The sequence below is a fragment of the Oryctolagus cuniculus genome, chromosome 19 (genome assembly GCF_051225735.1).
Source record: "Oryctolagus cuniculus isolate XC-2025 breed Fujian yellow rabbit chromosome 19, ASM5122573v1, whole genome shotgun sequence".
Taxonomy (NCBI): domain Eukaryota; kingdom Metazoa; phylum Chordata; class Mammalia; order Lagomorpha; family Leporidae; genus Oryctolagus; species Oryctolagus cuniculus.
In genome coordinates, this window is record NC_142885.1 from 29,244,385 (window position 1) to 29,316,177 (window position 71,793).

At 43.9% G+C, this 71,793-nt stretch overlaps 1 long non-coding RNA gene across 1 annotated transcript; it reads left to right on the plus strand.

Moving 5' to 3' along the window:
- Positions 1 to 19,676: 19,676 nt before the first annotated feature.
- Positions 19,677 to 52,261, plus strand: LOC149120444 (uncharacterized). Its single transcript, XR_016226045.1, has 5 exons — positions 19,677 to 19,808; positions 24,709 to 24,907; positions 37,994 to 38,126; positions 48,526 to 48,800; positions 51,757 to 52,261. It is a non-coding gene; the product is annotated as an uncharacterized LOC149120444 (long non-coding RNA).
- The last annotated feature ends 19,532 nt before the right edge of the window (positions 52,262 to 71,793 follow it).

Sequence of the window (71,793 nt, forward strand, 5' to 3'; positions counted from 1 at the left end):
CTCAACAGCCATTCCTCAGGCCTCTAAAAGGGTGCTGGATCAGAAGTGGAGCAGCCAGGGCAGGCACTGTTCCCCACAATGGATTCCAGCGCTGCTGGTGGCCCTACCCACTACACCACAGCACTGGCACCTGGCCTCACTGTTTTTGACCATACTTGTAAGAACAGTCTTCTGAGAAGTGCATGGCTGCCCCATCTCAGTTGATTTTTTATAAATGATGAGAGATATGGATCTAATTCCATTCTTCTACACGAATACATCGAGCTTTGCCAGCACCGTTTGTTGAAGAGATTATCCTTACACCGATGAAAGGTCTGAACCCTTTTGTCAAAAATCAGGTGGCCATAAGTATTTAGATTAACTTAGGGATTCTCTGTTTCGCTCCATTGGTATGTATCAGTTTTTTTATTGCCAGGCACATGGTGTTTTAATTAGTACACTTTTTTAGTACGCTGTGAAGTCAGGTATTGTGATGTCTCCAGCTTGATTTTTATTTCATCAGGATCACCTTAGCGGTTCTGGATCTTCTGTGGTTCTGTATGAATTGGAGGGTTGTTTTTTTCTAATTCTGTAAAGAATGTCATTGGTATTCTGTAGATTTCTTTCCATGAAATAGATATTTTAATGATACACATTCTTCCAATCCACAAGTAAGGAATATCTTTCCGTTTTTTTGTGTGTGTCCTTGATTATTCTTTGGTCAGTGTTTGATAATTTTTATTGTAGAGCTCTTTCACTTATTTGATTAAATGTATTCCTAAATATACTGATTTTTGTTCCCTCTTAACATTGCATTTGCTGTGTCCCATACATTTTGTTATGTTGTACTGTTATCTTCAATCATTTCCAGAAATTTCTTGATTTCCATTTTGATTTCTCCTACGACCCACCATTCATTCAGGAGCATGTTGCTTGGTCTCCATGTGTTTGCATATGTTCTGGAGTTGCTTGAGTTGTTGATTTCCCATTTCCTTGCATTTTGGTCATAGAAGATTGGTGAAATGATTTCAGTCATTGAGTTTACTAGCCTTGCTTCTGGCCTATCATATGTTGTGTCCTAGTGAATGTTCCAGGGACTGATGAGAAGAATGTGTATTCTGCTAGTGTGAGATGAAAAGTTCTGAGTTAGGACTTCCAGCAAGGCAGCCTGTTCCCCAGGACACAGTGATGAGTGACTGCGTCATTTATAATTGTGACATAATGAAAGGGCTAGGAAACGACCAAGAGAAGACAGTTCAGGTGTTCTTGTAAGATACCGTTTTTTAGTTAAGAGGTCCAAATTCCATGCATTTCATAAATGCAATTTAGGTACACAGTGATAGTCCCAACCCTCCCTCCCTGTCTGTGGCACAACACATTGCACACTTGGTTGTCTGACTCCAGGCAGCAGCCCCGGAACTGACCAGGCCAGGATGCTAGGTGGGTATCTGTCGTTCAGTAGCCGTGACCATGGGCAGTTTGGCAGAGCTGTGCACCATGTGGGAGTGGCTGGGTGTTAGCCCGGGAGGTGTAGAGAGCTCCACACTGCCCTGAGCTTCTGGTGGGCTGGATTGGGAGCAACGATGCCCTTGGAGTGCTCCTGATGATGGTGAGCACAGGAAAGGCATGTCAGGCTGGGGCTCAGGCTGCAGCCCCTGGTTCTTCAAGGTAGTGTGGCCTCTTCCACTGACACTGTGTATCCTTGGAGGAAGGGGCAGGTGTTAGTTGGATGGTGCTTGCATAGTAGGCCTCGGGGAGAAGTAGGCGATGTCTGTGGGAGTGGTGTCGAGGTTGAGGCTGGCTGGCAGTGGCATTGGCGGTAGTGTTACGGTAGGCTTGGAGAGTGCATGAGGGATTTGCTGCGTTTAAGCTTACGGACAGAGAGATGCCCAGGGCCTGCCTCAAAGGATTTGGGAACCGGGGCTTCCCAGTGGCATTCTCCCCCGAAATCTGCAGGTTCGGAGGCAGTGGGGGTGGGCGGTGGCTCAGCCATGAGGAAACCGAGAAGCAGATGCCTGCCTCCCCTCCTGCCTCCCAGAGGACACGGATGTGAAATTAACCCAGAGTAGACTAGTGTTCTCTAGTAATTTGATGATACTGAGTTTTAGATTTCGTTCCTTGAAGTGTTTTTAGTTGCTTTTTTTTTTTCACAGGCAGAGTGGACAATGAGAGAGAGAGATAGAAAGGTCTTCCTTTTCCGTTGGTTCATCCTCCAATGGCCACTGTAGTCGGCGCATTGTGGCCAGCGCACCGCACTGATCTGAAACCAGGAGCCAGGAGCCAGGTGGTTCTCCTGGTCTCCCATGCGAGTGCAGGGCCCAAGGATCTGGGCCATCCTCCACTGCACTCCTGGGCCACAGCAAAGAGCTGGCCTGGAAGAGGGGCAACCGGGACAGAATCCGGTGCCCCGAACGGGATTAGAAACCGGTGTGGTGCGCCGCAGGTAGAGGATTAGCCTATTGAGCCACAGCGCCAGCCATTTAGTTGCTTTTTGTATAGGTGTAAGGTATGGGTCTTCTTTCAGAGTTCTGCATATCTGTGCAGTTTTCTCAGGACCATTTTTTGAAGAAACTGTCCCTTGCACCTGGGATTGATCTTCGGTTCCTTCTTGACAGATAGATTAGTTGTAGATATGTGTGTGTTATTTCAGATGTTTCTTTTCTGTTCCTTTGTTCTGTATGTCAGTTTTTTTACTATACCAAGCTGTTTTGATTGTAACTGTCCTGTTCTGTGTCTTGCAATCTGTTATTGCGATGCTTCGAGTTTTGTCAATGTTGTGTAAGGTTGCTTTCTCTATTCAGATGTTCTGTGTTTTCATATGAATTTTAGCATTGTTTTCTCTCCATCTGGGCAAAATGCTATTAGACCTTTGCTTAGGATCCCATTGTGTCTGTAAATTGCTTATGGTAGAATGGATATTTGCATTATGTTAATTTTGCCAGTGAATCAGTATGAAAGATTTTTCCATTTTTGTGTGTCTTCTTCCATTTCTTTAATGTTTTGTAACTTTTTTGGCTGGTGCCGCGGCTCACTAGGCTAATCCTCCGCCTAGCAGCACCGGCACACCGGGTTCTAGTCCCGGTCGGGGTGCCGGATTCTGTCCTGGTTACCCCTCTTCCAGGCCAGCTCTCTGCTGTGGCCAGGGAGTGCAGTGGAGGATGGCCCAAGTGCTTGGGCCCTGAACCCCATGGGAGACCAGGAAAAAGCACCTGGCTCCTGGCTCCTGCCATCGGATCAACGCGGTGCGCCGGCCGCAGCACGCCAGCTGCAGCGGCCATTGGAGGGTGAACCAACAGCGAAGGAAGACCTTTCTCTCTGTCTCTCTCTCTCTCTCTCTCTCTCTCACTGTCCACTCTGCCTGTCAAAAAAAAAAAAACTTTTTTGCAGACATTTTCATGGATATGAAACTGGACACTGAGTTGACGCTGAATTTCAGCTGCTGGGTAATCTTCCATTTCTGGAACCTCCTTGGCTTCCTGGTAAAACCCAGCTGTGCCTTCACCCTGGACAGGAGCAGCTGGTTAGTACATGTGGCTGTGTCCTGTTGATGGCAGCCCTTGGGCCCAAAGGGGAGCGGAGGGAAGGGAAGGGAACCCTGTTCCTGCAGTTGGGCTGGCCAGGCTGAGAACAAGGTGGACTTCCAACCTTTGGGATGGAGGGTCAAGTCGGGGAGCCCTATATACATGTGGAGACAGAAATGTGGGGGCCTAGCATTCCTAGAATTGAGTGGGGGTCACAGAGACAGAGGTGAATAAGATGTTGGTGAATGGGTTCCCTGGTTCTTTGTAGTTTATTAAGGGCCATAGAACATGCTAAGAAGGGAAGACTGGTTGTCCAGCCAGTGGGAGGGAGACCTGGAAGGAGAACTGCATGTGTTGACTCAGAGTACAAAACATAAGATGTATGGTTTTGGGAGACATGGTAGTAGTTGTTTGGGTTTTAGAGTTTCAAGCTAAGGACGATGGGATTGTAAGTACTTCATGCAGTGGCAGTAGAGGGTTAGATTCAATGGAAGAACCTAGGGCATGCAAGGTTTTGGGAGCTGAAAACAGGTTATTTCTGTATGTCACTATCCTATGATAGGGAATATGGAAGGATTGTATGGAGAAAGGCAGGCGACTTTTAGGAGAATTGTAATAGGGAGGAGCCGGTAGGTCTACATGTAAGTACTAGTGGAGGCCGGCGCCGAGGCTCACTATGCTAATCCTCCACCTTGCGGCTCCAGCACACCGGGTTCTAGTCCTGTTTGGGGTGCCAGATTCTGTCCTGGTTGCCCCTCTTCCAGGCCAGCTCTCTGCTGGGGCCTGGGAGTGCAGTGGAGGATGGCCCAAGTGCTTGGGCCCTGCACCTGTATGGGAGACCAGGAGTAGCACCTGGCTCCTGCCTCGGATGAGCGCGGTGCGCCGGCCACAGCACGCCAGCCACGGTGGCCATTGGAGGGTTAACCAACGGCAAAAGGAAGACATTTCTCTCTGTCTCTCTCTCTCACTGTCCACTCTGCCTGTCAAAAAAAGAAAAGAAAAGGAAAAAAAGAACTAGTGGAGCATCAGAGTGTTAGACCCGGGACAGGGCCTGGGGAGCAACCTTAGGAAAAGTGAGGGAAAGGGTATCAGGAGGCAGGCCGAGGGAACTTGCAGGAGGGACCTGGGAATGTGTGCTGATTTAATCAGGAAATTCGACCAAAGTCTACAGAGTACCAAGAGTTGGAGAGGATCTTATCTGAAATAAAATAAGGGTTAATAGGGGGCTTGGGTACATGGAGAACCTGATTTCGCCTGGGAATGAAGTTTGTGGCTTGTAGTCAGCTTATAGAAGTCAGAATTATAGCAGAGGACTTTTTCTTTGTAAATGTGTTTTTTTTCTTTCTTTTTTTTTTTTTTTTTGCTTTCAAAGGAGTGTCTGTGATGTACCCACATTTGTTCTAGTTATTTAAGGTATTGCAGAGAGCGTCATGAGGGTTTTTGAAAAAGTTTGTGGAAAGAGGGATTTGTAAGGTTGTTTCACTGTGTGAGAGTGCGCACGCGTGTGTGTGTGTGTGTGTATGTAGAGTATTATGCTTACGCATTCATCTGATGAAAATTTCTTGTTTTCACTGCCGTGAAGCATACTGCAATAAATATTGTGGTGTACGTATCTCTCTGATACAATATGTTCATGTGTTTTGGGTTATAGCCAATTGATGGTTTGCTCCATCATATGGCAAGTCTATTTCTGGTTTCTTAAAAATCTCCATACCGTTTTCCACAGCAGCTGCACCAATTTACATTTCCACCACCAGTGTGTAAGTGTTCTTCTTGTCCCACATCTTCCTCATCATTGTGACTCTCTGATCTTTGGGTTTTAGCCAGTATGTACGTGTGAGCTGATATCCCATTGTGGTTTGGATTTGCATTTCCCTCATAGGTTATGATGTTGAGCATTTCTTCCTGTATTTCTTGGCCATCTGTATATCTATGGGGAACTTTCTGTTGAGTTCCTTTGGCCATTTCATATCTGGATTGGTTGTGGTTTTTCTTGCTGCTATTTTTTTCTAAGTTGCAGATGTATTCTTGATATTAATCCTTTGTCAGATAGGTAGCTGACAGTTATCTTCTGCTCATTCTGTTGTATGTCTCTTCTATCTGTGATGACTTCCTTTGCTGTGCAAAGCTTTTAATTTCATTTAATCCCATTTGTTTAGTTTTTATTTTGCTGCTGGTCTTTGAGGGTCTTTTCCAAGGCTCATCGCCTATTCCAGTGTCTTGGAGCTTTTCTTTGTATTACCTTCAAAAAGCTTCATAGTCTCAGGTTATAGATTTAGGTCTGTGATCTGTTTTGAGTTGATTTTCCTATTTTATGGGAGTTATGAATCAAATTTCAGTGTTCTACACAAATACATCCATTTTTGCCAACAGCATTTGTTGAAGAGTTTTTCCTTTCTCCAGTGGATAGGTCTGAATCCTAAAAATCTGGTGTTGTACATATTTGGATTAATATTGGAGCTCACCTTGTTTTCTTCCATTGGTCTGTGTGTCACTTTTTCTGCAAGTGCTTTGATATTTTGTTTAGTGTAGATTTGTAGAATACTTTGAATCAGGTGTTGTGAGGCATCTAGGCTAATTTTGTTTTGTCTTTTTTCTCAGGAACACCTTATCTATTCTGGATCTTGTGTGATTTTGTATGAATTTTTGGTTTGTTTTATGTAATTCTGTAAAGAATGTCATCGGTGTTTGGATACAAATTTAATTGAATCTTTAGGTAGCTTTAGGTGGGATAGAGATTTTAATTATACTGATTCTTCAAATCCACCAAAAGGGATATCTTTCCATTTTTTTGTGTCCTTGGTGATTTCTTTCATCAGTGTATGGCGATTTTCATGATAGAGCTCTTTGGCCTCTTTGGTTACATTTAGTCTTAAATATTTGATTTCTGTTGTTATTATCTTTGGGATTTTTTTGATTGCTGTGTCAGTGAGTTCATCATTAATGAATAAACACTCCTGCTTACACAGTATGCTTATTTGTAACCTGTGACTTCACTTAATTGTTTCACCAGTTCTAGCAGCGTTTTTGGTGGATTGTTTTCGTTTTTTCTCGTACCATAGCATGTCACCTGCAAGCATTTAGAATATCAATTTCTCTTTTATAATCTAGGTGCTATTTCTTTCTTTCTTCTGCTTTCTTTCTCTTGTGAAAATTTACAGTACCAGGTGCTTCTCCTGGTCTCCCATGGGGTGCAGGGCACAAGCACTTTGGCCATCCTTCACTGCAATCCTGAGCCATAGCAGAGAGCTGGCCTGGAAGAGGGGCAACTGGGACAGAATCCAGCACCCCGACCGGGACTAGAACCCAGTGTGTGGGTGCCGCTAGGTGGAGGATTAGCCTGTTGAACCATGACGCCGGCTGACATTCCCTTTCCTGCCCTACTTTCAACACTGTCTTACCCAGTGTACCTCTTCCTTTCTTTCTCCCTTTATTTCTCCCTTCCTTACTTACTTCCTTTCATCCATTTTTTGGATGGTTTTTATATTTGCATTTTAGTAAAAGCTAAGTGCTTTACCAAATAAGAAGTTCAGTAACCAAAAAGTAGGGGTGAGGCAATATTTGGCATTCCATACAGGTGCTGGTTCAAATCTCATTTACTCCACTTCTTTTTTTTCAAGATCTATTTATTTATTTCAAAGACAGTGTTACAGAGAGGCAGAGGTAGAGAGAGTGAGTAAGAGGTCTTCCATCCACTGGGTCACTCCCTGGAAGGCCACAGCTACCGGAGGTGCACTGATCCAAAGTCAGGGGCCAGGAGCTTGCTCAGGGTCTTCCTACACAGTTGTAGGGGCCCAAGGACTTGGGCCATCTTCTACTGTTTTCCCAGGCTATAGCAGAGAGATGGATCAGAAGTTGAAAAGCTTGGACTTGAACTGGCACCCATATGGGATGCCGGCACTGCAGGAGGTGGCCTTACTCATTATGCCACAGCACCGGTCTCTACTCCATTTCTGATCCAGCTCCATGCTAAAGCACCAAAGCATCAGAGGACAGCCCAAGTGCTTGTGACTTAGGAGCCATGTGGGACACCTGGAAAAAACTCCTGGCTTCTGTCATCATCTTGGTGCAGTCCTGGTTGTCTTGGCCATTTGAGAAGTGAACCAGCAGATGGAAGATCTCTCCCTCTTTCTCTCTCTCTGTATGTAACAGTGTCTTTGTAATAAACAAAGTAAATCTCATAAAATTAAGGGAAGAACAGAAACCCTAGTTTATAGGAAATATAAGCAACAAGTATAATCAGGTGAATGGAAAAATGACCATTTTTCCCGTACACCCTAAATTTAAAGTAATCACAGATCATTACAACTATACAAATGCTACATTCTTTTTTCTTTTCAAAATTTTTTTAAGATTTACTTTTACTTACTTAAAAGACAGAATTACTGAAAGAGGTGTAGAGGTAGAGAGAGTGGTCTTCCCTCTGCTGGTTCATTCCCCAAATGGCCACAATGGCTATAAATGAGCCGATCCAAAGTTATGAACCAGGAGCTTCTTCCGGGTCTCCCACGTGGGTGCAGGGCCCCAGGACTTGGGCCATCTTCTACTGCTTTCCCAGGCCATAACAGAGAGCTAGATCAGAAGAGGAGCATTGGGGTCTAGAACCTGTGCCCATGTGGGATGCTCACCTTTCAAGCCTGGGATTTAACACACTGCCACACAGCCCCTACCCCTTCAATTGTTTTTAAAATGAATGAAAAGAGAACATATTTCATGAATTGTGTAGGTACAGTTCTAAGAATAAACCCAGAATTTCCTCTCTTCCCCTTTCCCCTCCTTCCTTTGCTCTTTTCATCTATTTTTCATGATATGATTATAATCCATGTAATATTCAGGGCAACAATAATATTCATAGGAAAAAGGTACAAAGAATAAAGTTCTACTGGAGCAGTATGATCTTTTATTTTAGGACATTAAATTAAAAAAAAAAAAACATTAGTTTTCTTGAGAGGCATTGTTACAGAGAGAGGAAGACATAGAGTTAGAGGTCTTCCATCCATATGTGCTCATTCTACAAATGGCCACAATGTCTGGAGGTGGGCTAGTCCAAAGGCAGCAACCAAGAGTTTTTTGCATCTTTCCCACTAGGGTGCAGGGGCCCAAGCCTTTGGGCCACCTTCCACTGTTTTCTCAGGTCATCAGCAAGGAAGTGTATTGGAAGTGGAGCAGCTGGACTTGAACTGGTGCCCATATGGAATGCCGGCACTACAATGGATGCTTAACCTGCTATGCCATAATTCCAGCCCCAGTATTCTGTTCTTAACCATTGTTTTGTCCAGTTTTCAAACAAAGTTTTATAGGAGTATATTTGCGGCAGTAGTGATACACATTCACATTTATATTTCTTTTTTTGTGTTTTGATTTTTTTTCAAAAAGTTAACTTTCACATGTAAGGTAATACATGTGGATATTTTTCTTTTTCTGGCTGATCTCTAAGATGAAGTCTTCCAGTAACTCCATTTTGATGCACTTGATAAAATTTCATTATTTTTAAGTCCTGAAATACATTTCATTGTAGATCTATACCATGTTTTCCTTGTGCATTCATCTGATGATAGAAATCTTTGTTTAATCTTTATAAATAAATCCATGTTTATTCCTTGTGATTACTGTGAACCATATTGCAATCAACATGGTGGTGGAGATATCTCTTTGATAGAATAATGTTCATTTCTTTTGGGTGTATACCCAGTGGTGGGATTGCTGAAGCATATGGCTGGTTTGTTTCTGTTCTTTTAAAGATCTCTTTATTAGAGAGGCAGAGTTACAGACAGAGGGAGAGACAGATAGAAAGGTCCTTCATCAGCTGGTTCACACTTGAAATGGCTGTAGTGGCCCAAGCTGCGCCAGGCCAAACTTGGGAGCCAGGAGTCCCTACCCATGTACCCACGGTTCTGCATGGGCATGCAGATGTCCAAGCTCTTGGACCATCCTCCACTCCTTTATGCAGGCCATCAGCACTGGCAGATGAACCTTGCCCAAATCTTTTATGTTATCTAAGATCTTAGCTAAGGACAGTATGATGTTTCAGTTGCCAAGGTATTCTAAACTCCACTTCCCTCTTTTCATACACATGATTAGACCCATGATGCATTTAATTAGACCCATGATGCAGTGTGTGTAAACTGCTTGGGCAATCTTTGGGCCCAGCAGCGAGAGCACCAGGATGAGACCTGGGGTTTCCATCCAGGCTCCACTCCGGTTTCCAGCTTCATCCTGGGGCTCCAGCAACTTCAGACACCTAGGAGGAGCATGTGCTCTCGCTCACTTGCTCACTCGCTCGCTCTCTTTCTCTCCCTCCTTCTTAAATAAATAAAAAATTCTTAGAAAACAAAATCTTCAAATTATAGTCTAGGCAGATTGAACATCAATGCTGGCCTCGGCTCCACACTGGCCCAGTGCCAAGGGAAGGGCCTAGAACAATTGGAGCAGTGGGCAGTGGAGCAAACTGCCCATGGACAGGCACCTGCCCAAGAGTCACCGTGCCCGGCCACTACAGTACCTCCAGCTGCCAGGCCACACCCCCCCACCCTCTTGGAACCATTTCTCCCTCCCCACCCCAAGGGGTCCCACCCAGGTCTCTGCCCCTCAGTGACTTTGGGTGAGGGGCTCATATACACGGACCCAGTGCCAAGAGGGACAGCAGGTTCTGCCACCCACACCCACCCGTTGAAACCTCCAGAGTCAGCAACTGGGACTGTGTTGTGGTGTGGGAAGCTGCCTTCCAGGATCTGGGCTGCTGGGGGTCCCTGGTGAATCTGTCAGCGAGGCCAGGCCCTCCTGGGGAGCTTCCACAACCACAGTGGGGGAAGGGGCACAGTTAGAGGGAGACAGAAGCCACAGAAGCTGACGCTGTGCCCCAACCCCTGTAGCCTCTGTATCCCTGCCCCACCTGCCCTGGCCTGGCTGGCCCCTGCAAAACCTGGTTTCTCCCCAGGAATGTTTGTTCCCATTCTCTGCTGGGGGAGCTTTTTCATGGCGGGGCCTCATCCTCGATGAAGCTGTGGGACTCAGAGCCAGGCTCTGTGTGGCCCGACGATCCTGCTGACCCCGGCCTCCTGCAGACCATGGGCTGCCATACCCCTGGCCGCATCTCCAGATTTTCAAGTGGGAAGAAACCACCCCGCGTCCCAGGACTTGCACTTCTGTGGGCCATCCTCAGCAAGGTCAGTGAAGTGTCTACAGCCGCCTGGACCATTTCTATGAAGAACGCTGGTCGAAGCCTTGGCTGAGGGGGTCCAGGGGTGTGGAGTTGGGGGTGAGAACCCTGCAGGGAGAGAGGTGGTCACTGGTGTCCAGGAGCCAGCTAAGGTAGCCATGGGCCTCCCTAACCTGTCCTCGCCCACAGTGTTTCACGGTTGGTTTGGCATTTGTGGCCTCAGATCACGGGCTCCTTCGCTGATAGGTATGTACCCTGCAGCCATGTGGGCCCCACCCTTAGGAACCTGCTGGGCGCTAGAGGCTGGGAGCTGCCAGAGGACAGGCGATGGCCTCAGGAGCTGGTGGACACTGGGGGCAGCTGCTGAGCGTGGGTGCCCTGAAGTACGCTTAAAGGAAGAGGAGCCCAGGTCCCTCCTATTCCCTATGGAGTTTTGAATGCGGCTTCTGGAACACTGTCCCCTCTGGAGCTCCTGAGTTTGTTTTACATGCAGCCAGTTGTAGCCTGGCTCTGAGCTCTGCAGTCACACATATGCAACGCACACACAGTCCAGAAGTGAACTCTAAATGGGCTGTGCACGGATGCATACTTCAGCCCACAGGCCCTTCTTGCACATGCTTCAACTGGCATGGGCTGGGGGGTGTGTGGGACAGACCCCATCAGTGAGCCTGAGCAGCAGGCGGGTCGCTGGCCCTAGTGGAGGGCTGCTGAGGAGGGGGCAGTGGGCTCGGGGGTCCATGGGCTCCACTCGGAAATGCACCCGGAGAAGGGACCCAGCAAAGCGGAAAGGACACCAGCACCTGTGCTGGACACAGGTGACTGCAGATGTCCAAAAGGGCCCAGGTCAAGGGGCTGCCTCCCCCCGCCAATCTCCTTGTGATGCTCACCTTGGAGAGGATGCAGGGCCACGCTGGTACCGGCACTGGAGAACCCTGGACCCTAAGTCTCCACCCACACCCCATGGCTGCTTTCATCCTGGTGAGTGTCGGAGACCCTGAAGGGGCAGGCCATGGTCCCAGGCAGAGGCCTGTCCTCAGTGCGCTGGCCCTGGCCTCTTGTTCCCTCTCTCTGGATGTGTTTGTGTCTTGCACTGGAGGAGAAGCAGCCATGCAGGTCCTGAGCAAGAGTCAGAGCTGGCCTGGTCAGGGAGTCTTCCTCCTGGCCCAGACCCACCTGGGACCAGGAACGTTCTCAGTGCCAAGGGGTTCCACACATTCCTACAAAAACCAATGTGAAACCCAGTCCTCGCAGCTGCCCCTTAGGGCCCCAGGACTCCAATTCCTGAAGGCAGGGAGGGGCAGAGCACATTGCTGCCCCTGGACTCTGCTCAGAGCCCCAGCGTCAGAGTTATGCCCACCCTGGTGGCTCCAGGGTGTGGTTACTGCTTCTGTTTTCCCTGTGGACCACAGCAGGCAGGCCACCCCCTTCCTGGAGTAAGATCACCTGTGTGGACCGTGACGGTGATGTTAGTGTGTGTGTGTATGTGTGTGTTCTGTGTGCATGTAGGTTCACATGTGTATGTGTACTGTGCAAGTGTATCGTGTGCACATGCATAGTTAATGGCTTCATCCTGGCCCAGCCCTTGTTGCTGTAGCCATTTGGGGAATGAACCAGCAGGTGGAAGATCTCTCTCTCTCTCTCTGCAAATCTGCATCTTAAATAAAAAAAAAAAGAATCTTAAAACCCTAAAACCCCACCATTTTCAGCACTGGGGACGCCTTCAGAGCTCTAGGAGCTCAGGCACTTGATGTTTGGTGGAATCAGGGACAGCGAGGTGGCACAGCTGGGCCTACAGCCAACACTGGCATGGCCTTCGGGTGCCAGCTTGAGTCCCAGCTGTTCCCAGCTCCTGTCTTGGGTGCTTGTGAGCCGGGAGAGAGGCTGTGGAGTGGTACAGGTGCTTGGGATTCCTGGCTGCCCCAGGCCTGTCCACGTCTGGACCTCCCCCTCGCACCTCGTCAGCACCAGTAATGCTGTGTCCTTGGTCCCTGGCATCTCTAGGGACTCTCAGGTGATTCTGGGTCCTTAACATGGGGTCTGAAGCTGCTCTTACTGTTGGCTTCCACATGGCTGCTGTCTGTCGCTTTTGTGGCCACCATGGCTCAGCCATGGCCACACTCCCTGAAGAGTGGTTTAGGGGTGGGGCTTTTGTGTCCTCTGACCCCTGCCTTCCCAGGTGTGTTCACAGGGGGCAGCCAGGACTGGAACCAGTGCCTACGATGATGGCACTCCACCCACCACACCCAACATTGATCCCTCACCTCACCTTCCCAACCTGTGTTCAGCTCAGTGGACAGGAGAGGGCGAACAGTGTGGGCCTCTCTGGTCAGGTGGCCACTGACAGGAGGAGGTGTCGAGCCAGGCCTGCTTTGTGTCTAGCTCTAGTTTTCAGGGTGGCAGCTCCCACTGGTGGGCACCTGACCAGCCGCCTCCTAGTGGTCTCCAGGGATTGCCTGTTGGGGGATGTGGGAAGGGAGTTCTGGCCCCCATGGCGGCATCTGCCACCCACCCTGTCACTTGCAGCTCTGTGGGAGATGGGTGAGGGCACCCCTCTTCTGAGCAGGACCCAGAAGGGAGCTGTAGAGATAGAGGTGCAGGCTGAGTGGTGGAGTTAGGCATGGCTGACAGGTTTATAAATGAAGACCTGGGGTCCTTATGGACCTATATTGAGACCAGGACCTCCCCCAGGCCCTGCCTTCCAGTGGGAGTCTGCAGCCCAGCCTGCACACACCATGCTACCCTCCCCTGTCCCCCACCTTTCTTCCCCTCCCCTCTCCACCTGCCCCTTCCACAGGTGCTTCAGGCACACCGGCCCCAAAGGCCATTCTCTCAGGTTCCTCCAGCCCCCAGGGAGTCGTCTTCCTGCAGTTTTCCATAGCACCTGCACTAATTTACATATTTAACATCAGTGTGTAGGTGTTCCCCTTTTCCCACTTCCACCTTATCATTGTGACTCTGTCCTTTGGAGCTTAACCATTTTGAAAGGGTTAGCTCATATCATTGTGGTTTGGATGGCATTTCCATGATGGCTTGTGATATTTAGCATTTTTTTCATAGAATTGTTGGCCATTTGTATTTCTTTTTTAAATTTTTTTTAACAGAGTGGACAGTGAGAGAGAGAGACAGAGAGAAAGGTCTTCCTTTGCCGTTGGTTCACCCTCAATGGCTGCTGCGGCCGGTGGCACACCAAGCTGATCCGATGCCAGGAGCCAAGTGTTTCTCCTGGTCTCCCATGCGGGTGCAGGGCCCAAGGACCTGGGCCATCCTCCACTGCACTCCCGGGCCAAAGCAGAGAGCTGGCCTGGAAGAGGAGCAACCGCCACAGAATCTGGCACCCTGACCAGGACTAGAACCTGGTGTCTGGTGCCGCAGGTGGAGGATTAGCCTAGTGAGCTGCGGCACCAGTGGCCATTTGTATTTCTATGGAGAACTCTGTTCAGCTCCTTTGGCCATTTCATATCTGGATTCATTGTTTCATTTTATTTTTTTTTAAGTTGCGGATGTATTCTGGACATTAATCCTTTTTCAGATAGGTAGGTAGCTCACAGATATTTTTGCTCATTCTGTTGGAGGACTCTTTATTGATGATTTCCTTTGCTGTCCATAAGCTATTGACTTTGATATAATCCCATTTGATTAGTTTTGATTTTGTTGCTTTGCCCTGAAGGTCTTTTCTAAGAGTCAATCTGTACTTAAGTGTCTTGTAGTACTTACTCTACATTTGTTTCCAAAAGCTTCATAGTCCCTGGTCTTACATTTAAGTCCTTGATCCATTTTGAGTTGATTTTCTTCTTTTCTGTGAGTAATGGATCTAATTTCAATCTCGTATATAAATGCAGTTTTGCCAACACCAGTTTTTGAGGAGATTTTCCTTATAGCAGTGAATATCTGAGACCTTTTATCAAAAATCAGATGTCTGTACATATTGGTATTGATTTTGGGACTTGCACTGTTTTTTTTCCATTGGTCAATGTGTCACATTTTATGCCACTGCTGTGATGTTTTAATTAGTGTTGATTTGTAGTATGCTTTGAATCAGGTGTTGTGAGGCATCCAGGTACTTTTGTTTTGTTTTGTTTTGTTTTTTGGTAAGGAACCCCCAAGCTGTTCTGGATCTTCTGTGATTTGTATGAATTTTAGGCATTTTTTTTTGTTTTTCCACAAAGAATGTCACTGATATTTTGATAACAATTTAATTGAATTTTTATATTGCATTAGGTAAGGTTGACATTTTTTTTGACAGGCAGAGTGGACAGTGAGAGAGAGAGAGACAGAGAGAGAAAGGTCTTCCTTTTACCATTGGTTCAACCCCCAATGGCTGCTGCGGCTGACACGCTGTGACCAGTGCACCATGCTGATTTGAAGCCAGGAGCCAGGTGCTTCTTCTGGTCTCCATGCGGGTGCAGGGCCCAAGGACTTGGGCCATCCTCCACTGCACTCCCGGGCCACAGCAGAGAGCTGGACAGGAAGAGGAGCTACCGCCACAGAATCTGGCGCTCCAACCGGGACTAGAACCCGATGTGCCGGATCCGCAGGCAGAGGATTAGCCTATTGAGCTGTGGCGCCGGCCAAGGTAGACATTTTAGTGATACTCATTCTTCGAATCCATCAAAAGAAATATTTCATTATTTCTGTTCTTGGTGATTTCTTTTATCGAGATATGGTAATTTTGATTATAGAGCTTTAAAACATCTTTAATGTATTAAACACTGCTGTTTCTACAGTATGTTTATTTGTAACCTGTAACTTCACTTAATTGTTTCACCAGTCCTAGCAGTGTTTTGGGTTCATTGTATTAGTATTTCTGTTACAATGTCATGTCACCAGCAAGCCCTTAGAATTTGATGTTCAATTTTCACACCTATTTACTGATTCTTTCTTTCTTCTCCCTCATTGTTTTTGTGAAAATTTACAGTACTACATTCAGAAAGAGTGGTAAAAAGGGACATCCTTGTGTTGTTACATGTTTGACAAAAATGCTTTCAAATTTTCCCCATCCAGCATGACATTGGCTGTTGACATGTCATACATAGCCGTTATGATTTCGATATGTATTCCTTCTGTATCTATTTTGTGTAGTTTTTTAATCCTTTTTTATTCTATTGATATTTCTGTATCTAATTAGATGATAATGTGGTTTTTCAAAAGATTTATTTCATTTGTTTGCAAGAATGATATAGATTGATAGAGATAGAGCAAGAGCAAAAGAAAGGGAGGGAGGAAAAGAGGGAGAGGGGTCTTCTATTTGCTAGTTTATTCCCTAAATGACCTCAATGGCCAGACTGAGCCAGTATGAAGTCAGGATCCAGAACCTTCTTCCAAGTCTCCCATGTGGCTGAAAGGGCCCAACTAATTGGGACATCCTCTGCCACTTTCCCAGGCACATTAGAAGGGAGCTAGATTGGAAGAGGAGCAGCCTGGATGCGAAATGGCACACATATGAATGGAAGCATTGTGTGTTGTGGCCTTAACCCACTGCAATACAGTGCTGGCCCTGACAATGTGTTTTTTTTTTCTTTTTTTTTTTTTTTACATGCAGAGTGGACAGTGAGAGAGAGAGAGAGAAAGGTCTTCCTTTTGCCGTTGGTTTACCCTCCAATGACCACCACGGCCGGCATGCTGTGGCCAGTGCACCCGCTGATCCGATGGCAGGAGCCAAGTGCTTCTCCTGGTCTCCCAGGGGGTGCAGGGCCCAAGTACTTGGGCCATCCTCCACTGCACTCCCGGGCCAAAGCAGAGAGCTGGCCTGGAAGAGGGGCAACCGAGACAGAATCCGGCGCCCCGACCGGGGCTAGAACCCGATGTGCCGGTGCCACAAGGCGAAGGATTAGCCTAGTGAGCCACGGCGCTGGCTGACAATGTGGTTTTGTTCTTCAATTAGTTTGATATAATTTATCATGTGTATTAATTTGAAAATGTGGAACATCATGGCATTTCTGGGATGAATTCCAATCAAAGGTTATACATGAGCTTTTGCGTGTGATTTTGGTTTTGTTTGGCTAGAATTTTGTTGAGAATGTTTGCATCTTTTTCATTTACGATCTAGGCCAGCAGTTTTATTTACATTCAGTGTTTAGCTATCTTTTGTGGTCAGAGTAATTCTGGCCTCACAAAAAGTGTTTGTTAGAGTTGAATCCTATTCCATCCAGCTCAATATTTTAAAATAGCTGGAAAAGTATTGGAGTTGCTTTTTTAAATCTTCAACCTCCTTGGTTACCTTTACTCAAAGGTATTTAAATTTTAGTAGCTATTGTGAATGGAATGGATCTTTGAAGTTGTCTCTCAGCCATGACATTGTGTGTATACAAATTCTATTGATTTTTGTGTGTTGATTTTATATCGTGCCACTTTTCCAAACTCTGAGTTCTAATAATCTCATAGTGGAGTTTCTTGGTTCCCCCATTTGAAAAATCATGTCCTTTTGAAGGAGGGATAGTTTGACTTCCTCCTTCCCAATTTGTATCCATTTGATTTCTTTTTCTTGCCTAATGGCTCTAAAACTTCCAGATCTATATTGAATAGCAATAATGAGAGTACATCCTTGTCTGATTCCAGATCATAGTTGGGAATGCTTCCAACTTGTCCCCATTCATAAGATGCTATCAGTCGGTTTGACATAAATTGCCTTGATTGTGTGGAGGAATATTCTACTGTCAGTTTGCCTAAGGCTTTCTTTCTGAAAGGTTTTTGCATATTTTCCAGCTGTTTTCATCTATTGAAATAATTATATGTTTTTTAATATTTATTTAAATGAAAGGCAGACTTATTGAGTGACCAATTCATTGGCAAACAGTACATTGTAGTAATTCCCGATGTTTTTTTTTTATTTATTGGGTTTCTGTTATTACAGTTTGTTTTTTGTTTATGATTTTACTCATTAGGGTCTTATTCCTGTTTTTTTGTTTGTTTGTTTGTTTTGGAGATTTTCAGCAAGTTTGTAAAAAAAATTTTTAATGAGCTTTTCATTTCAGTGATCTTTTGTAATGTTTTTGCTTCAACTTTGTTTATTTCTTCTCAAATTTCCATGATTTCTGTCATCCTGCTAATTTGGAGTTTGATATGTTGGTTTTCCAGGTTTTGTGATGCATTGAAAAGCTCATTTATTTGATGCCTTTCCAATATCTTGTGGTAGGCACAAGTTGTTATCAAGTGTCCTCTTAACATTGTATTTGCTGTGTCCCATACGTTTTGCTGTGTTGTGCTGTTGTTATCTTCAATCATGTCCAGAAATTTCTTGATTTCCATTTTGATTTCTCCTACGACCCACCATTCATTCAGGAGCATGTCGTTTGGTCTCCATGTGTTTGCATATGTTTTGGAGTTTCTTGAGTTGTTGATTTCCCATTTCCTTGAATTTTGGTCATAGAAGATGCGTGAAATGATTTCAGTTACTGAGTTTACTAAGCTTGTTTTATGGCCTATCATATGTTGTGTCCTAGAGAAAGTTCCAGGGGCTGATGAGAAGAATGTGTATTCTGCAAGTTGTGGGATGAAAAGTTCTGAGTTAGGACTTCCAGCAAGGCAGTCTGTTCCCAGGGACACAGTGATGAGCGACTGAGTCACCTACAATTGTGACATAGGGGAGGGGCGAGGGAATGACCAAGAGAAGACAGTGCAGGTGTTCTCATAAGATATGTTTTGTATTTAAGAGATCCAAATTCCATGCATTTCATAAATGCAATTTAGGTACACAGTGATTGTCCCCACCTGACCTCTCTGTCCGGAGCGCAACACATCGTGCACTTGGTTGTCTGACTCCTGGCAGCAGCCCCGGGACAGACAAGGGCAAGGATGCTGGGTGTGTATCTGCCGTTCAGTACCCTGACCACAGGCAGTTTGGCAGAGCGCTGCACCATGCAGGAGTGGCTGGGTGTAAGCCTGGAGGTCTAGAGAGCTCCACACTGCCCTGAGCTTCTGATGGGCTGGATTGGGAGCAATGATGCCCTTGGAGGGCATTTGGTCATGGTGAGCACAGGGTGGGCATGTCAGGCTGGGGCTCAGGTCGCTGCCCCTGGTTAATCAAGGCAGTGCGGCCTCTTCCGCTGACGCTGTGTATTCTGGGAGGAAGGGGCGGGTGTTAGTTGGACGGCACTTGAGCAGTAGGCCTCGGGAAGAAGTAGGAGATGTCTGTGGGAGTGGCGTCGTGGTAGGCTGGCGGTGTTATTGGTGGCAGCGGCACGGGAGGCTTGGAGAGTGCGGGAGGGATTTGCTGCTTTTGAGATTATGGACAGTGAAATGTCCGGGGCCTTCTTCAAAGGATGCGGGATTCAGGGCTTCCCAGCGGTGTTTTCCCCCCAAATCCACAGGTTTGGAGGCAGTGGGGGTGGGTGGGAGCTCAACTGTGAGGAAGCCGAGACGCTGGTGTCAACCTCCCCTCCCCCCACGGAGGACACAGATGTGAACCTGTACCCATAATGGACTAGTGTTCTCTCGTAATTTGATGATACTCAGTTTTAGATTTTGTTCCTTGAAGTGTTTTTCATTGCTTTTTGTATAAGGTGTAAGGTATCGGGCTTCTTTCAGAGTTCTGCATGTGGAGGTCCAGTTTTCTCAGGACCAGTTTTTGAAGAAACTGTCCTTTGCACCTGGGATTGATCTTTAGCACTTTTAAAAGACAGAGTAGTTGTAGATGTGTGCGTTATTTCAGGTGTTTCTTTTCTGTTCCATTGTTCTATATGTCATTTTTTTTGCCTGTACCAAGCTGTTTTGATCGTAACTGCCCTGTTCTGTGTCTTACAATCTGTTATTGCGACGCTTTGAGTTTTGTCAATGTTGTATAAGGTTGCTTTCAGTATTCAGATGTTCTATGTTTTCATATGAATTTTAGCATTGTTTTCTTTCCATCTGGGCAAAATGTTATTTGTCCTTTGGTTGGGATCCCATTGTATCTCTAAATTGCTTATGGTAGAATGGAAATTTTCATTTTGTCGATTTTACCGATGAATGAACATGGCAGATTTTTCTATTTTTGTGTGTCTTCTTCCATTTCTTTAATGTTTATTAATTTTCATTGTAGACATTTTCATGGATATGAAACTGGACACCGAGTTGACGCTGAAGTTCAGCTGCTGGGTAATCTTCCATTTCTGGAGCCTGCTCATCTTCCTTGTAAAACCCGGCTAGGCCTTCACCCTGGACAGGAGCAACTGGTTAGTAGACATGGCTGCGTCCTGTAGATGGCAGCCTTTGGGCCAAGGGGGAGAGAAGGGAAGGGAAGGGACCTCTGTTCCCTGGAGTTGGGCTGGCGAGGCTGAGAGTAAGGTGGACTTCCAAGCTTTGGGAAGGAGGGTCAAGTGGGGGAGCCCTATAGACATTTGGAGACAGAAATGTGGGGGCCTAGCATTCCTAGAATAGAGTGTTGGCCACAGAGACAGAGGTGAATAAGATGTTGGTGAATGCGTTCCCTCGGGTGCTGCAGAGAATTAGGGGCGAAAGAACATGTTTATATGGGAAGACTGTGTCTCCAGGCAGTGGGGAGGGAGACCTGGGAGGAAAACTGCATGTGTTGACTCAGAGTACAAAAGGTAAGAAGTCTGCTTTGGGGAGACGTGGTAGTAGTTGTGATGTTTTAGAGTTTCAGGCTAAGGACGATGGGATTGCAAGTACTTTATGCAGTGGGAGTGGAGGGTTAGATGCCATGGGAAGAACCTGGTTCATGCAAGGTTCGGGGAGCTGAAAACAGGTTATTTCTGTATGTCACCATCCAGTGATAGAAAGGGAAAAGAGAAGGATTGCATGGAGGAAGGCAGGTGACTTTGAGGAGAGTTGTAATAGGGAGGAGCTGGTAGAACTACTTGTAAGAACTAGTGGAGCATCAGAGTGTTAGATCCAGGACAGGGCCTGGGGAGAAACCTTAGTTAAAGTGAGGGAAAGGATATCAGGAGGTAGTCAGAGGGACCTTTCAGAAGGTACTGGGGAATGGGTGCTGAGTTAATCAGGAAATTTGACCAAAGTGTCCCGACTACCAAGAGATGGAGAAGATCTTAGTTGAAATCAGATAAGTGTTGATAGGGGGCTTAGGTACATGGAGAAACTGACATAGCCTGGGAATGAAGTTTGTGACTTGTATTCAGTTTGTAGAAGTCAGAATTATAGCAGAGGACTTTCTCTTGGTAAACGTGTTTTTCTGGGTTTCAAAGGAGTGTCTGTGATGTGCCCACATTTGTTCTAGTTACTTAAGGTAATGCAGAGAGCATCATGTGGGTCCTTGAAAAAGTTTGTGGAAAGAGGGATTTGTAAGGTTGTTTCACTCTGTGTGTGTGTGTGTATGTGTATAGTATTATTCTTACCCATTCAACGATGATGTTAGAAGACTTCGTCAGTTTCTTGTTTTCGCTGCTGTGAAGCATACTGCAATAAATATTGTGGTGTACATATCTCTCTGATACAATATGTTCATGTGTTTTGGGTTATAGCCAGTAGAGAGATTGCTCCATATCGTATGGCAAGTCTGTCTGGTTTTTTAAGAAATCTCCATACCGTTTTCCACAGCATCTGCACTAATTTACATTTTTACCACCAGTGGGTAAGTTTTTCCCTTTTCCCACATCTTCCTCCTCATTGTGACTCTCCGTCCTTTGGGTTTTAGCCAGTATGTACGTGTGAGCTGATATCTCATTGTGGTTTGGATTTGCATCTCCCTGATAGCTGGTGATGTTGCGCATTTTTCCTATATTTCTTGGCCATCTGTATATCGATGGGGAACTGTCTGTTGAGCTCCTTTGGCTACTTCATAACTGGATTGGTTGGGTTTTTTATTGGTGTTTTTTTTTAAGTTGCAGATGTATTCCTGATATTAACCCTTATCATATAGGTTGCTGACAAGTATCCTTTGGTCATTCTTGTGAATGTCTCTTCACTCTATGATGATTTCCTTTGTTGTGCAAAGCTTTTCATTTCATTTGATCCCATTTGTTTGGTTTTGCTTTAGCTGCCTGGGCTTTGAGGGTCTTGTCTAAGAGTCATCCCCTATTCCAGTGTCTTGGAGCTTTCTTTGTATTTCCTTCAAAAAGCTTCACAGTCCTGGGTCATAGATTTAGGTCTCTGATCCATTTTGAGTTGATTTTCATATTTTGTTGGAGTTATGAATCAAATTTCAATGTTCTACACAAATACATCCATTTTTGGCAACACCACTTGTTGAAGAACTCCAATGGATGGTCTGAGACCTTTTGTAAAAATATGGTATTGAACATATTTTGATTAATAGTGGAGCTCACCTTGTTCTTTTCCATTGCTCTGTGTGTCACTTTTTATGCAAGTGCTATGATATTTTGTTTAGTGTCATTTGTAGAATGCTTTGAATCAGGTGTTGTGAGGTATCCAGGCTAACTTTGTTTCACTTTTTGCTCAGAAACACCTTATCTATTCTTCATCTTCTGTGATTTTGTTTGAATTATAGGTTTGTGGTATATAATTCTGTAAAAAACGTCATTGGTGTTTTGATGAAAATTTAATTGAATCTTTAGGTAGCATTAGGCAAGGTAGAGATTTTAATTATACTGATTCTTCAAATCCACCAAAAGAGACATCTTTCCACTTTTGTGTCCTTGGTGATTTCGTTCATCAGTGTATGGTGATTTTCATTTAGAGCTCTTTGACTTCTTTGAATAAATTTTTTCATAAACTTTTTATTTATGTGGTTATTGTCCTTGGGATATTTGTTGATTGCTCTATCAGTGAGTTCATCATTAATGTATAAACACTGCTGCTTACATACTATGTTTATTCATAACCTGAAACTTCACTTAATTGTTTCACCAGTTCTAGCAGTGTTTTTGGTGGATTGTTTTAGTTTTTTTCTGGTACCATATCATGCCATCTGTAAGCTTTTAGAATTTCACTTTCTCTTTTATAACATTGGTGCTGTTTATTTCTTTCTTCTCCTTTCTTTCTCTTGTGAAAATTTACTGTACTGCATTCAGTAAGAATTTTAAAAGGGGATATCCTTGTGTTGTTACATGTTTGACAAAAATGCTTTCACTTTTTGCCCATCCAGCATGGCATTGGCTGTTGAGTTGTGATACATAGCCTTTAAGATTTTGATGCCTATTCCTTTTATACCTACTTTGTGGAAGTTTTTTTTTTTTTTTATCATGAATGGGATTGGATCTTTCAGGTTATTTCTCTATCTTTTTTTTTTTCTTTTTTTTTTTTTTTGACAGGCAGAGTGGACAGTGAGAGAGAGAGACAGAGAGAAAGGTCTTCCTTTTGCCGTTGGTTCACCCTCCAATGGCCGCCGCGGCCGGCGCGCTGCGGCCGGCGCACTGATCCGATGGCGGGAGCCAGGAGCCAGGTGCTTTTCCTGGTCTCCCATGGGGTGCAGGGCCCAAGCACTTGGGCCATCCTCCACTGCCTTCCTGGGCCACAGCAGAGAGCTGGCCTGGAAGAGGGGCAACCGGGACAGAATCCGGCGCCCCGACCGGGACTAGAACCCGGTGTGCCGGCGCCGCAAGGCGGAGGATTAGCCTAGTGAGCCGCTGCGCCGGCCTATTTCTCTATCTAATGAGATGATAATGTGGCTTTTTAATAAAAACATTTATTTCTTTGTTTCTAATTTTTTTTAATTTTTTTTTATTTTTTGACAGGCAGAGTGGACAGTGAGAGAGAGAGACAGAGAGAAAGGTCTTCCTTTGCCGTTGGTTCACCCTCCAATGGCCGCCGCGGCCGGCGCGCTGTGGCCGGCGCACCGCACTGATCCGATGGCAGGAGCCAGGAGCCAGGTGCTTTTCCTGGTCTCCCATGGGGTGCAGGGCCCAAGCACCTGGGCCATCCTCCACTGCACTCCCTGGCCACAGCAGAGAGCTGGCCTGGAAGAGGGGCAACCGGGACAGAATCTGGCGCCCCGACCGGGACTAGAAGCCGGTGTGCTGGTGCCCCTAGGAGGAGGATTAGCCTAGTGAGCCGCGGCGCCGGCCTATTTCATTTATTTCTAAGAATTAGAAGGCCGGCAATGTGTTTCACTTGGCTAATCCTCTGCCTGTAATGCCGGCATCCCATATGGGCACCAGGTTCTATTCCCAGCTGCTCCTCTTCCAGTCCAGCTCTCTGCTGTGGCCCAGGAGGGCAGTGAAGGATGGCCCAAGTGCTTGGGCACCTGCAGCCGCGTGGGAGAACAAGAGGTGGCAGCTGGCTCCTGGCTTTGGATTGGTGTAGCGCTGGCCATAGTGGCCATTTGGGAGGTGAACCAACAGAAGGAAAACCTTTGTCTCTGTCTCTCCCTCTCACTAACTCTGCCTGTCAAAAAAAATCAATAAAATAAAAAAAAAAGAATTAGAAACAGAACAAGTGCAGGTGAACGAGATTGAGAGAGTATGAGAGCGAGAGAGTATGAGAGGGAGAGAGGTCTTCCATTTGCCAGTGCACTCCTGGAATGACCGTGATGGCCAAACTGAGCCAATATGAAGTCAGGATCCAGGACCTTCTTCTGGGTCTCTGATGTGGCTGCAGGGGCCCAAGGAATTGGGACATCCTCCACTGCTTCCCCAGGCATGTTAGGAGGGAGCTGGATTGGAAGTGGGGCAGCCAGAACGCACACTGGCACCGACATGGAAAGACAGCACTGCATGCCGTGGCTTTAACGTGCTGTAACACAGCACCAGGCCTGCTTGTCTGACTCCGGGCAGCAGCCCCGGCCACCGACTAGGCCAAGGATGCTGGGCAGGTATCCTCCATTCAGTACCCTGACTACGGGCAGTTTGTCAGAGCGCTGCACCAACGGGATTGTCTAGGTGTCAGCCCAGAGCTCTAGAGAGCTCCATACTGCCCTGAGATTCTGGTGGGCTGGATGGGAATCGACGATGTCCTTGGAGCATTTCTGATTGTGATGAGCACAGGGCTGCAGTGCCATTTAGAGCTAAGGCCACTTCCCCTGATTCATCAAGGTAGCTTGGCCTCCTCCACTGACACTGTGTTTCCTGGGAGGAAGGGGGAGGTGTTATTTGGATGGCACTTGCACATTTAAGCTAACAGGACAGAGATGCCCAGGGGCTGCCTCAAAGGAGATGGGATCCCGTGACTTCCAGCAGCATTCTCCCTCGAAATCCACAGGTTCGGAGTCAGCGGCTCAGCCATGAGGAAGCCGAGAAGTGATGTCTGCCTCCCCTCCTCCCTCCCAGAGGATCTGGATGTGAAACTAACCCAGAGTGGACGCTGAAGCTCAGCTGCCAAGTAATCTCCCATTCCCAGAGAGACTGCACAGCTTCCTGCTCAACGCCAGCTGGGTCTTCTTCCTGGAGAGGAGCAACAGGTGAGCAGATGTGGCTGCCCCAGTAGTGGCCATGTCTGGATGCACAAGGGGAAGGGAAGGGAAAGCCCATTCCCTGGGGTTGGGCGGCCCAGGCTGACAGTGATGGGCCCTTACCCCATGGCAAGGAGGGTCATGTGGGGTAGCCCCACAGGCATGGGGAGAAATGTAGGGGCCTGGTGGGCTTCAGTAGAATTGGATAGCATGCAGACAGGGATGGATAGGATGTTGGGGGAATGAGTTCCCCCGGGCACTGCAGAGAATTAGGGGCCAAAGAACATGGTAATAGGGAAAGACTTGGGTATCCAGGAAATGGGAGGGAGACCTGGAGGACAAGTGTGTGCTGTCGAGTCAGAGTACAAAACCCAAGAAGTCTGGATTGGAGAGACGTGTTAATAAAAGTTTGGGTTTGAGATTTCGGACCTAAGAATGACGGGATGGAGGTATTTAGTGTGGTGTGAGTGGAGGGTTAGATTTTATGGAAGAACCTGGGGCATGCAATGTGTTGGGAGCTGAAATCAGGTAATTTCTGTATATTGCCACTCTGTGATATAGACAGGGAAATGGAAGGAGTGTATGGAGGAGGTCAGGTGACTTTCAGTAGAGTTGTAATAGGGAGGAGCTGGTAGGTCTACTAGTAGAACTGGTGGAGTCTCCGAGTATTAGACCTGGGACAGCATCTGGGCAACAACCTTAGGAAAATGAGGGTAAGAAAATGGTGATGGGTGTGGTGTGGTCTTTCTTAGGGACTGTGGTATGGGTGCATGGTCAATCAGGAAACTTTGACAAAGCTCTCGGGAATACCAGGGATGGGAGAGGCTTATCTGGGAGAAAACTGGATTGGTGGTGTGCTTAGGAAGACAAGAACCTGATCAAGCCTGGAATGAAATTTGAGGCTTGAGGTCAGCTTATAGAAGTCTGAATTTGGGCAGAGGACTCTGTCTTGGTAAAGGTGTATTTCTTGTCTTTCAAAGATGTTTCTGTTATGTGCCAGCATTTGTTCTCGTTATTTAATGTAATGCGGGGGGCAACGTGAGGTACTTTGAAAAGTTTGTGGAAAGAAGCAGTTGTGAGTTTGTTGTCTTTCAAGACATTTTGATGAACTGCGCACAGCTTTGTCGTGGTGCATGTTTTCCATATCCTTCTAGGCAGCTCTGTGTGAAAGTTTCTGCTTTCATGGAGTTTTTGTTCTGGTTGTTGTTTGGGGGCTGGGGATGACTCGAGTCCTACAGGACTTTACCGGGTAGGAGTTCTTGAAATATCTTCCCCTTATGTTGGAACGTATACTTTGTAGTACTTCCTATTCCTCGCGTGTTTTTTTATACCATCTCTGATGTTTCCATTTGCTTTTATGAGCCATTATACCTTGTCTTATTTCACGCTGTCACATTTATTAGGAATGCAAATTCTTCCTTAGGTTTTTCTTTTCAATGCAGTGTTATTTTTGAGTAACACTTATGCAGAATTATATAGTTTTATACTCTCACTTTATAGTTTATTTCTACATAAAGATTTTCAAACTTACATTTTTATAAAACTCATGTTTTCCTGGTACAGAATTTTGTGAACATGCACATTTTACATTTTTAATTTTCCTGCAATTTGAGTGCTTACCTATTTTATGTAAATCTCCATCAAAGATTAATACATCCCAGTAGATGTATTTGTTTTTTAGGTTAAAAAAATTCTTCAATATGTTCTATAGAACAATTATGAATCAACATTCCCTTCTTTCTGCTCTCCTTCCAACGCTGTCTCTCCCAGTGTACCTCTTCCTTTCTTTCTCCATTTGTTCCTCCTTTCCTTACTTTCATCCATTTTTGGACAGTTTCTATATTTGCATTTTAGTAAAAAAGCTAAATTCTTTACCGTATAAGAAGTTCAGATACTAAAAAATGGGGGGGGGGGGACAATGTTTGGCATCCCCTATGGGTGCTTGTTCAAGTCCCATTTAATCCACTTCTTTTTTTTTTCTAAGACGTATTCATTTATTTGAAAGACAGTGTTATAGAGAGGCAGAGAGAGTGAGTGAGAGGTCTTCAATCCACTGGTTAACTCCCTGGAAGGTCCAAATGGCCAGAGGTGCACTGATCTGAAGCCAGGAGCCAGGAGCTTCCTCAGGGTCTTCCAGTGCAGGTGTAGGGGCCCAAGGACTTGGGCCATCTTCCACTGCTTTCCCAGGCCATAGCAGAGAGCTGGATCAGAAGTCGACCAGCTGGGACTTGAAACCAGCACCCATATGGATGCCGGCACTGCAGGAGGCACCCTTACTCGTTATGCCACAACACCGGTTTATACTCCATTTCTGATCCAACTCCATGCTAATAGTGCTTGTGACTTTGCACCCATGTGGGAGACCTGGAAATGTGAACCAGCAGATGGAAGATCTCTCCTTCTTTCTCACTCTCTGTATGTAACAATGTCTTTGTAAAAAAAAAAAAAAATAGATCTTCTAAAAATAAGGAAAGATTAGAATCCCTCGTTTATAGGGAATATAAGTAACAAGTATAATCAGTTGAATGGAAAATTGACCATGTTATTTATACACCCTAAATTTAAAGTAATCACAGATCATTAAAACTATACTAACGTAACATTCTTTTTTCTTTTTAAAATTTTTTAAAATTTACTTACTTAAAAGAATTACTGAAAGAGGTGTAGAGATAGAGGGAGAAGTCTTCACTCTGCTGGTTCATTTCCCAAATTGCCACATGGCTAGAAATGAGCCGATCGCAAGTTATGAACCAGGAGCCTCTTCCAGGTCTCCCACGTGGATGCAGGGACCCAAGGACTTGGGCCATCTTCTACTGCTTTCCCAGTCCATAGCAGAGAGCTAGATCAGAAGAGGAGCATTGGGGTCTAGAACCTGTGCCCATGTGGTGGGATTCCCACCTTTCAAGCCTGGGCTTTAATACACTGCCACACAGCCCCTGCCCCTTCAATTATTTTTAAAATGAATGAAAAGAGATCATATTTCATGAATTGTGGAGGTACAGTTCTAAGAATAAACCCAGAATTTCCTCTCTTCCCCTTTCCTCTTTTCATCTATTTTTCATGATATGATTATAATCCATGTAATATTCAGGGTAACCATAATATTCATAGGTAAAAGGTAGAAAGAATAGAGTTCCACCAGAGCAGTATGATGATCTTTTATTTTAAGACATTAAATTAAAAAAAGAAACATTAGTTTTCTTGAGAGGTATTGTTACAGAGAGAGGGAGGCGTAGAGTTAGAGGTCTTCCATAAATATGGGTTCATTCCACAAATGGCCACAATGTCTGGAGGTGGGCCAGTGCAAAGCCAGGAACCAAGAGTTTCTTCTGTTTTTCCCGCTATGTTGCAGGGGCCCAAGCCTTTGGGCCATCTTCCATTGCTTTCTCAGGCCATCAGTAAGGAAGAGGATTGGAAGTGGAGCAGCTGGACTTGAACTGGTGCCCATATGGGATGCCGGCACCACAATGGATGCTTAACCCACTATGCCACAGTTCCGGCCCCAGTGTTCCGTTCTTAACCACTGGTTTGTCCAAGTTATCAAATAGTGTTTTCTAGGAGTATATTTGCAGCAATAGTGATACACATTGGCATTTTTTTTGTTTTTGTGTTTTGAATTTTTCAAAAAGTTAACTTCCACATGTAAGGTAATACATGTGGTATTTTTCTTTTTCTGGCTGATTTCTCTAAGATGAAGTCCTCCAGTAACTCCATTTTGATGCACTTGATAAAATTTCATTATTTTTAAGTCCTGAATAACATTTGATCATCAATCTATACCATCCTTTCCTTAGTAATTCATCTGATGATGGAAATCTTTGTTTAATCTTCATAAATAAATCCTTGTTTATGCCTTGTGGCTGCTGTGAACTGTATTGCAATAAACATGGTGGTGGTGGTATCTCTCTCTTTTTTTTAAGACAGGCAGAGTTAGTAAGAGAGACAGAGAGAAAGGTCTTCCTTTCTGTTGATTCACCCTCCAAATGGCTGCTACAGCTGGTGTGCTGCACCAATCCAAAACGAGGAGCCAGGTGCTTCCTCCTGTCTCCCATGCAGGTGCAGGGCCCAAGGACCTGGGCCATCCTCCACTGCCTTCCCAGGCCACAGCAGAGAGCTGGACTGGAAGAGGAGCAACTGGGACAGAATCTGGCACCCCAACTGGGACTAGAACCTGGGGTGCTGGTGCCGCAGGTGGAGGATTAACCAAGTGAGCCGTGGCACCGGCCAATCTCTCTTATTTTTTTGTAAGAGGAGAGAGTTTTATCAGTTCTTTTGTTATACTCTCATGCTCACCTTCTCTGCTCCAAGGAGACCAGTTGCAGAGCTCTAGCCCCAGTGAGTGTTGTATTTGTCCACACTGCCACAAGAACACACAAAGCATCAGTGCAGTTCACAGTGTGAGCCTGGGTCCTGCAGCAATGACTCTCACCAGAGAATCAGGGCAACCTGAGCATGTGGAGCAGCCCAGAATGACTGCTCAGGGACCCGGCCACACCCTGCACCCTTCCATGCAGCCACAGTGTTTTCACAATCCCAGCACACAAGGCTCCCGCAGTCAAAACCGCCCAGACCCCTGTCAGTTCTCCCAGCCAGACTCAGGCGTCTCATCTCAGCTGGTTGCTGGGTACATGGACAGAAGCTGGAACAGCTGATAATATGTCCAAAATGGTTCCCGCCATACCTCAGCTAGTTACAGGATACTGATGCAGGGTGGCTCAGGGAGATAGAAACATATGCCCCCCCTTTATACTTCTAGGTGGCAGGTACACTATTCCCCACAGGACTCCAAGCCAAACTCATTCCAGGCTGTTCCCTCAGCTTTATCGCCAGTGGCTCAGGCTACTTCAGTGATCTCAGCTCACTCTCCAAAGCTGGTGTTGATGCTCTCGGCCACTTGGTTACTGAGTTCTGTGTGTCCACACCCTCCTCTACTTTGCGTGGAGTGTCCTCTGAAGTTTCTTCCCTTTCCTAAGATTGCAATCTCAAAATTTTCCCCCTCTTCTTTAAACTATCTTCTAGACTAGAACAATAAGCTCCCTCTCTATTCTGCCATCTTGCAGTCTTGCAATCCTGTTGATTTCTTCTCTGATTTTAATTATTTCTCTTCTACTAGGTTTGGGTCTGGTTTGCTGCAGATTTTCTAGATCCTTGAGATGCATTGAAAGCTCATTTATTTGGTGCCTTTCCAGTTTCTTGATGTAGGCGCCTATTGCTATAAACTTGCCTCTTAACACTGCTATTGCTGTATCCCATAAGTTTTGGTATGCTGTGCTTTTATCCTCATTTACTTCCAGAAAATTTTTGATTTCTCTTTTGATTTCTTCTATGACCCATTGTTCATTCAGGAGCATGTTGTTCAATCTCCGTGTGTTTGCATATGCTCTAGGGGTTCCTGAGTTGCTCATTTACAACTTCATTTCTTTATGGTCTGAGAAGCTTGACCCCAATTTAAGAAGCAGAGAGACTCAGAATGATTTTTAACTGTTCACTTCCACTGAACTGTGATCCACTGGGTGATTCCAACTCTGCCAGAAATGGAAGCTGGGAACTAAATCCAGGTCTCCCATTTGCATGGCAGTGATAGATTTCTGTGAGTCGTCATCTGCTGACTCCCAGGGTCTTCCTTGGCAGAAAGCTGGATTCAAACTGAGGCACTGCATTGTGGGTGTCTCAATGGGTGTTCCAACTACAAGGCAAAATGCCCACACACAAAAAAGTTTTTAACTGTCAATGCAGGTCACCTCCAGCCTCCAGCAGTTGGACAGTTACCATGGAAGTGTCCTTACCATTTGCTGCATTCAGCAGCTTCTCTCTTCCTGGTAAGCTTGTATTTCTTGTAGTGGCATATATTTCTCATGTTCAGGGACGCTGTTTTCCTTATGACCTCAATTCTTGGGCTAATCTAAGGAGAGAATTGGTGTTTAGTGTGTTGTACTATTTTCTTGTCTGAGAGTCTGAGACCTGAGGTTTATCTTTACTCTGTTGTCTCCTGCAGCAGCCTGGGCTTATTCTACATTCGGAGCTCAAGAGCTGAGGGAGTGCATCAGAGACAGCATGTTTGGGGGACAGGAGTTAGCCCAAGCAACACCAGGTGACATTAGAGCAAGTGGCACCCAAAGAGGGTGTGGATAGGGATAAGCCGAGTCAGAAACTTCAGGGGACTCTCACATATGCCTGATCCACTATCCAACTCCTCCAGGGGCATCCTGAGTTGAGCAGTAAGGACTGGGAGAGGAACTTATTCCACAGTGACGTGTGTACCTGTCCAGGGAGCTGCTCTGATGGACCCAGATTAGGTTTACAGGGAGTGGATGCACTGCCTCCTGTAGGATGGGGCTGTGAGCCTGAGGCTCTGACCAGACACAGGAGCCTCAGTTCTGGGGCTGTCCTTGCAGGTGATGCCCTCTAAGGAGAGTTGACTTAGAGAGAGCAGGTGGAACTTGAGGAAGGGATGGGTATGTCTGTTCTTACATTAAATAGTTCTTCCCTAAAGTCAGGTATATCAGGGTAATGGGACCCTTCCTCTGATGTGTTGGTACTAAGAATATTCTTCCGGGCTTTGAGTTGAGAAAGACTTTACACACAGTACTTTTTAGCTGTGAGAAGTATTTGGAATTCAGCTATGAATGTGTCCCTGCAGAAACTCAAGCCCATGAATGGTAGATCACAGGTTGTTTTGCTAACAATGTGATGTTTCTGATACACTGGAGGATTCTGTCAGCCCAGAGCCTGGCAGGGTAGGACAAGCACATTGGAGGTCATGACAGTAAGATGAAGAGAGGACTCCTCTTGTACAGATATTCTAGAAAATTACCAGCAACATGAAGCAAATCTGTAAGCACATGTGAATGAAAAAAACCAAAAGGGGAAAAGCTGTTATCAAATGATCCCTTAAACAAACATCAGACAGGCAGTGAATCTGCCTCATGTTTGAATATAATTGTAGAGCAGTGTATTTTTCTGTTTTTATCATAGCTCCCAAAGAGGAGTTCACTATCTTTGCATGGTGCAGTGCAGAGTTCTCCTTCATGAAGGGGTCGTGCTGCATCTGTGCTGAGAGCACAATACACTTGACAGGGCCTTAGGGAAGGAGTCCGTCTGACAGGGTATTGTCATCACTTTGACTCACTGCTGACACACAGAAATGGATGCTACCAAGATTGCCCAGAAAACTAATGATAATAATAGCTAATTTTTTTGGTTAAAATATTTTGAAAGAACTCAGAAAGTATTCTGGGGAGTGCAACTGCTCAGTAAAATTTTGGAAAGGCTGAGTCATCTCACCTGACCTGCTGAGAGTCAGAAAACAGAATATTCAGGATCCTGGTGCTTGTGGTGCAAGAAGTGAAGGCAGCTCCTGTTCAACAGGACTACCATAAGCAATGGGTTAAAATAAGTGAAGTAAAAGGAATTGCTCCAGAAAAAAATGTTACCCATCAGATTTTCTCAGAATATCAAAGATGTTAAAATAATTATCACATAGCAGAGTACTGATAGCAATGCCGCATTGCAATGTTAATCTTGTACAGATATTCTAGAAAATTACCAGCAACATGAAGCAAATCTGTAAGCACATGTGAATGAAAAAACCAAAAGGGGAAAAGCTGTTATCAAATGATCCCTTAAACAAACATCAGACAGGCAGTGAATATGCAACATGTTTGAATATAATTGTAGAGCAGTGTATTTTCCTCTCCTAAGACTCTAGTCTTTACATTGCTCACATCTCAGTTAATAGGCTCAATTCTCTGTACAGAATACTTTATATCAGATGAATGTGTGCATGTGTGTGTGCATGTACAAGTGCATTCTGAAGAGGAAAGGAGATCAGAAATAATTGAGAACAAAATACTATCTAAATCAGAATGCAAATTTCTTTTTTTTTTTTTTTGACAGGCAGAGTGAACAGTGAGAGAGAGAGACAGAAAGGTCTTCCTTTGCCGTTGATTCACCCTCCAATGGCCGCCGCGGCCGGCGCACCGCGCTGATCCGATGGCAGGAGCCAGGAGCCAGGTGCTTTTCCTGGTCTCCCATGGGGTGCAGGGCCCAAGCACCTGGGCCATCCTCCACTGCACTCCCTGGCCACAGCAGAGAGCTGGCCTGGAAGAGGGGCAACCGGGACAGAATCCGGCGCCCCGACCGGGACTAGAACCTGGTGTGCCGGCGCCGCCAGGCGGAGGATTAGCCTAGTGAGCCGCGGCGCCGGCCAGAATGCAAATTTCATTCATGTCTCTCCCTTTGTATTTTCAGAAAAGAGTTATTTGCCAGAGAGTGAATATCATGGCATTGACTAATGTTCTGACGAGGGCATAATATTCTACTCTAAAACAATGTACCCGGTGGTTTTCAGCAAGGAAACTGTTAAATTTCCCAAGGGAATTCCTTACTGTTAGTAAGACTTCTGAAAATTAACTAGTGAGAATAAATGCCACAAAGTCTAACACCAATACTCTGAACTAAATTTGCTTATGCCATACCTCTAAAAAATAAATTGCATTCTGCTATGTTGCTATGCCCGTTCATGAGGCATAACTATTTTAAAGTAAAGCATCTTGGGGATTCCAAAAGAGCAGAATGGGGAAAGGGTGTACTGCTTTAGGCTAGGGGAAAACAGTAAAAAAATAGTGGATGAAGTACATTCTTAGGGAAGACTTGGAGAGCAAACTATAGGAAGTGCTGAGGAAGGAAGAAGGACACTGTGGATCATGGTGGAAGGCCCACGTGGATGCAAAGCAGCAAGCACAGACACAGCACATGACCCCAGGAGCTGAGAGCAGGAGACTGCACCAGCTTTGGAGAGTGAGGTAAGATCAGTCTGCAGAAACCTGTGGCACTGGTGATCTAGCTGGAGGGAGAGCCTGGTCGACTGCACTGTCTGTGAATGCGGCCTGGAGTCCTGAGTGTGATAGGGTACCCACTAACGCAGTGAAAAAAAAGGGGGGACACATTTCCCTCTCCCCGTTTCCCCACAAACAGGTGGCTGAGAGAGGGCAGGTGGAATTATGGGTGTAAGTAGCAGCTGAGCAGGTCTTGGGCAGATGGTGGGGAGGAGAAGCCAGTATGAAATGAGGAGGGGCTGTGGCGAGTGACTCTTGGTGCACGTGTGGGATCCAGGGATATTGCCAGAGAGCAAAGTCCCTGTTCCCCACTGACCTTGAGTCTGGCTGGGAGGATTGATGGGGGCTGTGCACCCAGGTAGGACTGTGAGGTACTCCCAGGCACTCAACATAGCAGAGGCTCAGGGGCTCAAAACCCAAGGTGGAGCAGCCACGGAGAGCTGGTTCTGGGAACATGGCTCTCTCTCCATGGATGGGTGGAGCAGATCTTCTGCACGCCATGGCTCAGAGAGCTTCCCCCAGGTATCCCAGTTGGATTCAGAGGCCCAAAGACATGGGCCATCTTCTCTGCTTTCCCACGTGGGAGATGTGAATGAAGCTCCTGGTTGCTGAGTTCAGTCTAGCTCAACCATGGCATCCAGGATTCTCCTGGTAAACTTCTCTCTGGGGGAGGGTGTGTGGCACAGCAATGACACCACCTGTTGGGACGCTCCCATCCCATAACAGAGGGCCTGAGTTCAAGTCCCAGCTCTCCTTGCAGTTCCAGTTTCCTGTAATACCCACCCTGGGAGACAACAGGTAGTGGCTCAAGTTGTTGGGTCCTTGCCACCCACATGGACCCAGGTTGAATGCCTGGGTCCTGGCTTCTGCCTGGCCCAGCCATGGATATTGTACCTATTTGGAGGGCTAAACAAGGATGGACGTTCTCCCCATCTGTCTTTTTCTCTTTTGTGTGTCCCTGCCTTTCCAATCAATAAAAAAATTTGGGGCCAGTGTTGTAGCATAGTAGGTTCAGTCACCTTCTGTAATGGCAGCGTCTCATATTGGCACTGGTTTGTATGCAGGCTGTTCCACTTCTGATCAGGATTCTCCCGAATGTCCTGGGGAAAGCAGTGGCAGATGGAACAAGTGCTTGGGGCCCTGCCACCCTCTCGGGAGACCGGGAAGTCTCGACTCCTGACTCCTGACTCCTGGCTTTGTCCTGGTCCCATAGTGGTTGATGCAGCCACCTGGGGAGTAAACCAGTTGGATGGAAGATCTCTCTATGTCACAGTCTCTGTATCTTGGGCTTTCAAATTAATAAGTAAATCATACAAAATTTTAAAAAATTTATTTGGTACATATTACTTATGTTGTAGAAACTGGAATGGATTAGAATCTGTGCACGCTGGGTCCAAGCAAATAGGTAATCAGTTGGCATTCCCTTACTTCTTCATGATGAACATAAATGTGGAAGTTTTCATAGTGACTTTGCCAACCTATCAGTGCCTACAGAGCAAGCATCATCTGCTGTGGGTGTGATCTACGGAAAGTGGAGTATCATCATCCCATTTAACACTAATTCTGTGTATTATAAAGAGTTTATTCATTTCATCGAAATTATTTAACTGGTCAGCATGAATTCCATCTTATTTCTATATTATTTTAATATCTGTAGGATATAATTTTTATTTCTGCTATTTGTTATTTTTGTATTTCTTTGTTAAATTATTCTAGTAAAGTTTTAGAAATTCCCCTTTTTTCCAATAGACAATAGTTACCATCATTAGTTTTCCTGTGTTCTTTGCTTTCAATTTAATTTTGTTTCACTCCATTACTCTTTCTCTTTTTTTGTTGTTATTGGTTTCATCTACTTTCATTTACTTCCTTAGGGTGTGTCATTGATTTAAACATTTTCTAATAATATGATCATTTTAAACATTAATTTTCCTATAAATTCTGCTATTTCTGTATGCCACAGATTTCAAAAACCCATGTTTTAATTATATTCAACTCAAAATATGTTTCAGTCCTGAGATTTCTTTTGGATTTGAAGATTTATGTAGAAGTGTATTGCTTAAAATGGTTGGATATTTTAAAAATATTTCCTTCTTACTGATTTCTAATATAGTCCTGTTACATTTTGACTGTTTTACTTTATCTCTCAAATTTATTGAGATTTAACTATGACACTTTAAAATACTGTCTAATGAGTCAACGTTTCATGTGTACCTGAAAATAACATGTATTTACATTTCTGCAAATAGAATTCTATAAATGTTGATTAGGATGAGCTTATTGACAATGATTTTTTTTAAAGATTTAATTTATTTATTTGAAAGGCACAGTTACAGAGAGAGGTAGAGAGAGAAAAGAGAGGTCTTCCATCTGCTGCCTCAGTCCTCATAGGGCTGGAAGTGCTGGAGCTGAGCCGATCCGAAGCCAGGAGCCAGAAGCTTCTTCTGGGTCTCCCACATGGGTGCAAGGGCCCAAGGATTTGGGCCATCTGCTGCTGCTTTCCCAGGCACATTAACAGGGAGTTGGATCAGAAATGGAACAGCTGGGACTTGAACCAGTGCGTATATGGAATGCCAGTGCTGCAAGCTAGGCTTTAACCTGCTGCCCCACAGCGCCAGCCACGACAATGATTTTTGAAATGCATGTTTTGTGCTCTTTTTTTCTAATTTCAACAGTTACAAAAATTATGTGAGAATCTGCAACTATGATTGGAGATTTATCAGTTTATTTTCTCAGCTACATTTTAATTCAAATATTTTGAACTTACAGTATTATAGTGCTATATCTCATTGATATATTCACTATTTATCTTTATAGAATGGTATGCTTTATCTTGAGTTACTTTTTCCCTAGATATTAAGGGCACAGGAGTGACTGGGGATGGGGGGCATCTGCCCCAGGTGAGGATTGCAGGAGTGATGGAGGGGAGATCCACCCCAGGTGAGGGATGCAGGACTGACGGAGGGCATATCCGCCCCAGGTGAGGGGTGCAGGAGTGACAGGGGCATCCGCCCCAGGTGAGCAGTGCAGGAGGGACAGAGGGGGCATCTGCCGCAAGTGAGAGGTGCAGGTGAGATGGAGGGCAGATCCGCCCCAGGTGTGGGGTGCAGGCATGATGGAGGGGGCATCCGCCCCGGGTGAGGGGTGCAGGAGTGATGGAGGGGGCATCTGCCCTGGATGAGGGGTGCAGGGGTGATGGAGGGGGCATCCGGCCCAGGTGAGGGGTGCAGGAGTGACAGGGCATCTGGCCCAGGTGAGTGGTACAGGAGTGTCAGAGGGGGCATCTGCCCCAGGTGAGGGGTGCAGGAGTGAGGGAGGACAGATCCACCCCAGGTGTGTGGTGCAGGCATGATGGAGGGGGCATCTGCCCCAGGTGTGGGTTGCAGGTGTGATGGAGGGGGCATCTGTCCCAGGTGAGGGGTGCAGGAGTGATGGAGGGAGCATCCGGCCTTTGCGCATTCTTAACTGGATTTTTTGTTTTCTTGTTGTTGAGTTCCTTGAGCTTTTTGTAGATTCTGGATATTAATCTTTTATCAGTTTCATAGTGTCCAGACCATTTTCTCCCATTCTTTCTGTTGCCTCTTCACATGGCTGAGTGTTGCTTTCTCAGCACAGAAGCTTCTCAGCTTCATGGAATCACGTTTGTCTGTTTCTGCTTTTGTTACTTGTGCTACTGGGATCTTTCCCCAGAAATCTTTGCCTATGCCAATATCTTTCAGTTTTCCCCAATGTTCTCTAGTAGTTTGATATTGAGTTTTAGATTTTGTTCTTTGGCGTGTATATAATTAAGGTATGGTTCTTCTTTCATAGTTCTTTATGTGGAATTTTCTCAGGACCATTATTTGAAGAGGATGTCCTTTGCACCTGGGATTGATCTTTAGCTCCTTCTTCAAAGATAGATTAGTTGAGATGTGTGCATTATTTCAGGTGATTCTTTTCTCTTTCATTTTTCTATATATCTTTTTTTTGCATATACCAAGCTGTTTTGATTGTAACTGCCCTTCGAGTTTTGTTTATGTTGTCTGAGATTGCTTTCACTATTCAGATGTTCTGTGTTTTCATGTAAAATTTAGCATTGTTTTCTCTCACCTGGGCAAAATGTTATTTGACCTTTGATTGGGATCCCATTGTGTCTGTAAATTGCTTGTGGTAGAATGGATATTTTCCCTATGTTGACATTGCCAGTGAATGGGCATGGAAGATTTTTCCATTATTTTGTGTCTTTTTCCATTTCTTTAATGTTTTATAAATTTCATTGTAGACATTTTCATGGATATGAAACTGGACACCAAGTTGACACAGAAGTTCAGCTGCTGGGTAGTCTTCCATTTGTGGATCCTGCTTGGCTTCCTGGTAAAACCTAGCTGGGCCTTCACCCTGGACAGGAGCAACTGGTTAGTACATGTGGCTGTGTCCTGTTGATGGCAGCCCTTGGGCCCAAGGGGAAGGGGAAGGGAAGGGAACCCTGTTCCCTGGGGTTGGGCTGGCCAGGCTGAGAGCAAGGTGGACTTCCAAGCTTTTGGAAGGAGGGTCAAGTTGGGGATCCCTATAGACATATGGAGACAGAAATGTGGGGGTCTAGTGTTCCTAGAATAGAGTGTTGGCCACAGAGACAGAGGTGAACAAGATATTGGTGAATGAGTTCTCTTGGGCTCTGCCAAGAATTAGGGGCCAAAGAACATGTTAATATGGGAAGACTGTGTCTCCAGGCAGTGGGAGGGAGACCTGGGAGGAAAACTGCATGTGTTGACTCAGAGTACAAAAGATAAGAAGTCTGCTTTGGGGAGACATGTTAGTAGTTGTTATGTTTTAGAGTTTCAGGCTAAAGACGATGGGATTGCAAGTACTTCATGCAGCGGGAGTGGAGGGTTAGATGCCATGGAAGAACCTGGTTCATGCAAGGTTTGGGGAGCTGGAAACAGGTTATTTCTGTATGTCACCATCCTATGATAGAAAGGGAAAATGGAAGGATTGTGGGGAGGAAGGCATGCCACCATGAGGAGAGTTGTAATAGGGAGGAGCTGGTAGATCTGCTTGTAAGAACTAGTGGAGCATCAGAGTGTGAGATCCAGGACAGGGCCTGGGGAGCAACCTTAGTTAAAGTGAGGGAAAGGATATCAGGAGGCAGGCAGAGGGACTTTTCAGAAGGTACTGGGGAATGTGTGCTGAGTTAATCAGGAAATTTGACCAAAGTGTGCAGACTACCAAGAGATGGAGAAGATGTTATCTGAAAGAAAAGTGGGTTGATAGGGGCTTGGGAATGTGCAGACCCTGTCTTTGGCTGGGAATGAAGTTTGTGACTTGTAGTCAGTGTGTAGAAGTCAGAATTCTGGCAGAGGACTTTTCTTTTGGTAAACGTGTTTTTCTTGGGTTTCAAAGGAGTGTCTGTGATGTGCCCACATTTGTTCTGGTTTTTTAAGATAAAGCAGAGAGCATCAAGAGAGTCCTTGAAAAAGTTTGTGGAAAGAGGAATTTTAAGGTATTTTCATTTGTGTGTGTGTGTGTGTGGGTGGGTGGGTGTGTGTGTAGAGAGAGAGAGAGAGAGAGAGAGAGAGAACTTGTAAGAACTAGTGTCTACTTGTAAGAACTAGTGGAGCATCATAGTGTGAGATCTGGGACAGGGCCTGGGGAGCAACCTTAGTTAAAGTGAGGGAAACGATATCAGGAGGCGGGCAGAGGGACCTTTCAGGAGGGACTGGGGAATGTGTGCTGAGTTAATCAGGAAATTCGACCAAAGTCTCCAGACTACCATGAGATGGGGAAGATGTTATCTGAAAGAAAAGTGGGTTGATAGGCAGCTTGGGAACCCGGAGAACCTGATTTAGCCTGGGAATGATGTTTGTGGCTGAAGTTAGCTTGTTGAAGTCAGAATTCTGGCAGAGGACTTTCTCTTGGTAAATGTGTTTTTCTTGGCTTTCAAAGCAGTGTCTGTTATGTGCCCACATTTGTTCTGGTTTTTTAAAGTAATGCAGAGAGCATCATGTGGGTCCTTGAAAAATCTTGTAGAAAGAGAGATTTGGAAGTTTGTTTGTTTGTGTGTGTATTTTATTATTATTATTATTATCATCCATTCAACTTCTGTTTGAAGTCTTTGACATTTTCTTGTGTGGCTGCCATGAACCATACTACAATAAATATTGTGGTGGGCATATCTCTCTGATAAATATGTTTACGTATTCTGGGTTATAGCAGTAGAGGGCTTACTCAATCATATGCAAAGTCTGTTTCTGGTTTTTTAAGAAATCTCCATACTGTTTTCCACAATGACTGCACTAATTTGCATTCCCACCACCACTGTGTAAGTGTTCCCCTTTTCCCACATCCTCCTCCTCATTGTGACTCTCCTTTGGGTTTTAGCCAGTATGTACGTGTGAGCTGATATCTCATTGTGGTTTGGCTTTGCGTTTCCCTAATAGCTTGTGATGTTGAGCATCTTTTCCTATATTTGTTGGCCATCTGTGTATCTATGGGGAACTGTCTGTTGAGTTCCTTTGGCCATTTCATAACTGGATTGGTTAGGTTTTTTATTTTTTTTTTTGAGTTGCAGGTGTATTCATGTTATTAATCCTTTTTGTATAGGTAGCTGACAAGTATCTTTTGCTCATTCTCTTGGATGTCTCTTCACTCTGTGATGATTTTCTTTGCTTTGCAAAGCTTTTAATTTCATTTGATCCCATTTGTTAGGTTTTGATTTTGCTGCCTCAGCTTTAAAGGTCTTGTCTAAGAGTCATCCCCTATTCCAGTGTCTTGGAGCTTTTCTTTCTATTTCCTTCAAAAAGCTTCATAGCCCCGGGTTATAGATTTAGGTCTCTGATCCATTTTGAGTTGATTTTCATATTTTGTGGTAGTGATGAATCTAATTTCAATCTTCTCTACAAATACATCCATTTTTTGCCAACAGCATTTGTTGAAGAGTTTTTCCTTACCCCAATGGATGGTCTGAGTAATTTTGTAAAAATCTGGTGTTGTACATATTTTGATTAATATTGGAGCTCACCTTGTTTTCTTCCATTGGTCAGTATGTCACTTTTTATGCAAGTGCTTTGATATTTTGTTTAGTGTAGATTTGTAGAATGCTTTGAATCAGGTGTTGTGAGGCATCCGGGCTAACTTTGTTCCGTTTTTTGCTCAGGAACACCTTATCTATTCTGGATCGTGTCTGATTTTGTATGAATTTTAGGTTTATTTATGTAATTCTGTAAAGAACATCATTGGCATTTAGATGAAAATTTAATTGAATCTTTAGGTAGCGTTACGTAGAGATTTTAATTATACTGATTCTTCAAATCCACCAAAAGAGACATCTTTCCACTTTTGTGTCCTTGGTGATTTCTTTCATCAGTGTATGGTGATTTTCATTTAGAGCTCTTTGACTTCTTTGGTTAAATTTTTTCCTAAACTTTTTATTTTTGTGGTTATTGTCCTTGGGATATTTGTTGATTGCTCTGTCAGTGAGTTCATCATTAATGTATAAAAACTGCTCCTTACACAGTATGTTTATTTGTATCCTGAAACTTCACTTAATTGTTTCACCAGTTCTAGCAGTGTTTTTGGTGGATTGTTTTAGTTTTTTTCTGGTACCGTATCATGTCACCTGCAAGCATTTAGAATTTCACTTCTCTTTTATAACGTTGGGGCAGTTTCTTTCTTTCTTCTCTTTTCTTTAACCTGTGAAAATTTACAGTACTGCATTCAATAAGAGTTTTGACATACTTGTGTTGTTACATGTTTGACAAAAATGCTTTCATTTTTTGCCCATCCAGCATGGCATTGGCTGTTGAGTTGTGATACATAGCCTTTAAGATTTTGATGCCTATTCCTTTTATACCTACTTTGTGGAAGTTTTTTTTTTTTTTTATCATGAATGGAATTGAATCTTTTCAGGTTATTTCTCAATCTAATGAGATGATAATGTGGCTTTTTAATAAAAATATTTATTTCATTTGTTTTTAAGAATTAAAGAGAGAGAAGGCCGGCGCCGTGGCTCACTCGGCTAATCCTCCGCCTGCAGTGCCAGAATCCCATATGGGCACCATGTTCTAGTCCCGCCTGCTCCTCTTCCAGTCCAGCTCTCTACCATGGCCCTGGAGGGCACTGGAGGATGGTGCAAGTGCTTGGACACCTGCACCTGCGTGAGAGACCAGGAGGCAGAACCTGGCTCCTGGCTTTGGATCGGCATAGCGCTGGCCATAGTGGCCATTTGGGAGGTGAACCAACAGAAGGAAAACCTTTTTCTCTGTCTTTCCCTCTCACTGTCTAACTCTGTCAAAAAAATCAATAAAATAAAGAATTAGAGAGAAACAGAGCAAGTGCAGGTGAATGAGATTGAGAGAGAGTGAGAGAGGGAGGGAGGTCTTCCATTTGCCAGTACACTCCTGGAATGACCGTGATGGCCAAACTGAGCCAATATGAAGTCAGGATCCAGGACCTACTTCTGGGTCTCCCATGTTCCTTCAGGGGCCCAAGGAATTGGGACATCCTCCACCGCTTCCCCAGGCACGTTAGGAGGGAGCTGGATTGGAAGTGGAGCAGCCAGAACACACACTGGCACTGACATGGAAAGACAGCACTGCATGCCATGGCTTTAACGCAGTGTAACACAGCACCAGGCCTGCTTGTCTGACTCTGGGCAGCAGCCCCAGCCACAGACCAGGCCAAGGATGCTGGGCAGGTATCCTCCATTCAGTACCCTGACCATGGGTAGTTTGTCAGAGTGCTGCACCAACGGGAGTGGCTCTGTGTTATCTCGGAGGTCTAGAGAGCTCCCCACTGCCCTGAGCTTCTGATCGGCTGGATCTGGATCGATGATGTCCCTGGAGCTTTCCTGGTCATTATAAGCACAGGGACACAGTGCCATTTTAGAGCTAAGGCCACTTGCCCTGGTTCATCAAGGTAGCTCGGCCTCCTCCACTGACACTGTGTTCCCTGGGAAGAAGGGGGAGGTGTTAGTTGGATGGTACTTGCGCATTTAGCTTACAGGTCAGAGATGCCCAGGGGCTGCCTCAAAGGAGATGGGATTTGGGACTTCCGAGCAGTGTTCTCCCCTGAAATCCGCAGGTTCAGAGGCAGGGGGGGTGGGCAGCGTCTCAGCCATGAAGAAGCCGAGAAGCGGATGTCTGCCTCCCCTCCTCCCTCCCAGAGGATCTGGATGTGAAACTAACCCAGAGTGGACGCTGAAGCTCAGCTGCCAAGTAATCTCCCATTCCCGGAGAGATTGCACAGATTCCTGCTCAACGCCAGCTGGGCCTTTTTCCTGGAGAGGAGCAACTGGTGAGCAGATGTGGCCGCCCCAGTGGTGGCTGTGGCCTGGGTGCCCGAGGGGAAGGGAAGGGACAGCCTATTCCCTGGAGTTGGGTGGCCCATGCAGACAGAGATGCGGACGTCATTCCCATGGCAGGGAGGGTCATGTGGGTAGCCCCACAGGCATGGGGAGAAATGTAGGGGCCTGGTGGGCTTCAGTAGAGTGTGAGAGCATGGAAACAGGGGTGGGTAGTATGTTGGAGAATGAGTTCCCCAGGGCTCTGCAGAGCATTAGGGGCCAAAGAACATGGTAATAGGGGAATACTTGGGTATGCAGGAAATGGGAGGGAGACCTGGAGGAAAAGTGTGTGCTGTTGAGTCAGAGTACAAAACCCAAGAAGTCTGGATTGGAGAGACGTGTTAATAAAAGTTTGGGTTTGAGATTTCGGGCCTAAGAATGACGGGATGGAGGTATTTTGTGTGGTATGATTGGATTGTTAGATGCCATGGAAGAACCTGGGGCATGCAATGTGTTGGGAGCTGAAATCAGGTAATTTCTGTATATCGCCATCCTGGATATAGACAGGGAAATGGAAGGAGTGTATGGAGGAGGTCAGGTGACTTTCAGTAGAGTTGTAATAGGGAGGAGCTGGTAGGTCTACTAGTAGAACTGGTGGAGTCTCCGAGTATTAGACCTGGGACAGCATCTGGGCAACAACCTTAGGAAAATGAGGGTAAGAAAATGGTGATGGGTGTGGTGTGGTCTTTCTTAGGGACTGTGGTATGGGTGCACGGTTAATTAGGAAACTTTCACAAAGTTCTCGGGAATACCAGGGATGGAGAGAGGCTTATCTGGGAGAAAACTGGATTGGTGTGTGCTTAGGAAGACAAGAACCTGATCAAGCCTGGAATGAAATTTGAGGCTTGAGGTCAGCTTATAGAAGTCTGAATTTGGGCAGAGGACTCTGTCTTGGTAAAGGTGTATTTCTTGTCTTTCAAAGATGTTTCTGTTATGTCCCAGCATTTGTTCTCGTTATTTAATGTAATGCAGGGGGCAACGTGAGGTACTTTGAAAAGTTTGTGGAAAGAAGCAGTTGTGAGTTTGCTTTCAAGACATTTTGATAAACTGCGTACAGCTTTGTCGTGGTGCATGTTTTCCATATCCTTCTAGGCAGCTCTGTGTGAAAGCTTCTGCTTTCATGGAGTTTTTGTTCTGATTGCTGTTTGGGGGCTGGGGATGACTTAGTCCTGCAGGACTTTACCAGGTAGGAGTTCTTGAAATATCTTCCTCTTAGGTTGCAATGTATACTTTGTAGTACTTCCTATTCCTCATTTGATTTTGTCCATCTCTGATATTTCCATTTGCTTTTTTTTATTTTTATTTTTTACAGGCAGAGTGGACAGAGAGAGAGAGACAGAGAGAAAGGTCTTCCTTTGCCGTTGGTTCACCCTCCAATGGCTGCCGCGGCCAGTGTGCTGCGGCCAGTGCACCACGCTGATCTGATGGCAGGAGCCAGGTGCTTCTCCTGTTCTCCCATGGGGTGTAGGGCCCAAGCACTTGGGCCATCCTCCACTGCTTTCCTGAGCCACAGCAGAGATCTGGCCTGGAAGAGGGGCAACCGGGACAGAATCCGGCGCCCCGAACGGGACTAGAACCCAGTGTGCTGCCGCCACAAGTCAGAGCATTAGGCTAGTGAGCCATGGTGCCGGCCTCCATTTGCTTTTGTGATCCATTAAAACATGTGTTTTTGTTTCACACTGTCACATTTATTAGGAATGCAAATTCTTTCTTAGGTTTTACTTTATAGGATGTGTCATTCTTTACAATGCAGTGTTATTTTTCAGTCATACTTATTCTGAATTATATAGCTTTTATACTCTTACTTTTTAGGTTATTTCTGCAGAAAGATTTTCAAGCTTACATTTTGATAAAAGTCATATAGGATTTTCCAAGTACAGAATTCTATGAACATACACATTTTATATATTAAATTTTCCTGTAATGTGAGTGCTTACCTATTTTATGTAAATTTCCATCAAACATTGATATTGTCTCCAGTGGATATATTTGTTTTTTCAGCTAAAAATTTCTTCAATATATTTTATAGAACAATACTGAGAATAAAGCAACATTCCCTTCTTTCTGCTCTCCTTCCAACACTATCTCTCCCAGTGTACCTCTTCCTTTCTTTCTCCTTTTGTCCCTCTCTTCCTTACTTCCTTACTTTCATCATTTTTGGATAGTTTTTAAATTTGCTTTAGAGTAAAAAGGCTAAATGCTTTATCAAATAAGAAATTTAAGAACTAGAAAACAAGGTGGGGGCAATGTTTGGCATCCCATACGGGCGCTGGTTCAAGTCCCATTTACTCCACTTCTTTTTTTTTCCAAGATGTATTCATTTATTTGAAAGACAGTGGTATAGAGAAGCAGAGGCAGAGAGAGTGAGAGAGACGTCTTCCATCCATGGGTTCACTCCCTGAACTGCACAATGGCTGGGGTTCACTGATCTGAAGCCAGGAGCCAGGAGCTTTCTCAGGGTCTTCCCATGTAGGGGTAGGTACCCAAGGACTTGGGCCATGTTCCACTGCTTTCCCAGGCCATAGCAGAGAGCTGGATCAGAAGCACCCTTACTCGTTATGCCACAGCGCCGGTCCCTACTCCATTTCTGATCCAGCTCCATGCTAATGCACCTGGGAAAGAAGCAGAGGACAGCCCAAGTGCCCGTGACTTTGCACCCCAGTGGGAGACCTGGGAAATGCTCCTGGCTCCTGGCTTCCTTTTGGCCCAGTCCTGGCTCTCTTGGCCATTTGAGAAGTGAACCAGCAGATGGAAGATCTCTCCCTCTTTCTCTCTGTATGTAACGGTGTCTTTCTAATGAATAAAGTAAATCTAAAAATAATGAAAAAGCAGAAACCCTAAGTTAGTGGTAATATAAGCAGCAAATATAATCAGTTGAGTGTAAAAATGACCATTTTACCCATACACCCTAAATAAAAGTAATCACAGATCATTAAAACTAGACTAACACAATATTATTGTTTCCTTTAATTTTTTTAAGGTTTACTTTTACTTATTTGAAAGACAGAATTATGGAAAGAGGTATAGAGATAGAGAGAGGTCTTCCCTGTGCTTGTTCATTCCTCAAATGGCCAAAATGGATAGAGCTGAGCTGATCCAAAGTTCTGAACCATGATCTTCTTCCCTTCTTCCAGGTCTTCCACGTGGTTGCAGGGGCCCAAGGACCTGGGCCATCTTCTTCTTCTTCTTCTTCTTCTTCTTTTTTTTTGACAGGCAGAGTTAGAGAGAGAGACAGAGAGAAAGGTCTTCCTTTTCCATTGGTTCATCACCAAAGTGGCCGCTACAGCCTATGCGTTGTGGCCAGCGTGCTTCGCCAATCCGAAGCCAGGAGCCAGGTGCTTGCTCCTGGTCTCCTATGTGGTTGCAGGGCCCAAGGACTTGGGCCAGCCTCCACTGCACTGCTGGGCCACAGCAGAGAACTCGACTGGAAGAGGAGCAACTGGGATTAGATCCGGTGCCCATATGGGATGCCAGCACTGCAGGAGGAGGATTCACCTCATGCACCACGGCACTGGCCACTAGTGTACTGTTTTGCCACATCCTTTCCAACATTTGTTGTTTGTTGATTTCTGTATGCAAACCATTCTAACTGTGGTGAGGTGAAACTTCATTGTGGTTTTGTTTTGCATTTCCCTAATGGCTAGTGATCCTGAGCACATGTGTCTGTTGGTCATTTGCATTTCCTTCCTTGAAGAATGTCTGTTCAAGTCTGTTGCCCATTCTTAACTGCATTGTTTGTTTTGTTGTTGTTGAGTTTCTTGAGCCCTTTATACATTCTGGATATTAACACTTTATCAGGTCATAGTTTGCATATATTTTCTCTCATTCTGTCAGTTGCCCTTCACTTGCTGAGTTTTCAGCTTCTCAGCTTGATGTAATCCCATTTGTGTGTTTTTGCTTTTATTGCCTGTACGTCTGGGTTCCAAGAAGTCTGCATCTGGCAATGTCTTGCATCATTTCCACAATGTTCTCTAAGAATTTGATGGTATTAGGTTGTACATTTAGGTCTTTGATCCTTTTTTGAGTTTTTTTTTTTTGTAAGAATAAGGTAGGTTTTTATTTTCATACTTCTCCATGGGAGATCCACCTTTTATGCACCATTTTTTGAAGAGACTGACCTTGTCACATGGTTGGATTTTAGATCCTTTGTCAAAGATAAATTATTTGCAGATGTGTGGATTGAGTTTTGGAGTTTCTGTTGTGCTCCATTAGTCCACATGTGTATTCTTTACCAGTATCAGGCTGTTTTGTTTGTAACTGTCCTGAAGTATGTCTTGAATTCTGGTATTGTGATGCTTCTGGCTTTGTTGTTCACATATAAGATTCCATTAGCTATTCTGGGCCTCTTGAGTTTCCATTTGAATTTTAGCATCTTTTTTTTTTTTTTTTTTTTTTTTTGACAGGCAGAGTGGACAGTGAGAGAGAGAGACAGAGAGAGAAAGGTCTTCCTTTTGCCGTTGGTTCACCCTCCAATGGCCGCCGCTGCAGCCGGCGCACCGCGCTGATCCTGGCAGGAGCCAGGAGCCAGGTGCTTTTCCTGGTCTCCCATGGGGTGCAGGGCCCAAGCACCTGGGCCATCCTCCACTGCACTCCCTGGCCATAGCAGAGAGCTGGCCTGGAAGAGGGGCAACCGGGACAGAATCCGGCGCCCCAACCGGGACTAGAACCCGGTGTGCCGGCGCCGCAAGGTGGAGGATTAGCCTATTGAGCCACGGCGCCGGCTGAATTTTAGCATCTTTTTCCCCTAGATCTGAAAAGAATGTAATTGGCATTTTAATTGGGATCACATGAATTTGTAAATTGCTTTTGGTACTATGGACATTTTGATTATATTGATTATTTTAGTCCTTGAATATTAAAGCTTTTTCCATTTTCTGTGTATTCTGTTTCTTTCACTAAGTTTGCTAATTTTCATAGTAGACATCTTTGGCATTCTTGATTAAATTTATTCCATGGTATTTAATTTTTTTGTTCCAATTGTTAATGGGATTGATCTTAGAAGTTCTTTCCCAGCCATGGTGCTCCAGGCCAGGGTGTTAACCTGCTTTGCCACAGCACCGGCCCTATTTCCCATCCCTCTTCATCCTCCATCCACTATTTCCATTCTTATTTAATACAAAAATCTATTTTCAATTATTTTATACTCATAATATAAAACCTACACTATGTAAAGAATTCAACAGTTTGAAAGAATTAAAAACATCCGTTCCTGAAGAGGCAAGACATGGTTTGTTTAAAATCATTCTATCTGCAAGACAAGAGTTGTCTAAATCATTGTATGTCAGTGTATCAATATCACTAACATAGATCACCTTTTAGGTACTCTGTTACCACATTACCACAGATCAGGGAGAATATACGATATTTGTCTTTTTTTGGAAAGGCTTATTTTACAAAGTGTAAGGTTTTACAGTTGCATCTTGTTTGTTCTTTTTGCAAATGACAGGTTTTTTTCTTTTTTTGTACTGGAAAAGGTTTCTTACCTGGAGCACACCGGAGATCAACACAGTCTTAGCCTGGAGCCAAGACAGCTGTCGCCCATGTTTTTGACATGCCTGGCCGCTTCCGGTGCCGCTGTGATTACTGGGAGGAAGAGGCGGGTCCTAGATGACTGGCGCTTGCGCAGTCGGCCTGGTGACTATCAAGAGGATGTTATCTGGTGGTGGCGGCATGTCGTCGGCTGCTGGAATTGTTTGCTGATGGCGGCGTTTTCGGCAGCGGTACTGGCCCGGAGAGTGCGGGAGTGAAGGTGAGTTTTTCTTATGAAACAATGAGAGGCCTGGGACCTCGTGGGGGGGGGGTCGTGGCTCCTCCGAGCAGTGTAGACACTCATGTCCTCAGGCTGGGCGGCCATGGGGGCGGGCAGCGGCTCAGCTGTGGGAAGTCGAGAAGCGGGTGGCTGGGCTTGCGCTGGAGGACAGGACTGCGGGTTACAAGGTATGTTTATTTGTAAACTGTAACTTACTTATTTCATCAGTCCTAGCAGTGTTTTTGGTGGGTGGTTTAGTTTTCATTGATTTTTATGAGTCTTTTTAGGTTGTCTATATCTTCTGGATTTAATCTTAGTAGGTTACGTGTATTTGTTATCCAGGGATTTCTCCATTTCTTCTAGTTTTCCTGTTTATTGGCATACAGTACTGAATAGGAATTTCTCTGAAACCTTGTGTTTCAGTGATGTTGATTATAATCTCTGCTTTTTTTCTGTAATTTTATTTACTGGAGTTTTTATCATTTTTGTTAGTCTGGTTAGAAGATTATCTACTTTTTAAAATTTTATATCAGGTATGCAAATTTCATGTATTTCTTATATACAGATTCAAACATACTGATACTACTTTCCATGCTAGCATCTCTGAAGCCTACACTCCCAGCCTTCTTCTTCCTCCTTCTCTTGTTCCCACTCTTAATTCTTCATCAGTTAAAGGTAGGGTGGGCAAGTTCCACGTGAGCTGTGTAGTGATCTTTTATTCAAATAAGTGGCAGAGATGCAGAGATAGGGAAACACAGAGATAGAGGTCTTCCATCTACTGGTTTGCTCCTGAAATGGCCACAGGGCCCAGTCATGGGCTGATCCAAAGCTAGGAGTCAGGAGCTTCTTCCAGGTCTCCCATATGGAGACTGCATTCAGTAAGAGTGGTAAAAGGGACATCCTTGTGTTGTTATATGTTTGACAAAATGATTTCACATTCTCCCCATCCAGCATGACATTGGCTGTTGGTTTGTCATACATAGCCTTTATGATTTTGATATGTATTCCTTCTGTGTATATTTTGTGTAGTTTTTTAATCATTTTTTATTCTTCTGATATCTGTATGTAATTAGAAGATGTGGTTTTCAAAAGATTTATTTCATTTGTTTGCAAGATTTATACAGAGAGATAGAGGTAGAGCAAGAGCAAAAGAGAAGGAGGGAGGGAGAGAGGTCTTCTGTTTGCTAGTGCATTCCCCAAAAGACATTGATGGCCAAACTGAGCCATCAGGATCCAGAACCTTCTTCCAAGTCTCCCATGTGGCTGCATGGCCCCAACTAATTGGGACATCCTCCGACATTTTCCCAGGCATGTTAGGAGGGAGCAGGATTGAAAGTGGAGCAGCCTGGATGCTAAATGGCACCCATATGAGATGCCGGCGTTGTGTGTTGTGGTTTTAACACCCTGTAACACAGTGCCAGCCCAGACAATGTGGTTTATTCTTCCATTATTTTGATAAAATTCATCATGTGTATTAATTTGCAATTGTGGAAGATCATGGCATTTCTGAGATAAATTCCAATTGAAGGTTTTGCGTGAGCTTCAGCATGTGGTTTTGGTTTTGTTAGGCTAGAATTTTGTTGAGAATCTTTGCATCTTTTTCATTATGGATATAGGCCTTCAGTTTTCTTTGTATTTCATGTTTTGTTATCTTTTGTGGTTAAAATAATGCCAGCCTCTCAAAAAGTGTTTGTTAGAGTTGAATCCTACTGCTTCCAGTTTATTATTTTGAAATAGTTGGAAAAGTATTGGAGTTGCTTTTTAAATCTTCAAGCTCCTTGGATACCTTTATTCAAAGGTATTTAAATTTTAGTAGCTATTGTGAATGGAATGGATCTTCGAAGTTGTTTCTCAGCCCTTATATTGTGTTTATACAAATTCTATTGATTTTTGTGTGTTGATTTTCTATCCTGCCACTTTTCCAAACTCTATTATTAGTTCTAATGGTCTCATGGTGGAGTCTCTTGGTTTCCCCATTTATAAAATCATGTCCTTTTGAAAGAGGGATAGTTTGACTTCCTCCTTCCCAATTTGTATCCATTTGATTTCTTTTTCTTGCCTAATGGCTCCTAAACTTCTAGATCTATATTGAATAGCAATAATGAGGGTACATTCTTGTCTGATTCCAGATCATAGTTGGGAATGCTTCCAACTTGTCCCCATTCATAAGATGCTATCAGTCGGTTTGACATAAATTGCCTTGATTGTGTAGAGGAATGTTCTTTCTGTTGTCAGTTTCCCTGAGGTTTTCGTTTTGAAAGGTTTTTGCATATTTTCCAGCTGTTTTCATCTATTGAAATAATTATGTTTTTTAAATATGTATTTAATTGAAAGGCAGATTTGTGGAGTGAGGGAGAGAGATTTCCCAAGAATTTCCAATTCATTGGCAAACAGTACATTGTAGCAATTCCAGATGAATGTTTTTATTTATTGGGTTGCTATTATTACAGTTTGTTTTTCCTTTCTGATTTTACTGATTGGGATCCTTTTTTTAATTTTTTGACAGGCAGAGTGGAGAGTGAGAGAGAGAGAGAGACAGAGAGAAAGGTCTTCCGTTTTGTTGTTGGTTCACCCTCCAATGGCCACCGCAGCCGGAACGCTGTGGCCGGCGCACCGCGCTGATCCGATCGCAGGAGCCAGGTGCTTCTCCTGGTCTCCCATGGGGTGCAGGGCCCAAGCACCTGGGCCATCCTCCACTGCACTCCTGGCCACAGCAGAGATCTGGCCTGGAAGAGGGGCAACTGGGACAGAATCCGAGGCCTGGCCGGGACTAGAACCCGGTGTGCTGGCACTGCAGGTGGAAGATTAGCCTAGTGAGCCGTGCGCCGGCTGATTGGGGTCTTATTCCTGTTTTGTTGTTGTTGTTGTTGTTGTTTTGGAGATTTTCAGCAATTTTCTAAAAAATATTTTTTAGCCAGATTTTCATATCAGTGATCTTTTTTTTTTTTTTTGACAGGCAGATTTAGACAGAAAGAAAGAAAGGTCTTCCTTTTCATTGGTTCACTCTCCAAATAGCCACTATGGCTGGTGGACTGCGCCGATCTGAAGCCAGGAGCCAGGTGCTTCCTCCAGATCACCCATGTGGGTATAGGGCCCAAGCACTGGGCCATCCTACACTGCACTCCCGGGTCACAGGAAGGAGCTGGACAGGAAGAGGTGCAACCGGGACAGAATCTGGCACCCCAACCGCGAATAGAATCCAATGTGCCGGCGTCGCAAGTGGAGGATTAGCCTATTGAGCCACAGCATTGGCCTCAATGATCTTATTATAATGTATTTCTTCAGCTTTGTCCATTTCTTCTCAAATTTCCATGATTTCTGTCATCCTACTAATTTGGACTTTGATAAGTTGTTTTTCTAGATTTTGTGATGCATTGAAAAGCTCATTCATTTGATTCCTTTCCAATATTTTGTAGGCACAAGTTGTTATAAAGTTTCCTGTTAACATTGCATTTGCTGTGTCCCATACGTTTTGCAGTGTTGTACTGTTATCTTCAGTCATTTCCAGAAATTTCTGGATTTTCATTTTGATTTCTCCTAAGACCAACCATTCATTCAGGAGCATGTTGCTCGGACGCCACGTGTTTGCATACATTCTGGAGTTTCCTGAGTTGTTGATTTCCCATTTCCTTCCATTTTGATCATAGAAGATGCATGAACTTATTTCAGTTATTGAGATTTCTAGGCTTGCTTTATGTCCTATCATATGTTGTGTCCTAGAGAAAGTTCCAGGAACTGATGAGAAGAATGTGTATTCTGCAAGTTGTGCGATGAAATGTTCTAAGTTAGGACTTCCAGCAAGGCAGTCTGTTCCCAGGGACAAAGCGATGAGCGACTGTGTCACCTACAATTTTGACATAGGGGAGGGGCTAGGAAATGACCAAGAGAAGACAGTTCAGGTGTTCTTGTAAGATGCTGTTTTTTAGTTAAGAGGTCCAAATTCCATGCATTTCATAAATGCAATTTAGGTACACAGTGATAGTCCCGACCCTACCTCCCTGTCAGGGGCACAACACGTCGTGTACTTGGTTGTCTGACTCTGGGCAGCAACCCTGGCACCAACCAGGCCAAGGATACTGGGCAGGTACCTGCTGTTCAGTAGCCCTGACCATGGGCAGTTTGGCAGAGCTGTGCACCATCTGGGAGTGGCTGGGTGTTAGCCCGGGAGGTGTAGAGAGCTCCACACTGCCCTGAGCTTCTGGTGGGCTGGATTGGGAGCAACGATGCCCTTGGAGTGCTCCTGATCATGGTGAGCACAGGAAAGGCATGTCAGGCTGGGGCTCAGGCCACGACCCCTGTTTCTTCAAGGCAGTGCAGCCTGTTCTGCTGATGCTGTGTTTCTGGGAGGAAGGGATGGGTGTTAGTTGGGTGATACTTGCGTAGTAGGCCTAGCGGAGAAGTAGGCTATATCCAAGGCAGTGTCGTTGGCTGGCATTGGCAGTAGCGGTTCAGTAGGCTTGTAGAGTGCAGGATGGACTTGTTGCATTTAAGTTTATGGACAGAGAGATGCCCAGGGCCTGCCTCAAAGGATGGGGGATCCTGGTGCTTCCCATCAGTGTTTTCCCTGCAAATCCACTGGTTCAGAGGCAGCGGGGGCTGGGCAGGGGCTCAGGTGTGAAGAAGACATGATGCAGCTGTCTGCCTCGCCTCCCCTCCTAAGAAGGACTCGGATGTGAAACTAACGCAGAGTGGACACTGAACCTCAGCTGCTGGGCATGCTTGCCCTTCTGGAGACTCTCCACTTCCTGTCATTAGTTCATGGACATCAGGTTTGATTCCGTATCTCAGCTATTGTGAACTGAGCTGCAGTAAACCTGGAGTTACAGATAACCCTTTAAAATCTGCTGATTTCATTTCCTAGGGGTAAATCACCAGAAGAAGGATTGCTGAGTCATATGGTAGATTTATTTTCAGCTTTCTGAGGTATCTCCATACTGTCTTAGGCAGTGGCTTCCCCAGGTTACATTTCTACCAACAGTGTATTAGGGTAGCATAGTGCCAGATCCTCAGCAGCATATATCATTTCTTGATTTTAGTATGAGAGCCATTCTGACTCTGGTGTGGTGAATCCTGAAGGCTAGCAACCTGAGCCTTTTTTCATGTGTCTGTTGGCCAAATGATGTTCCTCTCTTGAAACATGCCTGTTCAAGTCCTTTGCCTATTTTTAAATGGAATTTTTGTTTTGTTGTTGTTGAGTTCCTTGAACTCTTTGTAGATTGTGGATGTTAACTTTTATAAGTTTCATAGTTGGCAGATTATTTTCTCTTATTCATTTGGTTGACTTTGCTCTTTTTAGATTCTGGATATTAATCTTTATTTTTTGACAGGCAGAGTTAGACAGTGAGAGAGAGGGAAAGAGAGAGAAAGGTCTTCCTTTTCCATTGGTTCACCCCCAATTGGCTGCTGCGGCTGGCACACCGTGCTGCTCCAAAGCCAGGAGCCAGGTGCTTCTCCTGGTCTCCCATGCAGGTGCAGGGCTCAAGGACTTGGGCCATCCTCCGTTGCACTCCTGGCCACAGCAGAGGGCTGGACTGGAAGAGGAGCAACAGGGACAGAATCTGTCGCCCTGACCAGGACTAGAACCCAGAGTGCTAGTGCTGCAGGTGGAGGATTAGCCTATTGAGCGGCAGCGCTGGCCTGGATATTAATCTTTTTTCAGTTTCATAGTTAGCAAATAGTTTTTCCCATCCTTTTGGTTGCCTCTTTACTTTTCTGAGTGTTCCTTTTGTAGTGCAGAAGCTTCTCAGCTTGATGGAATCTCATTTGTTTGTTTCAGCTTTTATTGTGCTACTGGCATTTTTTTGCCAGAAATCTTTGTCTAAGCCAATGTAATTCTGTATTCCCCAATGTTCTCTATTAATTTGATGATATTGAGTTTTAGATTTTGTTCCTTGATGTGTTTTAGTTGCTGTTTGTATAAGGTGTAAAGTCTGGGTCTTCTTTCATAGAAGTGCATGTGGAGGTCCAGTTTTCTCAGGACCTTGTTTTGAAGAAACGGTCCTTTGAACCTGGGATTGATCTTCTTGAAAGACAGATTAGTTGTAGATGTGTGTGTTATTTCAGGTGTTTCCTTTCTGTTCCTTTGTTATATATGTCATTTTTTTGCCTATAGCAAGCTGTTTGGATTGTAACTGTCCTGTGCTGTGTCTTGCAGTCTGTTATTGCGATGCTTCGAGTTTTGTCAATGTTGTATAAGGTTGCTTTCTCTATTCAGATGTTCTGTGTTTTCATATGAATTTTAGCATTGTTTTCTTTCCATCTGGGCAAAATGCTATTTGACCTTTGCTTGGGATCCCATTGTGTCTGTAAATTGCTTATAGTAGAATGGATATTTGCATTATGTTGATTTTGCTAATGAGTCAACGTAGAAGATCTTTCCATTTTTGTGTGTCTTCTTCCATTTCTTAATGTTTTGTAACTTTATTTGTAGACATTTTCATGGATATGAAACTGGACACCGAGTTGATGCTGAAGTTCAGCTGCTGGGTAATCTTCCATTTCTGGGGACTGCTCTGCTTTCTTGTAAAACCCAGCTGTGCCTTCACCCTGGACAGGAGCAACTGGTTAGTAGATGTGGCTGTGTCCTGTTGATGGCAACCCTTGGGCCCAAGGAGGAGAGGAGGGAAGGGAAGAGAAGGGAACCCTGTGCCCTGGGGTTGGGCTGCCAGGCTGACAGCAAAGTGGACTTCCAGATTTTGTGAAGGAAGGTCAAGTGGTGGGAGCCCTATATACATGTGGAGGCAGAAATGTGGGGACCTAGTGTTCCTAGAATAGAGGAACCACAGAGACAGAGTTGAATAAGATATTGGGGAATGAATTCCCTGGGGCTTTGCCAAGAATTAAGGCCCAAAGAACATGTTAAGAAGGGAATAATGGTTGTCCAGGCAGTGGGAAAGGAATCTGGGAGGAAAACTGCCATGTGTTGACTCAGAGAACAAAACATGAGTCTGGTTTGGAGAGACGTGGTAATAGTTGTTTGGGTTTTAGATTTTCAGGCTAAGGACGATGGGACTGCAAGTACTTCATGCAGTGGGAGTGGAGGGTTAGATGCCATGGAAGAACCTGGGGCGTGCAAGGTTTTGGGAGCTGAAAACAGTGTGTGTCTGTATGTCACCATCCTTTGATAGAAAAGGAAAATGGAAGGATTGTGAGGAGGAAGGCAGGCAACTTTGAGGAGAGTTGTGATAGGGAGGAGCTGTAATAGGTCTGCTTGTAATAACTAGTAGAGTATCAGAGTGTGAGATCTGGGACAGGCCCTGGGGAGAAACCTTAGGAAAAGTGAGGGAAGGGATATCAGGAGGCAGGCAGAGGGAACTTTCAGGAGGGATTGTGGAATGGGAGCTGAGTTAATCAGGACATTTGACCAAAGTGTGCAGACTACCAAGAGGTGGAGAAGAGGTTATTGGAAAGAAAATGGGTTGATAAGTGGCTTGGGAACATGGAGATTCTTATTTAGCCTATGAATGAAGTTTGTGGCTTGTAGAAGTCAGAATCTGGGCAGAGGAGTTTCTCTTGGTAAATATATTTTTCTTGACTTTCAAAGGAGTATCTGCTATGTGCCCACATTTGTTCTAGTTATTTAAGGTACTGCAGAGAGCATCATGAGGGTCCATGAAAAAGTCTGTGGAAAGAGGGATTTGTAAGGTTGTTTCATTGTGTGTGTGTGTGTGTGTGTGTACAGAGAGAGAGATAGAGAATTATTCTTCTCCATTCAACTGATGATGTTTGAATTCCTTGGCAATTTCTTGTTTCCCTGCCGTGAAGCATACTGCAATAAATACTGTGGTGAACGTATCACTCTGATACAATATGTTCATGTGTTTTGGGTTGTATCAGTAGAGAATTGTTCCATCATATGACAAGTCTGTTTTTATTTTCTTAAAAAATCTCTATATCGTTTTCCACAGTAGTTGCACTAATTTAAATTTTTACCACCAGGGTGTAATTGTTCCCCTTTTCCCACATCCTCCTCCTCATTGTGACTCTCTGTCCTTTTGGTTTTAGCCAGTATGTACGTGTGAGCTGATATCTCATTGTGGTTTGGACTTGCATTTACCTGGTAGCTTGTGATGTTGAACATTTTTTCCTATATTTGTTGGGCATCTGTATAACTGTCTGTTGAGTTCCATTGGCCATTTCATAACCTGATTGTTGGTTTTTTTGCTTTTTTTTAAGTTGCAAATATATTCTTTTCTTTCTTTCTATTTTTTTAACTTTTATTTATTAAATATAAATTTCAAAAGTACAGTGTATGGATTACAATGGCTTCCCCCCATAACTTCACTCCCACTCGCACCTCTCCAATCTCCAGCTCCCTCTCCCATTCCATTCACATCAAGATTCATTTTCAATTATCTTTATATACAGAAGATCAATTCAGTATATATTGAGTAAATATTTCATCAGTTTGCACCCGTACAGAAACACAAAGTGTAAAATACTGTTTCAGTACTAGTTATAGCATTACTTCACATAGGGCAACACCTTAAGGACAGATCCCACATGAGGAGTAAGGACAAAGTGACTCCTATTGTTGACTTAACAATTTGACACTCTTGTTTATGGCATCAATAATCTGCCTAGGCTCTAGTCATGAGTTGCCGAGGCTATGGAAGCCTTTTGAGTTCGCCAACTTTGATCTTATTCCGACAGGGTCATAGTCAAAGTGGAAGTTCTCTCCTCCCTTCAGAGAAAGGTATCTCCTTTGATGGCCCCGTTCTTTCCACTGGGATCTCAGTCGCAGAGATCTTCCATTTAGGTCTTCTTTTTTTTCCCCCAGAGTGTCTTGGCTTTCCATGCCTAAAATACTCTCATGGGGTCTTCAGCCAGATCTGACTGCCTTAAGGGCTGATTCTGACACCAGAGTGCTATTTAGGACATCTGCCATTTTATGAGTCTGCTGTGTATCCCCCTTCCCATGTTGGATCGTTCTGTCCCATTTTTATTCTGTCAATTAGTATTAGCAGACACTAATCTTGTTTTTGTGATCCCTGTGATTCTTGGACCTATCAGTGTGATCAGCTGTGAACTGACATTGATCACTTGGACTAGTGAGATGGCATTGGTACATGCAATCTTGATGGGATTGAATTGGAATCCTCTGGCAGGTTTCTAACTCCATCATTTGGGGCAAGTTCAAATGAGCATGTTTCAAATTGTACATCTCTTCCCTCTCTTATTCCCACTCTTATATTTAACAGGGATCACTTTTCAGTTAAAATTTAAACACCTAAGAATAATTGTGTGTTAATTACAGAGTTCAACCAATAGTACTGGAACAAAAAATACCAAAAGGGATAAAGTATTAAATTGTACATCAACAGTGATGACAAGGGCTGATCAAGTCACTGTTTCTCATAGTGTCCATTTCACTTCAACAAGTTTCCCCTTTGGTGCTCAGTTAGTTGTCACTGATCAGGGAGAATATATGATATTTGTCCCTTTGGGACTGGATTAATTCACTCAACATGGTGTTTTCCAGATTCCTCCATTTTGTTGCAAATGACCTGATTGCATTGTTTTTGACTGCTGTACAGTATTCTATAGAGTGCATTTCCCATAATTTCTTTATCCAGTTTACTGTTGATGGGCATTTGGGTGATTCCAGGACTTAGCTATTGTGAATTGAGCTGCAGTAAACATTAATGTGCAGACAGCTTTTTTGTTTGCCAATTTAATTTCCTTTGGGTAAATTCCAAGGAGTGGGATGGCTGGATTGAATGGTAGGGTTATGTTCAGGTTTCTGAGGAATCTCCAGACTGACTTCCATAGTGGCTTGACCAGTTTGCTATCCACCAACAGTGGGTTAGTGTCCCTTTTTCCCCGCATCCTCACCAGCATCTGTTGTTGGTAGATTTCTGAATGTGAGCCATTCTAACTGGGGTTAGGTGAAACTGCCTGTGATCTTGAATATTTTTTCATGTGCCTGTTGGCCATTTGGATTTCCTCTTTTGAAAAATGTCTATTGAGGTCCTTGGCCCATCTCTTAAGTGGGTTGTTTGTTTTGATGTTGTGGAGTTTCTTGATCTCTTTGTAGAGTCTGGTTATTAACCCTTTATCTGTTGCATAGTTTGCAAATATTTTCCCATTCTGTCCATTGCCTCTTCACTTTCCTGACTATTTATTTTGCAGTACAGAAACTTCTCAACATGATGCAATCCCAAATGGCAATTTTGGCTATGACTGCCTATGCTTCCGGGGTCTTTTCCAAGAAGTCTTTGCCGGTACCTATATCTTGCAGGTTTCTCCAATGTTCTCTAAGAATTTGATAGTGTCGGGTCATAGATTTAAGTCTTTAATCCATGTTGAGTGGATTTTTGTGTAAGGTGAAAGGTAGGGGTCTTGCTTTATGCTTCTGCATATGGAAATCCAATTTTCCCAGCACCATTTATTGAATAGACTGTCCTTACTCCAGGGATTGGTTTTGGATCATTGATCAAATATAAGTTGGCTGTAGATGTTTGGGTTGATTTCTGGTGTTTCTATTCTGTTCCATTGGTCTATCCATCTGTTTCTGTCCTTGTACCATGAGTTTTGATAACAACTGCCCTGTAGTATGTCCTGAAATCTGTTATTGTGTTGCTTCCGACTTTGTTTTTGTTGTACAAGATTCCTTTAGCTATTCAAGGTCTCCTGTGTCTCCATATGAATTTCAGCATCATTTTTTTCCAGATCTAAGAAGAATGTCATTGGTATTTTGATTGGTATCGCATTGACTCTAGAAATTGCTTTTGGGAGAATGGACATTTTGATGATATCTTTTTTAACTTTTATTTAATGAATATAAATTTCCAAAGTACGATTTATGGATTACAATGGCTTCCCCCACATACTGTCCCTCCCACCCACTACCCTCCCCTTTCCCACTCCCTCTCCCCTTCCATTCACATCAAGATTCATTTTCGATTATCTTAATATACAGAAGATCAGCTTAGTATACATTAAGTAAGGATTTCAACAGTTTGCTCCCACACAGAAACATAAAGTGAAAAACAATAGATGATTTTTTAAATGATGATGAAATCAGATCAGACCTATTGTCATGTTTAATCCCAGTGAGAGTCAAGTTGGGAGTTGATAATTTTTTTTTTTTTTTACAGAGGATCAGTTTAGTATACATTAAGTAAAGATTTCAACAGTTTGCACCCGAATAGAAACACAAAGTGAAATATATTGTTTGGGTACTCGTTATAGCATTAAATCTCAATGCAAAGCACATTAAGGACAGAGATCCTACATGAGGAGTAAGTGCACAGTGACTCCTGTTGTTGACTTTACCAATTGACACTCCTGTCTATGGCATCAGTAGTCTCCCTATGCTCCAGTCATGAGTTTCCAAGGCTATGGAAGCCCTCTGAGTTCTCTGATTCTTATCTTGTTTAGACAAGGTCATAGTCAAAGTGGAGGTTCTCTCCTCCCTTCAGAGAAAGGTACCTCCTTCTTTGAAGACCTGTTCTTTCCACTGGGATCTCACTCGCAGAGATCTTTTGCCAGAGTGTCTTGGCTTTCCATGCCTGAAATACTCACATGGGCTTTTCAGCCAGATCCGAATGCCTTTAGGACTGATTCTGAGGCCAGAGTGCTATTTAGGACATCTGCCATTCTATGAGTCTGCTGAGTATCTCGCTTCCCATGTTGGATCACTCTCCCCTTTATTTATTCCATCGGTTAGTGTTAGCAGGTACTAGACTTGTTTATGTGCTCCCTTTGACTCTTAGTCCTTTCATTATGATCAATTGTGAACTGAAATTGATCACTTGGAATAGTGAGATGGCATTGGTACATGCCACCTTGATGGGATTGAATTGGAATCCCCTGGTATGTTTTTAACTCTACCATTTGGGGCAAGTCAGCTTGAGCATGTCCCAAATTATACATCTCTTCCCTCTCTTATTCCCACTCTTATGTTTAACAGGGATCACATTTCAGTTAATTTTTAACACTTAAGAATAACTGTGTATTAATTACAGAATTAAACCAGTCATATTAAGTAGAACAGACAAAAAAAAACTACTAAGAGGGATAATGAATTAAGTACTTCATTAACAGTCAGGGCTATGCTGATCAAGTCACCGTTTCCCATAGTGTCCATTTCACTTCAGGAGGTTTCCTTTTTGGTGTTCAGTCAGTTGTCACCGATCAGGGAGAACATATGGTATTTGTCCCTTTGGGATTGGCTTATTTCACTCAGCATGATGTGTTCCAGATTCCTCCATTTTGTTGCAAATGACTGGATTTCGTTGTTTCTTACTGCGGTATAGTATTCTAAAGAGTACATATCCCATAATTTCTTTATCCAGTCTACCGTTGATGGGCATTTAGGTTGGTTCCAGGTCTTAGCTATCGTGAATTGAGCTGCAATAAACATTAGGCTGCAGACCGCTTTTTTGTTTGCCAATTTAAATTCCTTTGGGTAAATTCCAAGGAGTGGGATGGCTGGGTCGAACGGTAGGGTTATATTCAGGTTTCTGAGGAATCTCCAGACTGACTTCCATAGTGGCTTGACCAGTTTGCTATCCACCAACAGTGGGTTAGTGTCCCTTTTTCCCCACATACTCGCCAGCATCTGTTGTTGGTAGATTTCTGTATGTGAGCCATTCTAACCGGGGTGAGGTGAAACCTCATTGTGGTTTTGATTTGCATTTCCCTGATTGCTAATGATCTTGAACATTTTTTCATGTGCCTGTTGGCCATTTGGATTTCCTCTTTTGAAAAATGTCTATTGAGGTCCTTGGCCCATCTCTTAATTGGGTTGTTGGTTTTGTTTTTGTGGAGTTTCTTGATCTCTTTGTAGATTCTGGTTATTAACCCTTTATCTGTTGCATAGTTTGCAAATATTTTTTCCCATTCCGTCGGTTGTCTCTTCACTCTCCTGACTGTTTCTTTTGCAGTACAGAAACTTCTCACTTTGATGCAATCCCAATAGTTGATTTTGGCTTTGACTGCCTGTGCCTCCCGGGTCTTTTCCAGAAACTCTTTGCCTGTGCCAATATCTTGAAGGGTTTCTCCAATGTTCTCTAGTAACTTGATGGTGTCAGGTCGTAGATTTAGGTCTTTAATCCTTGTTGAGTGCATTTTTGTGTAAGGTGTAAGGTAGGGGTCTTGCTTCATGCTTCTGCACGTGGAAATCCAGTTTTCCCAGCACCATTTATTGAATAGACTGTCCTTGCTCCAGGAATTGGTTTTAGATCCTTGATCAAATATAAGTTGGCTGTAGATGTTTGGGTTGATTTCTGGTGTTTCAATTCTGTTCCATTGGTCTAGCCATCTGTTTCTGTACCAGTACCATGCTGTTTTGATTACAACTGCCCTGTAGTATGTCCTGAAATCTGGTATTGTGATGCCTCCGGCTTTGTTTTTGTTGTACAAGATTGCTTTAGCTATTAGAGGTCTCTTGTGCCTCCATATAAATTTCAGCACCAATTTTTCCAGATCTGAGAAGAAGGTCTTCGGTATCTTGATTGGTATTGCATTGAATTTATAAATTGCTTTTGGGAGAATGGACATTTTAATGATATTGATTCTTCCAATCCATGAGCATGGAAGATTTTTCCATTTCTTGGTATCCTCTTCTATTTCTTTCTTTAAGGTTTTGTAATTTTCATTGTAGAGATCCTTAACGTCCTTGGTTAAGTTTATTCCAAGGTATTTGATTGGTTTTGTAGCTATTGTGAATGGGATTGATCTTAGAAGTTCTTCCTCAGCCATGGCATTGTCTGTGTATACAAAGGCTGTTGATTTTTGTGCATTGATTTTATACCCTGCTACTTTGCCAAACTCTTCTATGAGTTCCAATAGTCTCTTAGTAGAGTTCTTTGGGTCCCCTAAATAAAGAATCATGTCATCTGCAAAGAGGGATAGTTTGACTTCTTCCTTCCCCATTCGTATCCCTTTAATTTCTTTTTCTTGCCCAATAGCTCTGGCTAAAACTTCCAGAACTATATTGAATATCAGTGGTGAAAGTGGGCATCCCTGTCTGGTACCAGATCAGTGGAAGTGCATCCAACTTTTCCCCATTCAATAGGATGTTGGCTGTGGGTTTTTCATAGATTGCTTTGATTGTATTGAGGAATGTTCCTTCCAAACCCAGTTTGCTTAGAGTTTTCATCATGAACGGGTGTTGTATTTTATCAAATGCTTTCTCGGCATCTATTGAGAGAATCATATGGTTTTTCTTCTGCAGTCTGTTAATGTGGTGTATCACATTGATTGTCTTGCGCACATTAAACCATCCCTGCATACCAGGGATAAATCCCACTTGGTCTGGGTGGATGATCTTTCTGATGTGTTGTTGCATTCTATTGGTGAGAATTTTATTGAGGATTTTTGCATCTATGTTCATCAGGGATATTGGTCTGTAATTCTCTTTCAATGCTGCATCTTTTTCCGGCTTAGGAATTAAGGTGATGCTGGCTTCATAGAAAGGATTTGGGAGGATTCCCTCTTCTTCGATTGTTCTGAATAGTTTGAGAAGAATTGGAGTTAGTTCTTTTTAAATGTCTGGTAGAATTCAACAGTGAATCCATCTGGTCCTGGGCTTTTCTTTGTTGGGAGGGCCTTTATTACTGTTTCAATTTCTGTCTCAGTTATTGGTCTGTTTAGGTTTTCGATGTCTTCCTGGTTCAATTTAGGTAGGTTGCATGTGTCCAGGAATCTATCCATTTCTGATAGACTTCCCTGTTCGCTGGCATACAAGTCCTTGTAGTAATTTCTGATGATTCTTTTTATTTCTGTGGTGTCTGTTGTTACATTTCCTTTTTCATCTCTGATTTTATTGATTTGGGTCTTTTCTTTTTTTAGTTAGTTGGGCCAATGGGGTGTCAATTTTGTTTTTTGTTTTTTTTCAAAAAACCAGCTCCTCGTTTGGCTGATTTTTTGTAATGTTTTTCTTGATTCAATCCTGTTGATTTCTTCTCTGATTTTAATTATTTCTCTTCTACTAGATTTGGGTCTGGTTTGCTGTAGGTTTTCTAGATCCTTGAGGTGAATAGAAAGCTCATCTATTTGGTGCCTTTCCAATTTCTTGATATAGGCACCTATTGATATAAACTTTCCTCTTAACACTGCTTTTGCTGCGTCCCATAAGTTTTGGTATGTTGTGCTGTTATCCTCATTTACTTCCAGAAACTTTTTGATTTCTCTTTTGATTTCTTCTATGACCCATTGTTCATTCAGGAGCATGTTGTTCAATCTCCATGTGTTTGCGTATGCTCTAGGGATTCCTGAGTTCTTCATTTCCAACTTCATTCCTTTATGGTCTGAGAAGCTGCATGGTATGATTCTAATTCTTTTGAATTTGCTGAGACTTGCTTTATGGCCTAGTATGTGGTCAATCCTAGAGAAGGCTCCATGTACTGCTGAGAAGAATGTAAAATCTTTAGCTGTAGGATTGAATGTTCTGTATATATCTGTTAGATCCATTTGGGCTATAGTGTTGTTTAAATCTACTGTATCCTTGTTGATCTTCTGTCCTATTGATCTGTCTGTTTCTGAGAGTGGAGTATTGAAGTCCCCCAGTACTATTGTATTGGGGTCTAAGTCTCCCTGTAAGTCCGTTAACAAATCTTTTAGATAAACCGGTGCCCTGTAGTTAGGTGCATATACATTGATAATTGTTATAGCTTCCTGTTGAATTGATCCCTTAATCATTATGTAGTGTCCCTCTTTGTCTCTCTTAACGGTTTTGGTGGTAAAGTTTATGGTGTCTGATATTAAGATGGCTACGCCTGCTCTTTTTTCATTTCTGTTGGCATGGTATATCTTTTTCCAGCCTTTCACTTTCAGTCTGTATGGATCTTTGTTGGAAAGATGTGTTTCTTGTAAGCAGCAAATAGATGGGTTTTGTTCCTTAACCCAATCAGCCAATCGGTGTCTTTTAACTGGACAGTTCAGGCCATTCACGTTCAATGTGACTAATGTTAAGTGGTATGTTCGCCCTGCCATTTGCCAAAGATAAGTTCTAATATATGCTTTGAATTCCCTGTGATCTTTTGCTGTGTGCTTCCCTTCCTTGGTTTCCTTCCTTTACCTTCTTTCATATTGATGACCGTGTTTCTTTGTTTCTGTGTGTAACACATCTTTAAGCATCTTTTGCAGGGCTGGACGAGTGGCAACAAATTCTTTCAATTTCTGTTTACTATGAAAAGTCTTTATTTCACCTTCATTCACAAATGATAGCTTTGCAGGATATAATATTCTGGCCTGGCAGTTGTTCTCTCTTAGTACCTGGGCTATATCTCGCCATTCCCTCCTAACTTGTAGAGTTTCTGATGAGAAGTCAGCTGTGAGTCTGATTGGAGATCCTCTGAGAGTAATCTGACGTTTCTCTCTTGCACATTTTAGGATCTTTTCTTTATGTTTCACTGTGGAGAGTTTAATTACAACGTGTCGTGGTGAGGATCTCTTTTGGTCGTGTTTATTAGGGGTTCTGTGAGCTTCCTGTACTAGGATTTCTCTGTCCTTCTCCAAACCTGGGAAATTTTCTGCTAATATCTCACTACAAAGGCCTTCTAATCCTTTCTCCCTCTCCATGCCTTCAGGAACTCCTAGAACCCGAATGTTGGGTTTTTTAATAGTATCCTGAAGATTCCCGACAATATGTTTTAGATTTCTAATTTCCTCTTCTTTTCTTTGGTCTGACTGTATCCTTTCCTGTTCTCTGTCTTCTAAGTCCGATATTCTCTCTTCTGCTTCACCCATTCTGTTTGTAAGGCTCTCTATTGTGTTTTTCATTTGATCTATTGAATTCTTCACTTCAGTCACTATCCCAGTTTCCTGTTGTACTAGTTGTTTCGTTTCATTTTGATTCCTCCTTAATATTTCATTTTCACGAGAGAGATTTTCTATCTTGTCCATTAAGGATTTCTGTAGTTCAAGAATTTGTTTTTGAGAACTTCTTAATGTTCTTATCAATTTTTTGAGATCTGCTTCTTGCATTTCTTCTATGTCATCATCCTCATAATCTTGAATTGGGGTGTCTCTTTCATTTGAGGGCTTCATGGTGACTTCCTTGTTTTTATTACCTTGGTTTTTGCGTTTGTTATTTGTCATATTGGAGATATTTGGTTTCTTCACTGTGGTGCTTTTTCTTGTTATACTATGACTCTAGATTAAGTGGACTGTTTTTGATGGAGCCTTAGGGCTTGAGATGGGTGTGGCCTGAGAGCTCTGTTTGGTGTGCCAAAGGTGACACTCCCAGGTTAGGCGTGGTAAACCTCTCTCTCTTCTCTCTCTTTCTTTTTTTTGATTCAAAAGGGAAGTTATTCTGCACAGCTGAACGAAGTTGCAGGTAGTTAGCAGGCAAATGATATACCCACAGGAGCCAGAGATCAGAAGCTCTTTCCCAAGGACCACACAGGGAATCTGTTCGGCCCTCAGAGTGGGCTCAAATTCTCCTTCAGTCTCCCACTGGGTTGCCAAAGTTACGGAATTGTAGCGTCTCTGGAGAGTGCTCACGTGAATTCCGTGAGTTCTCTCCCCCACCGTCTCTTTTTTCACAGTCTCAGTTCAGTAGCACCACAAATTTACTAGGTCCTAATCTCCTGTTAATTTGCCCCGCCCAGAGTCAGGTTTTTCTGCTAGGCTCAGGGCCGGTGCAGACCTGAGGTCGCTCTGCTTATGACGTATGTCCAAGATGGCGCCTGCTCTTTGTCTTGCTCGCCCTTGAGAGGTGAGCGGAGAGAGAGAAACCCGTGTCCGTACCAGTCACCTTTTTTTTTCCTTTCTCTTTCTTCCAGTTAGCCTGGTGAAGTTTCCCCCACCCGGGGGTCGTTCCCTCTAGTCTCCTCTCTCCACTTGCCTGCCGGTGTCTCGGGCTATTGAGGTTCGGCTCACCTCGTGTTCCAGCGCTGATGTGTTGAGTCTGCTGCTGGTGTCCCGAACTGTGGGCTCCCACGCTCTCCACACAGGTCCGCTCCCCTTCCAGCGCCGATGTGTGGACTCGGAGCCCTGGATGTCCCAAGTCTCCCTGCTGTTGTCTGTGTGGCACGCACTCCCCTTCGAGCACTGGCACGCAGACCCTGCGGCTTGCGCAGCTCGGTCCCGCGCAGTGGGTTACCTTGTTCTCCCGGTAGGTCCTCTGATTCACGGCCACTCGATCCAGAAGAGTTTCCTCTGCAATATTTTCCTGGTTCTTTTTTCTGAGGCTACTGTAACTCCCCTTTAATTAAACTAAATTTTCCCAGACTATCGGTGCGCGCCCTCACTATTCCACCATCTTGGCTCCCAGCCACTGACATTTTGATGATATTGATTCTTCCAATCCATGAGCATGGAAGATTTTTCCATTTCTTGGTATCCTCTTCTATTTCTTTCTTTAAGGTTTTGTAATTTTCATCGTAGAGATCCTTAACGTCCTTGGTTAAGTTTATTCCAAGGTATTTGATTGGTTTTGTAGCTATTGTGAATGGGATTGATCTTAGCAGTTCTTTCTCAGCTGTGGCATTGCCTGTGTATACAAAGGCTGTTGATTTTTGTGCATTGATTTTATACCCTGCTACTTTGCCAAACTCTTCTATGAGTCCCAATAGTCTCTTAGTAGAGTTCTTTGGGTCCCCTAAATAAAGAATCATATCATCTGCAAAGAGGGATAGTTTGATATCTTCCTTCCCCATTCGTATCCCTTTAATTTCTTTTTCTTGCCCAATAGCTCTGACTAAAACTTCCAGAACTATATTGAATATCAGTGGTGAGAGTGGGCATCCCTGTCTGGTACCAGATCAGTGGAAGTGCATCCAACTTTTCCCCATTCAATAGGATGTTGGCTGTGGGTTTTTCATAGATTGCTTTGATTGTATTGAGGAATGTTCCTTCCAAACCCAGTTTGCTTAGAGTTTTCATCATGAACGGGTGTTGTATTTTATCAAATGCTTTCTCGGCATCTATTGAGAGAATCATATGGTTTTTCTTCTGCAGTCTGTTAATGTGGTGTATCACATTGATTGTCTTGCGCACATTAAACCATCCCTGCATACCAGGGATAAATCCCACTTGGTCTGGGTGGATGATCTTTCTGATGTGTTGTTGCATTCTATTGGTGAGAATTTTATTGAGGATTTTTGCATCTGTGTTCATCAGGGATATTGGTCTGTAATTTTCTTTCAATGCTGCATCTTTTTCCGGCTTAGGAATTAAGGTGATGCTGGCTTCATAGAAAGAATTTGGGAGGATTCCCTTTTTTTTTGATTGTTCTGAATAGTTTGAGGAGAGTGGAGTTAGTTCTTCTTTAAACGTCTGATAGTATTCAGCAGTGAATCCATCTGGTCCTGGGCTTTTCTTTGTTGGGAGTTCCTTTATTATTGTTCCAATTTCTGTCTCAGTTATTGGTCTTTTTAGGTTTTGTATGTCTTCCTGGTTCAATTTAGGTAGGTTGCATGTGTCCAGGAATCTATCCATTTCTGATAGACTTCCCTGTTCGCTGGCATACAAGTCCTTGTAGTAATTTCTGATGATTCTTTTTATTTCTGTGGTGTCTGTTGTTACATTTCCTTTTTCATCTCTGATTTTTATTGATTTGGGTCTTTTCTTTTTTTAGTTAGTTGGGCCAATGGGGTATCAATTTTGTTTATTTTTTCAAAAAACCAGCTCCTCAGTTGGCTGATTTTTTGTAATGTTGTTTTGGATTCAATCCTATTGATTTCTTCTCTGATTTTATTTTATTTCTCTTCTCCTACTAGATTTGGGTCTGGTTTGCTGCAGTTTTTCTAGATCCTTGAGATACATTTAAAGCTCATTTATGTGGTGCCTTTCCAGTTTCTTGATGTAGGCACCTATTACTATAAACTTTCCTCTTAACACTGCTTTTGCTGTGTCCCATAAGTTTTGATATGTTGTGTTGTTATCTTCATTTACTTCCAGAAAGTTTTTGATTTCTCTTTTGATTTCTTCTGTGACCCATTGTTCATTCAGGAGCATGTTGATCAATCTCCATGTGTTTGCATATGCTCTAGGGATTCCTGAGTTGCTAATTTCCAACTTCATTCCCCTATGGTCTGAGAAGCTGCATGGTATGATTCTAGTTCTTTTGAATTTGCTAAGACTTGCTTTATGGCCTAGTATGTGGTCAGTCCTGGAGTAGGTTCCATGCACTGCTGAGAAGAATGTACATTATTTAAATGTAGAATGAAAAGTTCTGTAGATATCTGTTAGATCCATTTGGGCTATAGTGTCGTTTAAATCTACTGTCTCCTTGTTGATATTCTGTCCAGTTGATCTGTCTATTTCTGAGATGGAGTATTGAAGTCCCCCAGTACTATTGTATTGGAATCTAACTCTCCCTTTAAGTCCCTTAACATATCTTTTAAATAAACCAGTGCCCTGTAGTTAGGTGCATATACATTGATAATTGTTATATCTTCCTGTTGAATTGATCCCTTGATCATTATATAGTGGCCCTCTTTGTCTCTCTTCACAGTTTTTGTGTTAAAGTTTATGTTGTCTGATATTAAGATGGCTACACCCACTCTTTTTTCATTTCTGTTGGCATGGTATATCTTTTTCCAGCCTTTCACTTCGTCTGCATGCATCTTTGTTGGAAAGATGTGTTTCTTGTAAGCAGCAAATAGATGGGTTTTGTTCCTTAACCCATTCAGCCAATCTGTGTCTTTTAACTCTAGAGTTGAGGCCATTAACGTTCAATGTGACTATAGATAAGTAGTAACTTTTCCCTGCCATTTTCCCAAAGATATTTTCTAATATATGCTTTGACTTCCCTGTGATCTTTTGCTGTGAGGTTTCCTTCCTTTACCTTCTTTCATATTGATGACCGTGTTTCTGTGTTTCTGTGTGTAACACATCTTTAAGCATCCGTTGCAGGGCTGGATGATTGGTGACGTATTCTTTCAATTTCTGTTTGCTCTGAAAGGTCTTTACTTCACCTTGATCCACAAATGAGAGCTTTGCAGGATATAATATTCTGGGCTGGCAGTTTTTCTCTCTTAGTATCTGGGCAATGTCTCACCATTCCGTCCTATCCTGTAGGTGCTGTGAGTCTAATTGGAGATTAGATTTCTCTTTACTATCACACTTTCCTGTTCAACTAATTTCTGCATTTCATTTTGATTCCTCCTTAAGATTTCATTTTCATGAGAGAGATTTTCCAGTTTATCTAGTAAGGATTTCTGTAGTTAAAGAATTTGTTTTTGAAAAATTGTAAATGCTTTTATCATAAATTTTTTTGAAATCCGTATCCTGCATTTCTTCTATCTCGTCATCTTCATAATCTTGGCTTGGGATGTCTTCTTCATTTGGGGGCATCATAATGTCTTCCTTGTTCTTGTTTCCTCGGTTTCTGCGTTTGTTGCTTGGCATTGTGGAGATATTCTTTGGATTCTTCTTCCCTTACTATGGTGTTTTTTCTTGTTATACTATGACTGTATTAAGTGGACTGTCTGCTTTTGATGGAGCCTTAGAGGCTTGAGATGGGTGTGGCCAGAGTGCTCTGTTTGGTTCTTCAGGGTTAAGGGTCTGCCAAAGGTGACACACCCAGGTTAGGCATGGTACATCTCTCTCTCTCTCTCTCTCTCTCTCTGTCTCTCTGTCTCTCTCGCTCTCTCTCTCTTTTTTTTTTTTTTTTGATTCAGAAGGGAAGAAATTCCGCACAGCTGAGCGGAATATTAGGCAGTCAGCTTCCGATCTCTGGCTCCTGTGCGTTTAACATTCGTCTGCTCTGCTCTTTCCCAAGGATGACACCAAGACTCTGTGGTGCCCCCAGTGTGGGCTCAAATTCCCTTGCAGTCTCCCACCGGGTTGCCAAGGTTGCTGAACTGTAGCGTCTCTGGCGAGTACTCACATGAACTCTGTGAGTTCTCTCACCCAACGTCTCTTTTTTCACAGTCTCCATGCATTCACTAGGTCCTAACTTCCTCTTATTTCACACACACCCCCCAGAGTCAGGTTTTTCTGGTTGGCTGATGGCGGGCACTGCTTTAAGTATGTCCAGAATTGCGCCTGCTCTTTGTCTTGCTTGCCTTTGAGAGGTGAGCGGAGAGAAAGACTCGTGCTGGTCCCCCCCCTTTTTATTCCTCTCTCCTCTAGTTAGCCTGATGAACTTTCCCCCACAAGGCTTCAAGCCCTTAATGAGAAACCACTACAGATTTTTTGGTTTGTTTGGGGGATTTATTTGTTTATTTGAAAGTCAGAGTTACAGAGAGGGAGGGAGAGACAGAGATCTTTCATCCACTGGCTATAAGAAGCCAGGAGCCAGGGGCACAACATTGTCTCCCCACAAGGGTGACAGAGGCCCAAACAATCGACCCATCCTCAGCAGCCGTTCCCCAGGCCTCTAAAAGGGAGCTGGATCAGAAGTGGAGCAGCCAGGGCAGGCACCGGTCCGATCAGTGGATGCCTGTGCCGCTGGTGGCCCTACCCACTACACCACAGCACTGGCACCTGGCCTCACTGTTTTTTACCATACTTGTAAGAACAGTCTTCTGAGAAGTGCACGGCTGCCCCATCTCAGTTGATTTTTATAAATGATGAGAGATATGCATCTAATTCCATTCTACATGAATACATCAAGCTTTGCCAGCACCATTTGTTGAAGAGATTATCCTTACACCAATGAATGATCTGAACCCTTTTGTCAAAAATCAGGTGGCCATATGTATTTAGATTAACTTAGGGATTCTCTGTTTCTCTCCATTGGTCTATGTCTCAGTTTTCTTATTGCCAGTCACATGATGTTTTAATTAGTATAGTTTTTTAGTATGCTGTGAAGTCAGGTATTGTGATGTCTCCAGCTTGATTTTTATATTCTCAAGATCACCTTAGCGGTTATGGATCTTCTGTGGTTCTGTATGAATTTGAGGGGTTGATTTTTCTAATTCTGTACAGAATATCATTGGTATTCTGTAGATTTCTTTCACATGAGATAGATATTTTAATGATACAGATTCTTCCAATCCACAAGCAAGGAATCTATTTCCATTTTTTGGAACAGCGCAGGGTCCTGTGTCTTTCCTCCATGAAGAGGGGGAGCGACAGGTGACTTTGAGGA